The sequence below is a fragment of the Meles meles genome, chromosome 8 (genome assembly GCF_922984935.1).
Source record: "Meles meles chromosome 8, mMelMel3.1 paternal haplotype, whole genome shotgun sequence".
In the NCBI taxonomy this organism is placed as follows: Eukaryota; Metazoa; Chordata; class Mammalia; order Carnivora; family Mustelidae; genus Meles; species Meles meles.
The window spans coordinates 17,912,566-17,984,654 of NC_060073.1; the positions used below are offsets into that span (position 1 = coordinate 17,912,566).

At 36.9% G+C, this 72,089-nt stretch overlaps 5 protein-coding genes across 5 annotated transcripts; all 5 read right to left on the bottom strand.

The window, feature by feature from the left end:
- Window positions 1-6,674: 6,674 nt before the first annotated feature.
- On the bottom strand, window positions 6,675-7,601 carry LOC123949295 (olfactory receptor 140-like). The gene has a single exon (XM_046016697.1). The coding sequence runs from the start codon at window positions 7,599-7,601 to the stop codon at window positions 6,675-6,677; it is 927 nt and encodes a 308-aa protein (XP_045872653.1).
- A 6,529-nt stretch (window positions 7,602-14,130) lies between these two features.
- On the bottom strand, window positions 14,131-15,063 carry LOC123949534 (olfactory receptor 4C46-like). Its single transcript, XM_046017056.1, has one exon. The coding sequence runs from the start codon at window positions 15,061-15,063 to the stop codon at window positions 14,131-14,133; it is 933 nt and encodes a 310-aa protein (XP_045873012.1).
- A 10,201-nt stretch (window positions 15,064-25,264) lies between these two features.
- LOC123948649 (olfactory receptor 4A15-like) lies at window positions 25,265-26,227 on the bottom strand. Its single transcript, XM_046015839.1, has one exon. It carries the CDS (start codon window positions 26,216-26,218, stop codon window positions 25,265-25,267), a length of 954 nt encoding a protein of 317 aa, XP_045871795.1. The 5' UTR covers window positions 26,219-26,227.
- Window positions 26,228-45,939: 19,712 nt separating this feature from the next.
- Window positions 45,940-46,887, bottom strand: LOC123948651 (olfactory receptor 4A16-like). Its single transcript, XM_046015840.1, has one exon. It carries the CDS (start codon window positions 46,882-46,884, stop codon window positions 45,940-45,942), a length of 945 nt encoding a protein of 314 aa, XP_045871796.1. The 5' UTR covers window positions 46,885-46,887.
- Window positions 46,888-60,765: 13,878 nt separating this feature from the next.
- Window positions 60,766-61,683, bottom strand: LOC123949181 (olfactory receptor 4A15-like). Its single transcript, XM_046016534.1, has one exon. It carries the CDS (start codon window positions 61,681-61,683, stop codon window positions 60,766-60,768), a length of 918 nt encoding a protein of 305 aa, XP_045872490.1.
- Window positions 61,684-72,089: the final 10,406 nt, after the last annotated feature.

Consider the following 72,089-nt stretch of genomic DNA (forward strand, 5'->3'; position numbering starts at 1 on the left):
TAGGCAGACACTTCAATTTTGATAATTTGCAAAGAACTATTAAAGTAAATCCAGCCCCAAAGTGTTGATAGCTTAAGGCTTTCTATCCAAAGGCACAATTGTTAGTATAGACAAAACAGCTGAACCACTGATACATTTTAAGTATAATTATACTTAATATATGTACATATGTAATTTATATGTATGTAAAGTGATTCGATTATTTCAATAATTTCAAAAATAGTAATTCAAATTAATAAGAAGATGTTTAATACTCAAATCACTTGTTCAGGTTACCTCCAGAACTCAACCTGATGTCATCCTTGCGACCTCCAAAAGGCAGTTAAACTGACGGTCCCAGGAAGTAGAAGACCGACATCGTACAATAAATATTCCAGGATAATGTCAAGATAACCATAGTTCTGGCTGTTAGGGTCCGTGATCAAAGGAACAAGACTGATGCAAAGCGAAAATCAAGCAAAGCTTTATTTCGCGCCAAGCATCAAAAATCACACCGACTGGTAGGGGCCATCTCTTACAAAGAGGCAACAATAACGACCCTGACAAGGCCACTCCCTGGACGAGGCCTCTCCCGACCATGAAGAGGTGATGACGTGGAGGACAACAACCCTGACCACCCAGACTCTGCTCCCCATTACACCACTCCCGAGGAGGCCGCTCCCCAAGCCCAAGGACACCGCTCCGGGCACCGAGGCCACTCACGGCGGCGCCAAGGCAGCTCCCAACAACTATGACCCAAGGACTACCCTAACCACTACTACTCCTCCTCCGACTACTACTATCCCAATGCGATATAAAGCTTTGCTTGACTTTCGCTTTGCATCAGTCTCATTCCTTTGATCACGGAACCTAACACTGGCCCCATTCAGGATCTACTTACATGAACTTACATCAACAAAAGAAATATAAGTTTTTACTTATTAGAGTTTCAACTTAGCAGATCCAAGTAAATCAGGACCTGCTCTGGAAACAAATCATCTAAGCACTTAATTGGAATTTGTTTTGATAGGTTCAGAGTTTCTAATGATTTTTTTTTTTTTTTTTTTTTTTTTTTTTTTTTTTTTTTTTCCCCTCATTTTATTTATTTTTTCAGCGTAACAGTATTCATTCTTTTTGCACAACACCCAGTGCTCCATGCAAAACGTGCCCTCCCCATTACCCACCACCTGTTCCCCCAACCTCCCACCCCTGACCCTTCAAAACCCTCAGGTTGCCCCAACCTCCCACCCCTGACCCTTCAAAACCCTCAGGTTGTTTTTCAGAATCCATAGTCTCTTATGGTTCGCTTCCCCTCCCCAATGTCCATAGCCCGCTCCCCCTCCCCCAATCCCACCTCCCCGCAGCAACCCCCAGTTTGTTTTGTGAGATTAAGAGTCATTTATGGTTTGTCTCCCTCCCAATCCCATCTTGTTTCATTTATTCTTCTCCTATCTCCTACCCCCCCATGTTGCTTCTCCATGTCCTCATATCAGGGAGATCATATGATAGTTGTCTTTCTCCGATTGACTTATTTCACTAAGCATGATACGCTCTAGTTCCATCCACGTCGTCGCAAATGGCAAGATTTCATTTCTTTTGATGGCTGCATAGTATTCCATTGTGTATATATACCACATCTTCTTTATCCATTCATCTGTTGATGGACATCTAGGTTCTTTCCATAGTCTGGCTATTGTAGACATTGCTGCTATAAACATTTGGGTACACGTGCCCCTTCGGATCACTATGTTTGTATCTTTAGGGTAAATACCCAGTAGTGCAATTGCTGGGTCATAGGGTAGTTCTATTTTCAACATTTTGAGGAACCTCCATGCTGTTTTCCAGAGTGGTTGCACCAGCTTGCATTCCCACCAACAGTGGAGGAGGGTTCCCCTTTCTCCACATCCTCTCCAGCATCTGTCATTTAAAGTAAGATTTAAAACAGCTGCTCTAAGTGTCCAAGGTCTTTTTTTTTTTTAAAGATTTTATTTATTTATTTGACAGAAAGAGAGATCACAAGTAGGTAGAGAGGCAGGCAGAGAGAGAGGAGGAAGCAGGCTCCCTGCGGAGCAGAGAGCCCGATGCGGGGCTCGATCCCAGGACCCTGAGATCATGACCCCGAGCGGAAGGCAGCGGCCCAATCCACTGAGCCACCCAGGCGCCCTTGTAGGTGGCAGAAGAATTCAAATTTCACTTAAACGGGAAAGGATTGGGGGGGGCAGATAATCTATTTACAAATAATTTATGGAACTGTGCCCACCATTTGGCTGTATTTTGAGCTTAAAATTAATTATTTTGAGCTTTATTTTGTAAACTGTTTCTAACTCACATCTTAGAAGAAACACCATTTAATAAGATGTTTTCCTTCATGTAATAAATTTGAGCTAAAAGAGGGCAGGGTGACATTTTCAAATGGCACAGAATCTCAAAATGTGCAGACTTGCATCATTCCAAGTGCATGCCCAGAGGCTGTGTCTCTACTGACAGGAGATAATCACCATACCAGTGAATTCTTATCCGACCCCTGCAGTGATCTGTTTTTCCCAGGGGAAAAGCTGCACTGGATCCAGGCCAGGCTGATGCTCCACAAGCACACCACCAGATCCTGGCATTACCATTAACCATTCAATTATCTGCCCACAAGTAAGCTCTCTTCTTCAGTAACAGTATGGCCATACAGCAATCCATCTTCCTAATGACACAGATAAAGAAAAGTCAATATATCAGGCAAGTCCTGGGACCATATTGTTCTCACTTTAGCCTTGTGTTGCCTTCATCTTTTAAGACTATTATTAAAATTGTGTCATATCCAACTGCAGGAGACATGCTGTTATTAAGGATTAAAAAATGTACCTCAGCTAGAAAAAATAAGGACTCAATTCTTTCTTGCCCTATAATAATTAGTATTCGAAAATAATATGTTTTCCATTTAGAAATATTTGGGGTTATAGACTTCATTCTTTTTCCATCTTCAATAGTTAAAAATATTGATATGCTACATTTACAGCAGGGTTCCCAGTGTCCACTGCAAATTCATTTGTTAGATAACCCATTTATAAAAGAACAGAGTGGGGGAAAATAATGTGATTAAACTTGAGCATAAGTAAAATTCTACCTCGGCTTCAAACAACCACACACATCCATATCCAATTGTTCTCTTCTGCAACGTCCCCTGAATAAAATGTTGTTCATCGTACTTACTACTAACACAATTAGATTTTTCACTCAGGAGTTAACTTGCTTATTAACCATCTGTTCCTCATGGGAATGTAAGTTCCATACGAACATAACCTCTGTTTGTATTATTCAACACCCTATACCAAGCCCCCAGAACTCTCTGGCACATGCAGGCACTCAACAGAATTATTTGAATGAATGAAATAAGAATTTCCTGCACTTAATTGACCTCGGAACCACCATTTTCAAGTAATAAATATTAAGACTATGGACTAGCAATAGATAAAGCCCCGTAGAAATGACAGTTAGCTCTTCCTAGTGCTACCCTAATATCCAGACTATCAGTGTCTTCAACAATTGAGTTGTTTATTTTTCCTGCAAATATCTCTCACCCATATGTCACTATCTTTCAAATGTGACTTTTTGAATTGCAATTCCTGAGCACATTACATCCCACTTTACATGACATCCATGAAGGGAATTACATCTGTAGAAATCAGATCATCTAGTGGCTTTTATCTGACCCAAGAATAATCAGGAAAGTACAAGTATCCTGGGAAGCAGAGCTCAGGGGAGAGCTGAACAGAAGAAAGTGAACCCCAAAATAAGGTCAGAATGCCTCAAGGACAATCTTCACATTGCAGCCAATGAACAGTTCTATGTTTGGGTGTTTCTATATCATGCTAGCAAAGAGTATTGTGAAGTGGGACAAGTAGAGAAAGCAGAGTCTAAAAGACTTGCTATTGTTGCTTAACCCTTATTCAGTCCCATTTTTTTTTTTGTATCAAAGGCATAGAGATCTGGGGCACTTGGGTGGCTCAGTGGGTTAAAGCCTCTGCCTTCAGCTCAGGTCATGATCTCAGGGTCCTGGGATGGAGACCCACATCGGGCTCTCTGCTCAGCAAGGAACCTGCTTCCTCTTCTTTCTCTGTCTGCCTCTCTGCCTACTTGTGATCTCTGTCTGTCAAATAAATAAATAAAATCTTAAAAAAAAAAGGTATAGAGATCTATCTATTAAAACTTACTACATTAAGAGACTTAAAGCATATAAAGCCTTATCAAAATATATGCATCATAGCCTTCAATAAGGGTTAGATCACTCCCTCTCTTAATGCCTGAAATTTTCACAGTACTGGAAGCCCATATAAGCTGTTCCATGCTTGGTGTGGAGCCTGCTTAAGATTCTCTTCCTCTCCTTCTGCCCCTTCCCCAAATCATGTGTACACATACATGTATACTCTCTCTCTAAAAAAAATTAATAACAAAAATTAAAGTCCTTATAAAGCAAAGTATCTGTGTACAACAGATCCAAATATTATTTATCTCATTAATTTTCCGTGGTAAATATACTTACTTCCATTTTCTTTTAAGTCTGAGAAATAATCAGATGGCATTTGACCTTCATGAGAGAATCTTGATGATGAGATCCTTTGCAAAGGAATATCTTAACATTCCTTAAAATTATCCACAAATCAGCAAGACTTCATCTACTGAGAACATCAGACTGCCTTCCATTTCTCCTTTCAGTTCTTATGCCTTCCAAGTTTGCTGTTGATAATCTATAATCTGTGTCCTTTTCATCTTCTCACATCAGTTAACCCCTAAGGCACAATTGTTGGCCCTAGCTTCCCTCTTCAAATCCCCCCTTTTGTCTTGAACTAGAAATAATATTTACTCAATACTATTCCTATCCTTATCCCTGGCTTAGCCTTAGCTCTTATCCAACTGTCAAAATAAACCACACATTATTTCGTCTGGATTCTGTTGAAATGTTTAATTCTCACCAGCACATGCTAACTTGATCATTTTTGATAAACTAAGTGCTGTTAAATCATCTTCCAGACCTGGACATTGTGGGAAAAGTTTCTCTGTCTTGGGATTTGAGACAGCCATGCATAAGCTAGAACACACAGTCACCCCCAAGAACAGATATACAATGTTCTGACATTACTGTACGGTCAGTTAAGAAATAGCTTCAGATGACAAGTGAGTTTGACAAAGGGGTATTTGTGAGAAGTAACACAGGCTGGAGTGTTATAGTCAGAGTTTCATAAAGTGTTTTGTAGTCATGGAGAATGACCTGATCTTTCCCATGTGCACAGAGGAGCATTGTTACTCAAATATATCTCTACATGTGAGACAAGGTTTTAACAAATTTGACACCATATTTCTTAAAGGACAGAGGGAATCATTAAGACTGAAGAAGGGGCACCTGGGTGGCTCAGTTGGTTAAGCGACTGCCTTCGGCTCAGGTCATGATCCTGGAGTCCTGGGATCGAGTCCCACATTGGGCTCCCAACTCTGTGAGTCTGCTTCTCCCTCTGACCTTCTACCCTCTCATTCTCACTCGCTCGCTCTCTCTCTCTCTCTCACACACATAAATAAATAAAATCTTTTAAAAAAAAAAGACTGACGAATTAATTATCTATAAAAATAAATATATAATATAGACATATATATATAGACATAAATATTCCAGGAAACTGTGTTTTATTTGAAAAAAAAAGTAGGACTGAGATCTGGAAGACCTGGATTTGAATTTTATACCTGTAAATTGTATACATTTGACCTGAGGCAAGTGACTTATTAAGTCTCGCTTGTTACCTGTTTGTTTCTCTGTAAAATGAGGACAGTAATATTGGAATTACCAGCTTTCCACGTGGATAAATCACCTGAGGTGTATATGCCCGACAAATAATACATGTAACATAAATGCAGGTATCAAACCTCCAGAGCAAAACCTTTAGAACTTAATCATATGCCCTTTTGTTAAGGTTAAAAAAACGGTGTTTACTATTGTTGCTTCAAATGGCTCAAGTTTTGGTAAGGAAAAAGAAAAAGTTTCCTTTATAGTAAAAAAACAAACAAAAATAAAAACTGTGACTTATAAAAACATTTTAAAATAAAAAGACCAAATTGAGAATAATTTCAAGATTTCTAGTTTATTTTTTGTGCCAAAAAAAAAAAAAACAACAACAAAACAAATAGAAAGAGGTTGTGAATTAGTCTCTTCCTTTTTTTGGTGTCTTTCTTTGCTTTGGTACATTCATAGGGATTAAAGAAAAAATCAGGAGTCATTCTTTTACTCCCCAACTTCTCCTTCTGATATATCTACTTAAGAATTTCTATTCTCTTGTTGACTTTACCATAGGTGAAGAAAAAAGAAGTCGCATGGAATAAAAAATTTCAGTCAAAAAACAAATATGAAAAATTTAGTAAAGTAGCATAAGACTCTGGAGAAAAAAAATACTCTAGAATAAACAAATAGGGATTTGTGATTGTTCTTTCTATTCTTTTTTTGAATCTGTGAACACTGTGGCTTTGATAAAGTATATTAAAAGCTATCAAAAGCACCTATCAAAAGGCTTAGTCACTGTTAAGTGCTTTGTCAGTGTTAGAATGTGGGAATTTTTTTCTTACACTATTGATCTGCAAAATTTTCCATTCTCTTTCACACTGTACGACAGATAGAATCCTCCCTACTAAATACACCATCCCTTCCTTGGCATTAGGAAAGACTAAGTTAATCTCCTCTTCAACAGACTCCTCATGGCATTTTTCACCTCTGTGTTTCTCACTGTGTAAATGATAGGATTCAACATGGGAGTGAGGATTGCAAAGAACACAGTCACCAACTTGTCCACAGGGTAGGTGACTACAGGACGCATGTAGGTGAATATGCAAGGCACAAAAAAGAGCACCACTACAGTAAAGTGGGAGCCACACGTTGAGAGGGCTTTGTGCCGACCTGCAGAGCCATGGGATTTCAGGGAGCTCAGGATGACGATGTAGGAGAGGAGTAGCATGGAAAAAATGAGCAAGCACATGGCCCCACTATTGGCTGCCACCACCATTCCCAGCATGTAGGTGTCACTGCAGGCAAGTTTCAGCAGAGGGAAGAGATCACACATGAAGTGGTCAATCACATTGGGACCACAGAAGGGCAAGTTGACCATGAAAAGGATCTGCACGGTGGCATGCAGGATCCCCCCTATCCACGCCACCACCACCAAGAGGTGGCAGAGGCCCTGTCGCATGATGGTCGTGTAGTGCAGGGGCTTGCAGATGGCTACATAGCGATCATAGGCCATGACAATGAGGAGGATGATCTCCGATCCTCCCAGGAAGTGTTCCACGAAGAGCTGAGTCAGGCAGCCGCCCAACGAGATAGTTCTCCTCTGGTACAGCAGGTCAATGATCATTTTGGGGGTGGTCACAGAGGTGTAGGATGCATCTATAAAGGACAAGTAAGTGAGAAAGAAATACATGGGAGCCGAAAGTGTGGGGCTGAGGGAGATGGTGATGACAATGAGCAGATTGGCCAGCACAGTAAATAGAAAAATGAACAAAAAGACCATGAAGAGTATCTTCTGCAAGTGTGGATTCTGCGTGAGTCCCAAGAGAATAAATCCAGTCACATTGCTGGGAGGTGTGAGGCGATCCATTCAGAAAGTAACACCTTTCTGGGGCCTGAATTCCCTACAAAGGAATAAAGAGAGACACCTAGTCTGATTTCACAGTACAAAAACAGTGACTAACTGTAGAGCATGCTCTGGGCACTCTTTGCATCAACATTTGTTTCAGTTCTTTCTTACTTTCTCTACAATGCTCCCCATCTCCTCAGATACCTCATACTTGCGACCTGTAAACACCCATAGCACAACCTGGGATGAGAAAATTTTACTGAAAAAACACTGGGCTATAAACATGACATTGGGATTTTCCTGGTTCCCACTCTATGTGACTTTGCAAAGTCATGTCAGTGCCCCATGCTCTGAGCCCTCCTCTGTGTCTGTGAGCTTACAAATTGTTAACTCTCAAATGTATTTTGTAAAGTAAGAGTTATTCCCTCTTCTGAGGGAATTTACATTTGAACCCTCAGCTGTGGTAAGAAAGACATGGTCATAAGCATCAATCATAAGCAGGTGATTAAAAACGGAAGATGTACAAGCCATTGGTGACGTCTTCCCTGGTACCTACCATAACATATATAGTGTTCCTGTGTTTCTTCACTGTTCCTACCACAGTGTCAGGCACAATGTCTACAGTGTCTGGTCCCTGTTAGGTAATTAATAAATGCTTGGTGAATTACCACACTCCTGCATCTCCATGGGTAAGAATGCACTCAGTTCCCCATGCCATAAACCTAGATATCCAAGCTCTCATGTCCTCCCATTCTGTTTTTACTCTCTACTTTATGAGACACATAAATAAACTTCTGAAGAAAAAATCTGTATTCTAGCTTAATAGTTTCTGACACAATTTATAAAGTGAGTATGAAAATATCACATGCTTCTAGGAAAGAATATGTTCATGGTTATTTTACTTTCAAGATTATTACAGTGTTTGTTAGTTAATATTTTTCACTCTTCAACATGCTGTTCCACATACAATTTAGCATAACCACATTCAGTAAATGGGCAGCTTCAGTAGAACAGGATAAAAACTCCTAGATGCGTGTTCATTACATGAGGATGTATCAAACAAAGGAAACCCTTATTTAAAAGTTTTAAAAATAGAAATTTATTTTTTTTTAAATAGAAATTTAATTGGAGAACAGACAGAAATAGTCTGTTAGGTAAGACAGATAACATACTATCTATATACATACATATATACATACACACACAAATACATAAAATATATTATTTACTGTAAGTGCCCATTAAATGTTCACTTATTCAGCAAACATTTACTGGACACTTCCTATGTATATAAATGTATGTTTGTCCACAGAAGTTCATAAAAAGTGTCCCAGTTTAAATGCCTTTGGTAAGTGTCAGTGCAATCATTCATGAGATCACTCCACTCCTTTACATATCTCCTATATGCCTTCTCCTGCCTTCTTTTCCCATCCTCCCATAGCACCCACATCCATCATTCCTGGTTGCAGGATATTGCAATACTAATACAATGAGGAAATTAGGGGATGTATAGTTCCCAAAGGAAACAGGGGAGAAAACATAAATATAATGAAATGTATTTTTCAAGAAAATATTTCCTTTCCTTGCAAAGATAAGTGGACAAAGAAGATTATTTTTTAATTATCCAAAATGAAAATTTTACTCATGTGTGAAAACCCAAGGGCAGAAGCTTTATTGCATTCTCTTATTCTGAGGTGCACTCTCCCAACAGATCAGAAAAGAGTATAGTGGACATAAAGTCAGAAGAAATGCAGTTAATGAGAGATTTAGGAATAGCTGTGAAGAAATAGAAATTATTTGGTCCTTTTGTTTTGACTCCAAAATATTCTTTGTAGGAATGAAACCCAAAGAGAAATACTTTTAAAAGAGAAAAATAATTATGTAGAAATCTGCTCAACAAAATTATTATGAGCTGTGGAAATCTAGAAACTGCATTCGACGCCCAACATTAGAGAAACAGATAAGTAAAATATAGTGCACCTCTTTGAATAACCTCCTCCTCCTCCTCCTCCTCCTCTCATTATAAGAGAGATGTTTTTAAAAATTGCACAATACCTAAGGAAAAGTACTATGTTGTAATAATAGGTGAGGGAAAGTTTGGAGCAAATTTGAATATATAACATGATTCTAATTAATTGAAATATATATATATATATATTAGTAAGAAAAAAGACCCCAAAAATGTTTTTACTTCTAAATTGGTGTTATGTAGTTGATTCTATTGTGATGCTTGGCCTCTTGAAGAGATTTAATCCTCGCATCAGTGGAGTGTGAGATGTGATTATATGATATATTAGATGCATTTAAACCTGAGATTCTATAATTATATGAATTTCTGGGGGAAAAAAAATCTCACCTATGGACTTGTCTAGCATAGCTTCATGGGCAGGATCCCCAGCAGCTGTTGGTTCAACAAGAAATAAGTTAGGTTGTAAGATTGAAAATGCCAACTCACCCAGTTCCATTAAATGTCTTTGTTGATTTATAAATGGCACCTTTCTCTTGAGCCTCACAGGCACGACCACATACCCTGCTTGTAGGTGCATTCTGTGAAGTTTATTAGCTGTGGCAAATTGGACCTCAGGGATATGTCACCATTACTACTAGATCTTGCCAACAACCCAATTATTTCATGTAGCTTAACTGAACATCAGAGGAGAAGTTTCACAGTATTCATCTTTAATTTAATTTAATTCTTTTCTTTTAGTTGGTATGAAAACAAAATTCCATGACAAGAGCAAAAAATGAAGTCAACCACTTATGAATTTATATGCTTGATAAAAATGAGTTTAATACAGAGACTTTGTATTTGGTATTGTGTAAATTAAACACTTAGGAGGATAAGAATCTTATCTTTTAAATTTTCATTATAATATTTTTTGTTTTTTGACTGATCTATCATTCTTGATGATAATTTTTCAATATTATTTAAAGATGTACATTAAGTGATATTTATGAACCCCACTATAATATTGACACTTCAAAGAGCTAAAGCTTACTCTTCAAAGTAGTTGTTACTTGGCCAATTCTGAAATTTGATTAACATCATAATGAAAGTAATTCCATTCTATGAATCAAGTCACAGAAAATGTGTGTAAAAGAAATGCATTTCTTTTAGTCATTTAAACTTAATCTCATGATATCCCTATGAAAAGGAACAGATATAAGCATCTGAATTCACAGTTAATCACAAGGAGTTATAAGACAGGAACTGAGAATGCTATTCACCAAGGCAAAGGAAGAAGCCAGGCCTCTAAATCTTGGCTCAGGATCCTTATCCCTAAATTATTGTTTTACAACTAAAGTGTCATGACACGTTGATGCTGCCACCAACTGTGATTTATGATACAATTATATACTAAGAGAAATAAATATTAATTTTTGGAATGATTTTTAAATAAATTTAATTCAATTCCATTCAGAAATATTCCTATATAGAACCACACTCACCGATGTTCAAATATGTTTCCTTTATGAAAAGAAAAAGAAATTGTACATAAATCTGGATTGGCTCAAGAGAATGTGGTCACTGTGAGCAACACGTGTCGTGAGGAGAACAGTTTATGATAACAGAACAACTAAACCCAGTTCATTAGACACTTGACTATTACAGTGCTAGGATAATATTTGTGATGGCAGATGCCAAAGAAAGTTTGAATGAGGATGGAAACTTAAAAGCTATAAGGGATACATATTTTGCTCAAGTATCATCTGTGAAAATGTCTTGAACTTGTCTTTCAACTCTTGAATGAAAGCCAGGGCCAGGTCAGAGAATTAGCATGTATTTAAACAGTCATCATACCCAACATCAGGAAAGATTGCAATCCATTCATATTGCCCATTAAGTGGTCATCCAGCCTCGATATAGCTGCAGTGGTCAGTAATTGCCTTAGAACCTCTACACCTGTCTAGTCTACACCCCTCAAGGACTAAAGTAGCATGAAATGAAGGTAAATCTAAATCACTGAGACTAGCCATGAAGGTAATTGTTCAAAAGATAAGTTACTGGAGCTATCCCAGGAAAGTCTATTTCCAGAATATAAATCTGAAGACAGACTGGTTAGTAACCCTTGAGAGATAGCAACACAGAGTTTCAATCTTGAAGGGTAAACCAGAATGAAAAAAGAAATTAAATACAGATCACAGCGTAGCTGGTCAGAAACTAGTTGAGGTATGATGTGATGTTTGATGGGTTCAGGGACTAGTTTCATAAAAATCAGATACCTGCCAAAGTGTTCTTCTTGTGGGCAGCCTCACACATTTCAGTAGGGAGAAGGACATGTTCTCAAAGTAGCAGAACTCATATTGTCATAGACCAATCCACAGACACTTTCTTAGAAGAAGGATATCTTCTAAGTTATTTATCGGTAATGGAAAAATTACATGAGATGAGCTGTGTTCTCATAACCTTTCCAATTTTACTTCTTCTAACTGAAGTAGAAGCAAATCAACAGTATTTATAGTAATAAAAATATTGACATAAGTGAATAACAGAACTTGGAAACACCTTCTAAATTACCTAAGTAAACTACTGGTAGAAATAGGGAGAACTGTTTTGTGTCATGGAAAGGGATGATGGCATAGTGAGAAATAACACCATGTCTCCTGATCATGAAGATAAGGTTTTTGCTCTACATTTTCTTAACCGTAATATGCTTGTTAAATATTTTCACATCATGCAATCAATTGATTTTGTCAATAAAACATTTGGTATCCATGTGAGGTAGGAGGCTGGAACTTTCTGTCAAAAGAAAAAATTACAGGGGCACCAGGGTGGCTCAGTTGTTTGAAGGTCCAACTCTTGTTGTGGGCTCAGGTCATGATCTTAGGATCATTAGACTGAGTTGGGCATTGGGCTCCATGCTCCGTATGGAGTCTCCTTGAGATTCTTTGTCTGCCTCTGCCCCTCCCCCTGCTCACACTTTCTATCTCATTCTAAAATAATAAATAAAATCTTTTTCAAAAAAAGAGGAAGCTATTACACATTTATGACATGCATAGACAATTGTATTTAGGTACAGACTTTTTTTTAACAGACTTTATTTTTGAAAAGAGCCAAAACTGATTCACAACAGTCATATGTTCTTTTGCTAAGAAATAGTTTTTTCGTCAATTGTAATGATTCCTGTTTCTGTATCCCTTATAAATGACTTTCTAAAGCAGTTTCCAGAGATGATTCCAGTCTCAAGGAACTAAATGTAAAGCCAGCTTTTTTTTTTTTCATTTTATTTATTTTTTCAGTGTAACAGTATTCATTGTTTTTGCACAACACCCAGTGCTCCATGCAAAACGTGCCCTCCCTATTACCCACCACCTGTTCCCCCAACCTCCCACCCCTGACTCTTCAAAACCCTCAGGTTGTTTTTCAGAGTCCATAGTCTCTTATGGTTCGCCTCCCCTTCCAAATTTTTTTTTTTAATAAACATATAATGTATTTTTATCCCCAGGGGTACAGGTCTGTGAATCGCCAGGTTTACACACTTCACAGCACTCATGATAGCTCATACCCTCCCCAATGTCCATAACCCCCTCCCCCTCTCCCAATCCCACCTCCCCCCAGCAACCCCCAGAAGATGTGGTATATATACACAATGGAATACTATGCAGCCATCAAATGAAATGAAATCTTGCCATTTGCAACGACGTGGATGGAACTAGAGGGTATCATGCTTAGTGAAATAAGTCAATCGGAGAAAGACAAGTATCATATGATCTCCCTGATATGAGGACATGGAGAAGCAACATGGGGGGGTAGGGGGATAGGAGAAGAATAAATGAAACAAGATGAGATTGGGAGGGAGACAAACCATAAATGACTCTTAATCTCACAAAACAAACTGGGGGTTGCTGGGGGGAGGTGGGATTGGGAGAGGGGGAGGGGGCTATGGACATTGGGGAGGGTAAGTGCTATCATGAGTGCTGTGAAGTGTGTAAACCTGGCGATTCACAGACCTGTACCCCTGGGGATAAAAAACACTTAAAATTTTTTTACATCATTTTAAATACCATTAATTTTTATAAATCCTGACAACTTGTACTCAACAGAACAAGAAACCCCAAAATAACTTTAAACATTAGGTATATCAACTGTGTGCCAAAAGGGTCTTGGCAAGTATCCTCTTTCTAAATTATATTCCACGCTGTCCTATAACCAATAGGTTATAGGACAACACAGCTTTCTGAGTACCAACTGCTTATATACACGAGCCATTATACAACTCTGTATTTAGAAAGGCATGTTTTTAGGTTTGCTACAAAACAAGAAATGTTCTGATGAATTGCTGCCCTTTTTTCCCCTAATATTCTTTGAAATGGTTGAGAGATCATCAGATTTGGATGTAGAAAAAAGCAGATCCACACACTAGCTCTGTCTGACATTGGGCTACTTATTTAATGTTTTTGAATTTCATTTCCTTTCATCTGTAAAACAGCAATAATCATAATAATACCTACTTTGCAGAGGGGTTGTCTCACATGTGAGGTATGGGAAGTGATTTTAAAATAATACACAAATATAAAGATCATGATAGAAATAAATGTCTGTATTGGGTCACTTATCATTTGAAATTGCATTCCTGTTTAATAACATTCTAATGGCATTTTTTACCTCTGTATTCCTGACTGTGTAGATGACAGGGTTTAACATGGGAGTAACAAGAGTATAGAATACAGCTATGGTTTTGTCCATGGGAAAAGTAGCTACTGGCCGCAGATACATAAAAATACAGGGCAGGAAGAACAAGACAACTACTGTGATGTGGGAACCACAGGTAGAGAGGGCCTTTTTCCTCCCTGTAGAGCTGTGAGTCTTCAAGGAGCACAGGATGACCACATAGGACACCAGTAACATCACAAATGTGATCACAGGGATTACCCCACCATTGGCTGCAACCAAGAGACCAACAAGGAAAGTGTCAGTGCAGGCAAGTTGTATCAGGGGGAAAATGTCACACATGAAGTGATCCATGATATTGGGACCACAGAATGGGAGCCAGAAAGTAACCAGAATCTGTCCGATGGAGTGGAGAAAACCTACTGCCCAACACACACCCACAAGGAGGCAGCATGTGTGGTGGTTCATGATGGACATATAGTGCAGAGGTCTACAGATGGCTACATAGCGGTCATACGCCATGACCACAAGGAGGACAATCTCTGAAGCTCCTAAAAAATGTTCTATAAAGAGCTGCATCATGCAGCCACTGAAGGAAACAGATTTTGAATCAGAGAGCAGATCAGCTAGCATTTTAGGGATTATGGAAGAGGAATAGCATGCATCTATGAAAGACAGGAAGGCCAGGAAGAAATACATTGGGGAGTCCAAAGCCTGGCTGCCAATGATTGTAACCACAATGAGTAGGTTGCCTGTGACAGTAACAATGTAGGTGATAAGTAACACGAGAAATAGAATTCTCTGCGTTGGACGATCCTGGGTAAGTCCCATTAGAATGAACTCGGTCACATTCATCTTGTCTTCTTTCATTTCAATCCTGATGATAGACTCAGGAACGCAGAATTAACCTGCAAAGACAAGATCTCCCAATTCAAATGATGAGAACTTTATATTTTGGGTTTTTCAACAAGACCAAAGCATTTTAGTAATATAAGCTATTTTTTCATGGTGTACCAAGAGAAGATACATCCTTTTTCTATTTTATAAAAAATGTGAATTTTTGAACTAACTCAGCTTCTTACAAGGTTCATCACCTTACAAACGGTCACTCAGGCTGTGCTAGAGGACATCCAGATCTGGATGTCCTCTAGCACAGCCTCAGTGACCATTTGTAACTAACTCACCATATAATTAACTTGATTGTTTCTCAGCTAATAAGAAATGTTAAGAACTGTTCATTAAATATTTTTTTCAAAAACTATTTGTACAACTCTTGGTTTAATATAAAGGGTAAGTGTAATTTGTCCTTTATTTTTTCCATTTAAAAACCCTTCAAGTGGGGGCGCCTGGGTGGCTCAGTGGGTTAAAGCCTCTGACTTCGTCTCAGGTCAAGATCCCAGGGTCCTGGGATGGAGCCCTGCGTCGGGCTCTCTGCTCAGCAGGGAGCCTGCTTCCCTTCCTCTCTCTCTCTCTGCCTGCCTCTTTGCCTACTTGTGATCTCTGTCAAATAAATAAATAAAATCTTTAAAAAAAAAAAAACCTTCAAGTAAGTGGCAGAGTAGACCTGTATCTGTCTTGTTCACCTCTTTATCCCCAGCACTTGGCTCAGTCAGTGTCTGACCCATAGTGGTATTTAAGTATTACATAAATAAATCAGTTGGAAGACTCCTTACTTATTTTTCCTGTTTTCTTTTTTCCTCCTAACTCCCTAAATGAAAGTGTTTACTCTCTTACATGGGAGAAAAAGTGGAATACACAGTTGGAACAGGAACTAGATGTATTCTTTCCACCCCTTCAGATCTGTTCTCAGTGTGTACACCCTAGGCGGCTGCTTTCCTTGGTCCCCTTCAACCAGTTCTCTTACTTCGGCCAACAGACAGTACCAGCAGAATGTAATACAGGTGGGAAGAAAAGGACTTCAGGGTATTTACTGTCCTGGTTCCCTCCTATGGTCTGTCAACCAGTGGGTGACTAACAAGACACAACTCTTTGGGACGGAAATTCTGGGTTCTTGTGATCACTCTTTCCCCTTGTTCTCTCAGGTATAACTGTGATAATGGCTTTATCATGCCTTACTGGTTTTCCATAGTCCTACCTATACTCTGGTAAGTAAACATAATTAAGCTCTTCTAAATCTCTCATTTTAAGTTTGCTGTTCCAGGGCTCCAATGGATGCAGAAAATTTGTGTTCTTTCCTTTGTAAAAAAAAAAAAAAAAAAAGAAAGAAAAAGAAAGAAAGAAAAGAAAGAGCTTTCCTTTTATATAAATTTATTTTATTTACAAAACATCCCTACTTCTTTTGATGTACAGCTACTAAGTAAAGTTAACTTTTGTCAGAAAAAAATATAGTGTAAGAAAGAAATGTAACCTAAAGATTACAGGACATCTTCAGTTGAAGTCTACATGTTATCTATGACACTCTTTTGGAGATTATATGATTCTATGGGATTTATGTCTTTTGGTGTCTTGAGCTATTCAACAACTCCTTAAATTTACAAAACTGGTAATAATGCTATCAACTCTGGTCCACAGACATACAAGTGCTGTTTGGTGGAAAGTTGATTGATTTCCCTGATCATTACAAATCAAGCCAGTTTTGCATTTATTTGTAAATTAATTACACATCCCTAATTGAATAATGTAAGCATGATATTTTGGAGTTTCCTTTAGTCTGAATATAATCTTACCAGTTTCCTCATTAATGAATGAACTAAATAAAACCTTTGTCATGTGCTCATTTTATATTTCTTTGAGAGTCTTGGTTTCATGTTTTTAAAACTTATTTTGCCTTTGAATAAGAGAAGAGCAACCATTATATTTAGGAGAGATAAACTAAAAGACTTCTAGAGATCCAGATATTCTTGTCCTCTGTGTTCTTTCACCATGGTTTTCTTCTGTTTTATTCTCTTGGAGATTTGTTTCTGATTAATCAATTTGTAAAAATCTTCTTTAAAACTTGCTTTGAAATAGAAAATTTTAAAATAGAAAGAAAGTATGTTATTGAAATTTTTTTGTTAGCTTCCCAATTCCAGTCCCAGCCAAGCTTAGCTAATATGAGTATCCGTAGCAGCCACAATGAAAGGAACCTGCTGAAAAAATCTTATCAGTCTGGCCCTGTTGTGTGTGAGTGTGTGTGTGTGTGTGTATGTGTGTGTGTGTGTGATGTAGGGGAGGATTATATAATGCAATATAATTTCGTGGTTTATTTAATCGTTTGCTGATAAGTTCACATCAAAATACTCACGGTCTACCATATGCCTAACACTCTACGGAAAAAAAGCAGATAATGTCTCTACTTTAAGCTTATATTCTAGTAAGTGGAGACAGAAAATAGCAAATAGAAAAGGAATTATACCTTATGTCAAAAATACAATACCTGCCAGGAGAAATATAAAGCAGAGCATATGATACATGATCCCTGAGTAGGTACTCATAGAGGACTTCTTTGAGAAGAGATGGCATAAGCCAAACTTGAATGACTATGGAAGGACCCACAAAGGTATCTGAGGAAAGAAGTTTCCAGATAGAGAAACCAGGAAGTGAAAAGTCCCTGAGGAAGGAGCATGGTTGGTACCAGTGATCAAAGGAGACTAGCTTAACAGGAGGGGGATGAATAAAAAGTGATTGATGACAGATTTGTAGGGCCTTGAAGACCATTGTAAGAGGATTATTCTGGCTTCTGTCTAGACAATGGTTCATAAAGGAGCAAGAGTAGGAGCAGACTGGTTAGGAAGTTATTGCAACCATCTAACCAAAAAGTGATGGTGGTTTGGACTGTGATGCTAGGAGTAGAGGTGGATGTGTTATGAAGGTAGATACAATACAATTTGATGAGAGACTTGACAGAGACATAAAGAAAGAAAAGAGGAAAAATTACTCTAAAGTTTTTTGGACAACATCATCTAAAGACAGTGTTGTCATTTATGGAGACAATTTCATGTCTAGATGTCACCTCTAAAACAGCCAACATTTGCTTGAGTGTTTACAAGTGCCAGACACATTTACTCTTTACATCAACACTGAAGTCAGACCCTGTTATCATCCTTATGTAACAGAGGAAATAATGAAGATTTAGAAAAGGTAAGGAAGCTCTTCAGTATAATTCAGTAGGTTGTGACCTTGGCCTTACACTGGAATAGACAGCAAAGATAATCCTATAAAATGCATTTAGCCTCTGGAACTCTTCACTATTTACTATAAAATGAAGATACTTGGCTCAAAGGATACCTGTCAGAGTAGAAGGGTGAATAGTTCTGTAACTGGCACAAAGTACGTACAAAGGGTGACATTTGACCATGGCTATTACATAGTATTCTTTCTACGAAATTCATTGTGCAGTGAATTACTAAAAAAGAATGAAAATATTTGTCTATCATTTATCTGCATGGTTCTTAATTACATAGCATGAATCTTTTTCTCTTCTTTACCAAAGTGACTGCTTGTAAACTATTTCACACATAGACATACTGACTCCATACACATTAGATTTATTAGTTAGCCTTGGCATTAAATAGACAAAGATAATGTTTATTACATGATTATAGTTTGAAAATGAGTGTCAAATATAATATTCCAAAAAAAGAAATAAATTTCCTGCAAGTGTTGTCATTCACTGATACTCTCCCCTTCAAACTCATTTTTCCTACCTTTTTTTGCTCAGCACCCTCCCTCCCCCACAAAAATGATCTCTACTTGTTCGCTGCCATCCATGTCATTTTCGTGTCTCCAGATTTTTTTCCCTAGAGTCATCTTTTAACCTATAATGATGTATATTCACTTAATAAATACTATTATTCCCCTTAGAGTCCCAGAGAGTACTGCTTCAGTCCCTTCTGAAAAAAGACTAGTGAGAATAATCTAGTAGAAGAATAGCTACCAAGAAGACCAGGGAATGGGAAGACAACTTATCTGTGTCTATCAGCACTGCAGGTGATAATGTGGAAAGTAAGAAGGCTATTCTGAGAGACTCTAACCAGCCCCCTTTTTCAGCCTCCAGGGTGAAAAATGAAGATCTATTAATAGGTGTTATCACTATAGATAAGTTAAGGAAGGATTTTTTTAATATGTTATTTATTTGACAGAGAGAAATCACAACTAGGCAGAGAGAGAGGAGGAAGCAGGCTCCCCGCGGAGCAGAAAGCCCAATGTGGGGCTCGATCCCAGGACCCTGAGATCATGACCTGAGCTGAAGGCAGAGGCTTTAACCTACTGAGCCACCCAGGCGCCCCAAGGAAGGACTTTTTTTTTTCCTGTGTGAGACTGTGTAAGCAAGAGAGAATCTAGTCCTTAAAACATCCAATGCTTTATCTCTTGCAAACATGGTTGTTTGGGTCTCTGGCTTACCCCTGCAATTATATCATCTAAACAGTATGGTGAATCAATAGAGAAACTATCAAATAAGATATACCTGTAGTAATGTCACAACAAGATAAAATTCACTTGTTACATTTATGAAAATCATTCCCTTATTTCTCAAAACCCATTACTCATTCATTCATCCTTTGATTCATTGACTAGTGCCCAGAGTTTCACTGATTCACATGTTAATTCCGTAACCATTTATTACACCTTCAATATGTGTAAGTGGCAGAAAGGCAGTCTCCGGCGGGGGGGGGGGGGGGGGGATGCAAAGACAGGGGCCTGATCTACCATAGGTACAATCAAGGTTCTAATGAAAAAGAGAGAAAATGTTAAATGTGTCATAGGCATGCACTTCAAAATATGCACAGGCCAAATAACCATATGTGAATGCCTGGAAGATGAAGCATGGATCATGTCTTTGAGACTAGAACACTGAGACATGTCAACATTTTGCACTGAAGATTAAGTGAATTCCTAAAGTAGGAAATAGAATTTGAAATACCTAATCTTGAAAGAACTGCTTCAGTTTCCTATCACTTCAGGAAGCAAGGGAGTACTATTTCTTGTGTAAAAAGATCAAAAATTTGGAAGCAATGAGGTTTCAGTTATTTCCTATATTTTATCAAATAGGAAAGAGCATCTTAACTCTTGGAGAGAAAGAAATCCTTTGCTTCGATTGCTTTCAATTATCAGAAGCCACATCTTCAACCAATAACCATGATGTTTTCACCAGCCTCTCTCATATGATAACACATATGGAACAACCAAGAGTACCTCTCCCAGCAGTGCTCTCCTTCATTAAGAGCCAAATGACATAAGAGTCAAGGAAGGAAAGGTCTACTACACCATCAAGGAATAAAAGCTAAAAATCATTTCAGTGCATTTAAATAAAGCACTCCTTTTTGCCTTCGGGAATAGGAGAAATACTTCTCCAAATCTTTCAGCTCAAAGAAATCTGTCACCTTACTGTTAAATGTTAGAATTTCTTGGAAAAGTATAGGCACAAGTATTTAAAATTATACATGAAAAAATGCAGAAAGTAAAGAGAGCAAAACCTGTATTATTTTATAGGTTTATTTTAATGCTGAAACTCTAACATTTTTATTTTTTAACCTTTGTAATTTATATTTTTCTATCACGATTATATATTATTCTAATTTTAGAGAATACACTTTTTTAAAGAAATTTTAATACCATTTCAAATGTCCCAATAGCTCTTTCTCATCTCTCCTCTTATTTTTTTTTTTTTGGTGTCAGAAATATTAAAGTTCTGAGATGATTAAGGACTAAGGAAAGCAAGCTTACTCTCCTCTTAAAAGATATGAATTATTTGATAATTATAAAGTTCTGGGAGAAGGTTAGCCATTATTATTATAAGTAATAATCAAAAATTAGTATTAACTGTTTAATATATGCTAGACATCATGCAAAAACGTAAATTATCTCCTTTAATATTTTTTAGAAAGAGTTCTATGTGGTTGAAAGGTTTCTCCTTCTATTATACAGATAGGAAAATTAAAACATGAAGAAGGAAAGCCTTGTATCCCAGAACATATCGTTAGCAAGGAACAAACCTAAAGATATAATTCAAGTCCATCTGGCCTCAAGTCTTGATCTTGACCTTGGCACCCCCCTTCCTTCCTACGTGAAAACTCACCAAGGCACATAGCAGGATCCTTAGTTAAAATCCATCTTTCAACAAAGACTTTAAGAAGACTGATTCTCATTCTAAGTTGTGGCAATATTAACAAATAAATTCAAGAAACACTTGGGAATTTGAAATGCATCAACTTCTTCCTCTGAGAATTTCCCATAGTCTCTCTCTGGAGAATTTACTTTTTTCCCTCTGGATAATTTAGAATTACTATTACTTATTTACTTTGTCCAGTCAATTAATAACATATTACTGCCCCTGTCCACTTCTAATTTGCCCTAAATTCACCATCAAAAGGTAATATCCTATATCAAGAACTTACTATTTACAGTCCTTTCATAGTTAATTCAGTATAACCCTAGAAGATGAATATATTATTTCCAACTCATAGATAGAAAAACTGAGGCTTAGAATGATTTATTTCACTTTTCCAGGATAGTGTAACTAGTAAGCGGTAGAACCAAAAGCCAATTTCTATTGTTTCAGTTCCACAATGTTATCTACCTAATTTAAGAAATCTCCAAAATAAAAAATCCCTGAAAAATGTTGTACCATATTTGACTATAAGAAGAATACTAATCTTGGATTTCATATCATATTATGAGAGTTTTCTGAAAATTCAAGTACATAGAAGCCAGAACTTGATGAATCAATCAAAAATCTTAGGCAATGGAAATTGAATGAGTTATTGAAGATACCTAATTCACTTTGTTTTTTTATTGTTCATATGAAGAATCTGAGACAAATTAAAGGTACAAATTTAGGTTTCTTAAATCCTAACTTATTTATCTTCTGGAATAGCTGTTATTCTCAGTTATTGCAGAGTAATCCAAACAAAAGACATTGTTTGGCTTGCCTAATTGGCCTATATAATTACTTCTGTGAGCCTCATTGTTTTCCAAGTGAGACCTGTCTGGGGAAATGAGGATGTTGAGAGATCATAACCAAATACATGCTTTTGACTCTACAGGATTTTCTCATATAAAGGCAAATCATAAAAAGTAAATATTAATAATATCAGATTTTATTTTAAACTTCCATTTTCCATACAGATTGAGCCTGTCTCTCCATTTTGTTCCCAAACCAAGCAAGTAAATTAAGTGGTAAAGTGGTAAGACTCACTCTCTGCATCTATCAAATCTCTTAGGTAGCCAAAAATATGGTACTACTTTTTGCTTAATATTTTGGAATGAAAGATTAGGAGGTTTTTTGATTTTGTTTTTGTTTGGTTTTTTTGTTTATTCTTTTATTTTTATTTATTTTTTAAATTTCTTTTCAGTGTTCCAAATTCATTGTTTATGCAGCACACCCAATGCTCCATGCAATGCTTGCCCTCCATAATACCCACTACCAGGTTCACCCAACCTCCCACCCCCTTCCTTTCCAAAACCCTCGGATTGTTTTTCAGAGTCCACAGTCTCTCATGTTTGTAGTTTTAAATACTTCTATTGAGTCCTTCCTTCCTTCCATGAAACTATACTCCAGTGACCAGGGACCCAAAACAGAGAGGTATTCCTATAGAACACATGGAAGTCTAACAATGTATGCAGAACCGCCCCATTATAATAGCTTTTGCTCCTTCTTTCACCTTTGGTCTGCTTTTAGACTACTGTACCACAGGAATGAGCACTAGTTTGCAACGTATTTCCAGTCATTTCCAGAAATGTTTGACTATTTCTCTTTCCAGAGCACAGTTACCCTGGCAAAATGGTCTCAGATGCCTTAGAAAAAGGTTAAGATGAAGATATACACCCCTATTTGTGGTGATATCACAGACTCTTCTGAGATACCTGATGATTCCTTCATTCAAAAAATTCTAGACTTAGGAATTATTCACATATGGTGATTTGATGAGGAGCCATGACCTTTATGAACTGAATTATGGTGATTCAACTCAGGCCTTTATTCACCAAATCTAGATTATTTATCATCATCATCAAAGTCTGCTTGGGCTGTCATAACAAAATACTACAGACTGGGAGGATTAAACAGACATTGATTTTTCCCACTGTCCTGGAGGCTGGAAGTCCAAGACCAAGGTAACAACAGGGCTGGTTTCTGATGATGCTTCTTTTCCCAGCTGGTAGATCAGCCATCTTCTCACACTGTCCTCACATGGCCTCTCCTCACGTGGCCTCTCCTCTGTGCACACATTTGAGAAAGAGAACTCTCTTGTCCCTTCCTCTCCTTACAAGGACACCAGTTCTATCAGATTAGGACCCTACCCTTATGATCTCAAGGAGTACCAGTTGTTCTAGTTCCCACTGTTCAAGACTTGAAAGTCTATGTACAAGTCATGTGAGTAAGGAAACTTTTCAGATGATCTCAGGCTCAACCAATTTCTGTCTGTAACCTCACGACAGACCCTGAACAAGAATTACCCCCTCAGAACCTCTCCCAAATTCCTGACCCACTGAAACCATCTGAAATGATGAAGTGATTGCTGGTATTTTCAGCTGCTAAACATTGGGGAGATTTTTTTTTTTTTTATATATCGTAATAGTATCTGAAACATTGCAGCACTTTAGATACCATATTATTATTCATGGATCAACTAATTGAACTACATCGAAAGCTAAGAGATAGAAGAATAGATATGCAGATATTTTATATATAAAATTAGAAGTGTTACAGGGTAGTGGGAAATTCAGTGGTTTTCAATAAGTGTGCTGGGAAATTTATTCTTATGATGAAAAAGAATGTATATTTCTACCTCACACCATCCTGAACATTTATGTCTATATGGGTTAAAGATGTAAATGTAAGGAGCAAAACTTTAAAACTTTATTTTATTTTATTTTTAAAATCAGGACAGGGAAGGACTTTGAGAAGTATATGCACACATCTTTCATTCTGAGTCCAGCTTCCTCATTTCTGCATAATAGCTTTGGTGGTAAATCCTTGATCCCAGCTGCATTCACACCAGCATCCAGATGTCAGGTCCTCCAATTCTGGTCATTTTAAAGTATTTAGTCCACTGTACTCACTTTCTTTCTGATTAAAATACCTAGGTTAGTTTTTATTTCCTTCATTGAAGAATAAATAAAACTTCATGGCTGGCATTTATTCAATACATGTTAAATGGAAGCATTAATATTGCTAAATACACTCACTGGATCCAATTACAAATTGAAAGAAAGACGAGGACAAAAAATACCAAATTCATATCCAATCTGTGTTGTGAGTTGAGCTCTCAACCAGGTAATGTATAATGCCAAGGCCTTCAAAAATTACCTTTGTATCACAGTAATCAACCTGCAAAATTTGTATAGGGAAATTTTAAAGAGAGAAGTCACCTTTGACTTATTACTTAAGTCCAGAGCATAAAGTTTACAGAGGAGAAAGGCATTCATATGTAAAACAAAACATATTCCCAAAATGCTTAACATTTATTACAATTTTTAAAAAGTATACCCAGAGAATTTAATTAAATGTAGGTAGACTCTGACAGTCTACTGTGATATGAGAGACTAAATGTATATTTCAACTACCAGAAGAGCCATTTGATCTAGATGTACAGAATGCATTGAACAATTTAATTTTTCTGCCCAAAACTTCATTAGGATATAGAAAATCAGCCATATGCTACCATCACAGTATAAAGCTAATAAAGTTCACTTCTCATCGATCTATCCTCAGCTATGAACATGTGCTGTGAAATTTCAAATTATTTAATTTGACAGGGAATTTATTTCTACTGTTAGATTAAGGTTTGTTTGTTTTTTTAACAATGTGTATTTTTAATTTTAAAATCTCATTCTCTTGGACTAAAGGGGAATAATTTCTATTAGGTTATATTTTTATGTACCATTATTCAAAAACTTGAAATAAAACACAAAATTCTTGCTCACTGAAGAACCTTAGCAGATCTTTAGATCAGAGATTAAACTTACATAATTTTCTTGCTCTCTAAGGGTTGTAACATACGCCATTTAGATAAAGATTAATTTATATAGCTATTTCAGAATAAAGAGGCTAACTAACCCAAAGGAGATAATTTTTAAGATGTAATCACTGATAATGGAAGCAGTCCTTGATTCTGTGAAAGAATGAATATCATGTTATGCATGAGCAATACAGCCCTCTGTCAACTGAGGTCACATTTTTACTCCAAAGTTTCCGCATGGCATTTTTTATTTCTGCATTTCTCAGGGTGTAGATTAAGGGGTTCAGCATGGGAGTTATGAAGGTCAAAACCACAGTCATGAATTTATCAATGGGAAAGGTAGAATTAGGCCTTGCATACAGAAAGATACAGGGAACAAAGAATAAAATGACCACAGTTATATGGGATGCACAGGTGTGGAAGGCTTTGTGTTTCCCATCCAAACCATGAGTCTTCAGGGAGTGTAATATGACCCCATATGAAACTAGGAGAATGAAGAAGATGCCAGTGCAAATGGCTCCTCCATTAGCTATCATAGAAATTCCAATGAGGTAGGTATTGGTACAAGCAAGTTTCAGTAAGGGATACATATCACACACAAAATTGTCGATGACATTGGGGCCACAGAAAGGGAGCCGATAAATAAAGAGAAACTGAACCAATGAGTGCAGAAAGCCTCCAGTCCAGGCCACCAGCACCATAAGAACACATGCCCTCTGATTCATGATAATTAGATAATGAAGTGGTTTACAGATGGCTACATATCGGTCATAGGCCATCACCACCAGAAGAATGACTTCAGCACCAGCAAATAAGTGATCTAGAAAGACTTGAGTCATACAAGCCTGGAAAGAAATAGTCTTCTTCTCATAGAGCAAATCTACAATCATCTTGGGAGCAATGACAGTAGAATAGATGGCATCTATAAATGATAAATAAGCAAGAAAAAAGTACATGGGAGAACCCAGTGACCGGCTGGCCATAACGGTTACTATGATAAGCAGATTGCCCACAATTGTCACAATGTAGATGAGTAAGAATGGAACAAAGAGCACTTTTTGCCCCTCAGGATCCTGTGTGAGCCCTAGAAGGACAAACTCTGTCACATTGTTTCTATTTCCCATATATTCTTTGGAAGGCATTGAACTCAGGCGTCAAAGGCTGCAAACGAAAGGGCCATAATGAATTTGAGAGGATCGCAAGCTTTATGTCAAAAACCGTTGCCACACTCAACCATGTTTGCCCCACAGGGCCTCACACGGGGTGACTTTCTAGAGAAGAAAAGTTTAGAATCACCACCCACAGTTTCTGCTTTCATTTCCACAAATTTCTTGCATCAACTACAAGGAGACCAGTTCTCTACCTTGGAGGTACATGGCAGTGGGCATATCTGTGACATGACCTACCAAAAAACAAGGAAGAGGCTTTCGCCAGAATCCTGCCTACAAATACTTCATTTTTTATTTTATATGTTATTTCTTCTTTTCTTTAATGCTTTCTGGGTTTCTGAGATTGACCATGAAAACAAGCTCATCTTTAATAGCCTTGTTTACATAATAATACCTAGTGCATGGAGCATAAAATGATTACCTGACATTTAGGTAACTGCCTTTCTGAGTGACTTCACTAGGAGCTCCAAATATCAAAAAATATGTCACCTGCTGCGATGAAAGACCCAGACATACTATGAGTGCCCCTTAAATATTTATTAAACTTTATTTAATCCAGCTGAATTTTAAACATGTAAGAAACCATCTGAGAAGAGATCAGTACATTAAATTCTTCCCTGGGACGCCTGAGTGGTTCAGCCGGTTAAGGATCTGCCATCAGCCCAGGTCATGATCCCAGAGTCCTAGGATTGAGCCCCACAGTCAGTTCCTAGCTCAGCAGGGAGTCTGATTCTCCTCTCTCACTCCCCTTGCTTGTGCTCTCCCCCTTCTTTTCTCTCTCTCTTTCTTTCTAATAAATAAATAAAATCTTTTTTAAAAAAAGAAAAATAAATTCTTCCCACTCATGAAAGTATACTTTGTTTGAAAATACAGACACACACACATACCACACAAATGGAATTGGCATTTATTACAACAGAGGTTATAGAGGAGAAAAATGGATGGTACAAATTTAAGTAAATGGGTACTACCTAGACATTTTCCCTACTTTCCAAAATGGTTTAGAATTGGTTATTGCTAATTGTAGCTCAATTCAGAATGCCAACATAAAGATTTTAGGCAGAATCATGGTATAGTAGCAAGAACTTCACACTAAAAATCTCAAAACGTTAATTTTGTTCAGTTATCCTGGAAAAATCCTGTCCCAACTCATGTTCTTACTGGAAAGGTTATAGCCTTCCCAGAGATATGAGTTTCTGAACTCTAGTCATGGAAACCCTTATCTTAAATGACATGCTAGCACTTACTGCTAGACCATCTTTATACTGACCAGGGTGAATGGTTAGCATGTGTTAAAGTATATTTGATAATTAAAGTGATAAATAGATTACACCAGACATTTCATTCATATTGTTAGCTCTTGATTTTCCAAGTCTATGTAGAATACAAGACATTCCTTCTCACTTGAGAAAAATAAATTATCCATGAGGTCTACCAGATACAACCCAGGACCAATTGTACATGTAATATGTGCAACTTTGTTTTGGCAAAATTATTTTAAATGGGCTCCATTATAAAATCTACATTTGTAAAGCATCATTTGTGAAGGAAAGCTTATTCTATTCTTTCTGCTTCTAGACAAGCCAGAGGGAGCATAAAAATGTAGGAAAGAGAAAATAAAACAAAACAGAAAAGGCAGATAAGAACTAGCAAAGACCATAAACTGAATGAAATAGGCTTTGAATTGATTGAGTTTGGTTTGGGGAAACTGAATTGGAAGTAGAAGAATTTCACACATTGCATAGAGCACTGGGTGTGGTGCAAAAACAATGAATTCTGTTATGCTGAAAAGAAATTTAAAAAAAAAGGAAGTAGAAGAATTTCAGATTTCCTGAGCTTTCAATCCAGAGTTAGACCAGAGGGTAACCTAGCATCAGTACCAGGACCCACTGCTCAGACTTTTTACATTTCCAGAAAACCAAATTCTGAACCTTAAGATATATCAGAACAGAGCAGCTGCTTAAAGGACTTCCATCTTTGGGACTTCCAACAGGTTATTCACATACCTACATAATTAAATATCCCCACTCACAGTTATGAAGCTATGTCTGTATTTATAATGGCAAATACTCACAATGCATAGAGGTCATCTGAGCATTCAAGAAATAACTTCCAGTATGAGGGTCCAACCCCTTGCCCTGTAGCACTCACTTGTTTATAGCTGTGTTTTCCCCAGTCATCTGTTAGATCTGCCAGGAGAGTAAACACATCTTTTTAAACAATGGTATCATCAGAATCTATGTGCCATATAATATAATATAATATAATATAATATAATATAATATGCATTTTAGTCAATAAATAGTTGACTATTAAAAATGTGCTTATGAACATAATTATTATGCTAGACTATTGAAAACTAGGGATTTGATTCAGAATGACACAAAATTCTATACTTTACTTTTATAGTATTTTATTAAAAATAAATAATCTGTTTCCAACATTCATGAGATATTTCAAATTCCTTAACACATTCAATGAGGACAAATAAATCACTAAGGAATGCTCCAAAAACTTTAATCTATAACTATCCCACAATGAGAATTAAAATAAGATAAATTAAGAGCTATACTACACCAAATTCAACAACATAAGACAGAAAAACAACCCAGGTGTGTGGTATGCAAGGTGTAAAACACTGGGAAAGACTTTCAGATCAGCAGGATAATGGAAATTGTAGACTTTGGAATTGTAAATTTCAGTCCAGAACTTTTTGAAACAATGATTGCAATATATATCTGAATATGTTTCTATTTAATAGTCTATATAGTAAAATCTGTTCTCCACATAAACAAGTGCTTTTTTTAATGGTTGAGCAGTGACCATAAAAATGAAGCAGCAAAAATTTTGAAGTCCTAATAAACACCTAATCAGATTATCAAATAAAAAATGAAGATATATTGTATGGGGTGCCTGGGTAGATCATTAAGCATCTGCCTTCAGCTCAGCTGATCATCCCAGGACGGACGCCCTGCTCAGTGGGTAGCCTTCTTCTCCCTCTCCTTCAAGCCTTCCTGCTATGTTCCTCACCCCCCCTTCCCTACCTTCCCTAGTCTTTGTGAGCTTTGTTTTATAATTTTGCAGGAGTGGCACTGGATGCCCATAGTATACTTTATGTACTTTAGGTTCTATATTCTGGCTTGGAATCTAAGCTGCAGAATCCATACTTACCAACAGTGTTACCTTGGGTAAATTACTCACTTCATCTGCATAAGGAAACATAATGGCATCTAACACATAGGATGGTTTTAAAGATTAAATATAATAATGCAAATAAAGCTCTCCAGAAACTATCTGACAGGTATTGTCACTAAATACATTCAAGATATTATTTACCCTTATTTGTTTCCCCATGTAACTTTAGTGCCACATTACAAGAGTTTCCCCAAAGCCCACTATCTTATTTCATAACACAAAGGAGCATTGCCTGATGGATGGATAGACTGGGTTATTATCATATACAATTACAGAAGATGTTCTTCCTTTACAATTCACATCACTGTGTGCAAATGTCCTCTTTCTCCACACCTCATTCACCTCTTTGCACTGAATCATTAAATCTAAATTCAGCCAAAGGGGGTCTTCATTTTAAAAATAAGAGGTCAACTGAGTACATAATACAATGTGTCCATTTTACTCATAATATTTTAAGACCCTAAAAATAGGGGTGCCTGGATGGCTCAGTGGATTAAGCCACTGCCTTCGGCTCAGGTCATGATCTCAGGGTCCTGGGATTGAGCCCCGCATTGGGCTCTCTGCTCCGCAGGGAGCCTGCTTCCTCCTCTCTCTCTGCCTGCCTCTCTGCCTACTTGTGATTTCTCTCTGTCAAATAAATAAATAAAATCTTTAAAAAAAAAAAAAGACCCTAAAAATAAGGAAATATCCATATAATTAACCCATAGGCAAAAACAGATACTGGCATTTTCTGTAGATTTCATATCTAGTAAAATTCATGAATTCCATTTTCACAGACCCTAAAATTCACTTTCTAATAAGGTGTACATATTACAGGTCAATGAGTCTAACAAGTAACTAAATTTCTCTGACCTCAACTTTCCACATTGTAAGTTTTAAGTTTCCCTTTGTAATAAAGGTTGCTAATTTAAATATCAAACTGTTATCTTATATATACACACAAGAATAGAAAGCAGAGATTCAAACTGTCATTTGTACACCAATGTTCATAGCAGCATTATTCACAATAGCCAAAAGGTAGAAACAATCCAAATGTCCAAAAGCTAATGAATGCATACAGTGTGGTATGTATAGATGATGGAATATTATTCAGACCTGAAAAGGAAAGAAAGTCTGATACATGCTATAACATGGATAAAGCTTGAAGACACTATGCTAGGTGCAATAAGGTCAACATAGTCATAAATAAACAGTCATATTCACAGTACAGCAATGTTTACCAAGGGCCAAGAGAAGGAAAAAATGGGGTATTATTGCCTAATGGGTACAGAGTTTCAGTTTGGGATGATGATAAAAGTTCTGGAGATGGATGGTGGTGATGAATACACAACAATTTATTATGTGTATTTTACCTCAATAAAAAAAATGCCAATGAAATAATATGTCTACATGGGCCAGAACATTTAAAGATAATATGCACAAGGTAACAATTTATAAAGGACTATAATAATCCTTACTATTATCCAATATATTAAGACACAAAATAAATAATCATTGGATTCTTTAAATTATAAAAGCAATCTTAAAGTGTTATTTTGAAGACCATATATATGACAAGTTGTACTGTTTTGATGATTTCTTTCTCTTAATATATATTTAACTAATTCTAATATAAAATGTTAGAGAAAATTACTGACACTGTACTTATCCCAACAATATTTTATGAAACAGAGAAAATGCATGTACTTACTATCTTTCTCTTGGAGCATCTGGCATAAAATATTTTAGATCAAATGGTAAACCTGTTGCTTAAGAAAGACACATAATTTACTACAAGTAAGTCTATTTTGCCCTATTCTCATGGCAGTGAAGAGTTTTTCTGAGTATGTTACCTGGGTCTTCTCTTTCCTCTTTGGTCGCTTGTTCCAAATCCACACTTCTACAATTCTATCTTTGGTCCTAGGAAATAACGGCTTCTTTAGATGAAGGTAAATCAGGATTGCCACCACATCAACCCTGGTGTGATGCAGATAAAAATATCAGGACAAACTTTGTCACTGCAGCCAGAGATGCTTTGTCATGTAAGGATTTCTCTCTCTCTGCCTGCACAAAGCATGACCATCGTCAACTTTCAAAAATATTTAACAGTTTGGATTATGGAAATATCCAGAGTTGACCTCAAGAATATACAGTTGAGATGACTGATGAATCATTGAATTTGAAAGTCATCATTGACATTATGTACCAAAAATCAAATGTAAAACTTCATTATTACGTGTAACAGACCACATTAATTGAACAAGCCTTTAATAGCATTTTTTTGTCCATAATGCAGAGATCTGGGTAATCAAAGAATTGGATATTTTGGATTGTTTGGGATATTTCTGAAGCATTCCTATGACTGTTTTAATAGGGTCCATGACCACTAAAGTAATGGCTTTTTTTCCCCTTCCCTTCCCTACTAAAGTAATGGCTTTCCTTCCCTGTTCCCTTCCGCAACATCAATCCCCAAGGAGAAACCTTCTCCCAAGTAAGGAAAGACATGATGGGGCACTAAATCAACAATGAACAACAAATTACTTGGCTGAATTGTTAAAACAGTTTGTCCCTAAGGCTGTTTGTTCAAAATTAAATTCACCAAGGATTCATGCTTTTGAGAACTGGGACTTTCCACATAATCCATATTTTCAGAGGCTTCTCCTGGCCAGTCACTTCAGGAGAATTAAGTGGGGGGGGGGGGGGACAGCAATCTAACAGCAAGGAGCACACCACTTACTAATAGCAAAGATAAAAGGTTGCATAAATAAGAATTCATTATTTTCAATTATTCAGCACATATATGAAATTCTCAAGCTGAAGAGGCCACTGGAGTGAAGTAAAAACCTTGAGTTTTTGTGTATAAAAGACATACTTAATAAGAATGGCACAAGATTATTGGTAATCAATATACTAAAAGTTTCCATTTAAGTCAGAGGGAGTAACACCCACATGCAAAATTCCAGCTCAGAAGTTTTGCCCAAAATAAGAGAATTTTTCTTACAAAGAAATACAAAACTGGTGATTAGGATGTGTGATTTGGAAGTCACTATTTTAAATTAATATAAGAAAAAAAATAAAGACTAAAAATCCGAAATATTTGACACTTGCTCTTTAGATGTCTTTTCTAAAATGACGTCAGGTCCTTAAATCTGAATCTCTCTACAAATGCTCTATAAAATATACTACTTCTTTATATTTTTATTATTTTATGTTGGTCACCATACAAAACATCATTAGTTTTTGATGTAATGTTCCAAGATTCATTGTTTACATATAACATCCTGTGCTCCATACAATATGTGCCCTCCTTAATGCTCACCACAGGTTGACCCATTCCCCCACACCCTATCCCTCTGAAAGCCTCAGACTGTTTCCCAGAGTCCATAGTCTCTCATGGTTTGTCTCTCCCTCTCAGTTCCCCTCTTCAGGTTTTGTTTTGTTTTTGTTTTTGTTTTTTTGGTTTTTATTTTTGTTTTTTTGTTTGGTTTTGGGGTTTTTTTCTGTGTGTGTTTTTTTGTTCTTCTTGTTGTTGTTGTTTTGACAAAGAGAGAGCAATAAACTAAATAGGGGGAGCAGTAGAGGGAGAGGGAGAAGCAGACTCCCCGCTGAGGAGGAAGCCTTATTCCAGGCTGGATCCCAGGATTCTGGAATTATGGTTGGAGCCAAAGGCAGACGCCTAACCAACTGAGCCATCCAGGTGCCCCCATAGTATTTCCTTATTTGGTTTTTTAACATGGAAGTTTTCTGTCTCTTTATTGATATTTCCATTTTATTCATGACCTTGATCTTTCCTTTATCTTCCTTTTCTTGGCCGTTGCCAATTTTTCCTTTACTTCTTTGAGCATCTCTAAGTCAGCGTGTTCAAGTGCTTGTCCAGGCATCAGAGCTTTTTAGGGGCAATTTTTGCTGGTTTATTTTTTTTCCTTTGAATGGACCATACTTTCCTGGTTTTCTGTATGTTTCCAGGTTTTATGTTGAAAACTAGACGCTTGAATCTAATAATGTGGTAACTCTGTAAATTAGATTCTTTTCTCTTCCCCAGGTTTGCAGCTTTGGGTTTTCTTTTGGGTTTGCTGACAGGGTATTTTTTTTTTTTTTTTTTTTTTTTTTTTTTTTTTAAAGATTTATTTATTTGACAGATAGAAATTACAAGTAGGCAGAGAGGCAGGCAGAGAGAGAGAGAGGAGGAAGCAGGCTCCCAGCCAAGCAGAGAGCCCGATGCGGGGCTCGATCCCAGGACCCTGGGATCATGACCTGAGCTGAAGGCAGAGGCTTTAACCCGCTGAGCCACCCAGGCGCCCCTGACAGGGTATTTTTTGTTTTGTTTTGTTATTATATTGTATTTTTTGGTTTGTTTGTTTGTTTTGTTTTGTTTTGTTATTCTTTATTGTTGTAGGCTATCTCTGTGTTAAGGATTGGCCTAAGGTGTAAACTCAAGGTTTTTTATTTCTTTTCTAAGCCTGTTCCTTCCCCTAGGGCATGCATGCTGCAGTCTCCAACTTCCTTAGCATATGTTGTTCTTTTTGAATGTCCTCTTCTTCAAATTCTGGCTCCTAAAAACAGAGAAAGAGAGAGAGAGAGAGATAAATGAAGGGGGCAGGGAATCACCACCTCTCTTTAATGAAGATTTTTTTTTATTTGTTTATTTACAGCATAACAGTGTTCATTGTTTTGGCATCACACCCAGTGCTCCATGCAATATGTGCCCTCCATAATACCCACAACCTGGTTCCCCAACCTCCCACGCCCTGCCCCTTCAAAACCCTCAGGTTGTTTTTCAGAGTCCATAGTCTCTCATGGTTCATCTCCCCTTCCAGTTTCCCTCAACTCCCTCTCCTCTCCATCTCCCCATGTCCTCCATGTTATTTGTTATGCTCCACAAATAAGTGAGACCATATGATACTTGACTCTCTCTGCTTGACTTATTTTGCTCAGCATAATCTCTTCCAGTCCCGTCCATGTTGCTACAAATCGACAAAACAGGAAAAAATATTCAATGGAAAAAAGACAGTCTCTTCAATAAATGGTGCTGGAAAACTGGACAGCGATATGTAGAAGAATGAAACTCGACCATTCTCTTACACTGTACACAAAGATAAACTCAAAATGGATAAAAGACCTCAACGTGAGACAGGAATCTATCAGAATCCTAGAGGAGAACATAGGCAGTAACCTCTTCGATATCAGCCACAGCAACTTCTTTCAAGATATGTCTCCAAAGGCCAAGGAAACAAAAGCAAAAATGAAGTTTTGGGACTTCATCAAGATCAAAAGCTTCTGCACAGCAAAGGAAACAGTCAACAAAACAAAAAGGCAACCCACGGAATGGGAGAAGATATTTGCAAATGACAGTACAGACAAAAGGTTGATATCCAGGATCTATAAAGAACATCTCAAACTCAACACACACAAAACAGATAATCATATCAAAAAATGGGCAGAAGATATGAACAGACACTTCTCCAATGAAGACATACAAATGGCTATCAGACACATGAAAAAATGTTCATCATCACTAGCCATCAGGGAGATTCAAATTAACGAAAATATTTTTAACCAGGAAATACCACAGGCATTTCCACTGAAGCTAAGAATAAATCAAGGTGTCCTTTATTCATTTATTATCCCATGTTTTCCTATGTTAAGTATTATCATACTACAATAAGGGAAATATAATACAAAATATTAGAAAGAAAATATTAGAAAAATCATCAGAATATTAGTATCATCTATCTAGCAAAACCAGAAGAATTAACTGCAATTTATCAGTTTAAATGAGAAAGGTCAATAAAGTGACTGAAATTAAGATTTAACTGATATTCTTAGTAACTTTCTTAAATAGTAGCCATATTTACAAAATACAAGGTAGGAAAGGTATCTTTCATTAATGTAACCCAAATTACAAAAAAATATGGAAATCAACTAAAAAAGGTGAAACCTAAAAGATTTACTGAAGACCTAAATAAAAACAGAGATTTTCATGTTCCCAGATAGATGATTCAATGTGATCAAGATATCTACTCTTTTCCAAATTAATTAGATATTAAATATATTGTCAGACAAAACCTTCATACATTTCTAAGATCTATGACCTTGTCTAAGACTCATGTGGGTAATAATCATTTGAAACAGAAAATGTTGTTTTTAATAAGAGTATTGGGTGGGAGGCTTCTTATCAGACATCAAAATCTCCTCTCGTGACCTAAAATAATGGGGTATTGGCTTAGGAAAAGCAGCCAATCAAAGGAAGTAGATACACAGGTATTTGGATATATTATAAATATAGAATATCAAATTAGGGAATTAGGTTGATTTTTTTAGTTTGTTGACACTATTGGATTTAAAGCAACAAAAATCCATTTGAAAAGTACATCTAGGGGCCCCTGGGTGGCTCAGTGGGTTAAAGCCTCTGCCTTTCGTTCAGGTCATGATCCCAGAGTCCTGGGATCGAGCCCTGCATCGGGCTCTCTGCTTGGCAGGGAGCCTGCTTCCTCCTTTCTCTCTCTCTGCCTGCCTCTCTCCCTACTTGTGATCTCTATCTGTCAAATAAATAAATAAAATCTTTAAAAAAAAAAAAAGAAAAGTACATCTAGGGGCACATGGGTGGCTCAGTGGGTTAAGCCTCTGCCTTCAGCTCAGGTCATGATCTCAGGGTCCTGGGATAGAGCCTCACAGGGGACTCTCTGCTCAGCAGGGAGCTTGCTTCTCCCTCTGTCTCTGCCTGCCTCTCTGCCTACTTGTCATCTCTCTCTCTCTGTCAAATAAATAAGTAAAAATATTTTTTAAAAAGTAGATTTAAATTCTTAACTCATGAGCACACATGCACACACACACACACACACTCTTTTTCTCTAAAAACTCCCACACACAAACATGCTTGTTTATACTCAAAGCTTTAAATATAAACAAACAGAAGAAAATACTTATAGATTGTTATATAAGATGGAAGTAAAAATGCAGCAACTCTGATGAATGTGACTGACAACTTTGAAAGAAAAAGTACAACCCTTCACACTGCAAAAACACTATCTAGTACAGAAGGACACTACATAATTCTTAAAGGGACTATCCGCCAAGACGATCTAACAATTGTGAATATCTATGCCCCCAATATGGGAGCACCCAATTACATAAGAAAACTATTAATCAAGATAAAGAGTCATATTGATACGAATACAATAATAGTAGGAGATCTTAATATGCCTCTCTCAGAAATAGACAGATCATCGAAGCAGAAAATTAATAAAGAAATAAGAGCATTGAATGAAACATTGGACCAGATGGACCTCATCGACGTATACAGAACACTCCACCCTAAAACAACAGAATATTCATTCTTCTCAAGTGCACATGGAACCTTCTCCAGAATAGACCACATACTGGGTCACAAAGCAGGACTCAACCGATACCAAAAGACTGACATTATTCCCTGCATATTCTCAGATCACAATGCTTTGAAACTGGAGCTCAATCACAAGGAAAAGTTCAGAAGGAACTCAAACACCTGGAAGCTAAAGACCACCTTGCTTAAGAATGCTTGGATCAACCAGGAGATCAAAGACGAACTTAAACAATTCATGGAAACCAATGAGAATGAAGACACCTCGGTCCAAAACCTATGGGATACAGCAAAGGAGGTCCTAAGGGGGAAATACATAGCCATCCAAGCCTCCCTCAAAAAAATTGAAAAATCCAGAATACACCAGCTGTCTCTACACCTTAAAGAACTGGAGAATCAACAACAAATCAAACCAACTCCACATGCAAGAAGGGAAATAATCAAGATTAGAGCAGAGATCAATGAGGTAGAAACGAGAGATACAGTAGAACGTATCAATGAAACTAGAAGCTGGTTTTTTGAAAGAATCAATAAGATCGATAAACCATTGGCTACACTAATCCAAAAGAAAAGTGAGAAAGCCCAAATTAATAAAATTATGAATGAAAAGGGAGAGATCACAACTAACACCAAGGAAGTAGAAACAATCATCAGAAATTATTACCAACAGTTATAGGCCAATAAGCTAAGCAACCTAGATGAAATGGATGCATTCCTGGAAAGCTACAAACTGCCAAAATTGAACCAGGAAGAAATTGACAACCTGAATAGACCGATATCTAGTAACAAGATTAAAGCAGTGATCAAAAACCTCCCAAAAAACAAGAGCCCAGGACCTGACGGATTCCCTGGGGAATTCTACCAAACTTTCAAAGAAGAAATAACACCAATTCTCCTGAAGCTGTTCCAAAAAATTGAAGCAGATGGAAAACTTCCAGACTCTTTTTATGAAGCCAGCATTACCCTGATCCCCAAACCAGGCAAAGACCCTACCAAAAAGGAGAATTTCAGACCAATATCACTGATGAATATGGATGCAAAGATTCTCAACAAGATCCTAGCAAACAGGATCCAGCAGCACATTCAAAAGATTATCCACCATGACCAGGTGGGATTCATCCCTGGGTTGCAAGTTTGGTTCAACATTCGCAAATCAATCAGTGTGATAGAACACATCAATAAGAGAAGAGAGAAGAACCACATGGTCCTCTCAATTGATGCAGAAAAAGCATTTGACAAAATCCAGCATCCGTTCCTGATGAAAACGCTTCAAAGTATAGGGATAGAGGGAACATTCCTGAACTTCATAAAATCTATCTATGAAAGACCCACAGCAAATATCATCTTCAATGGGAAAAAGCTTGCAGCCTTCCCGTTGAGATTAGGAACACGACAAGGATGCCCACTCTCACCAGTCTTGTTCAACATAGTATTAGAAGTTCTAGCAACGGCAATCAGACAACAAAGAGAAATAAAAGGTATCCAAATTGGCAAGGAAGAAGTCAAACTCTCTCTCTTCGCAGATGACATGATTCTTTATATGGAAAACCCCAAAGACTCCACCCCCAAACTACTAGAATTCATACAGCAATTCAGTAACGTGGCAGGATACAAAGTCAATGTACAGAAATCAGTGGCTTTCTTATACACCAACAATGAAAATACAGAAAGGGAAATTAGAGAATTGATTCCATTTACTATAGCACCAAGAACCATAAGATACCTGGGCATAAACCTAACCAAAGAAGTAAAGGACCTGTACTCGAGGAACTACAGAACACTCATGAAAGAAATTGAAGAAGACACAAAAAGATGGAAGACCGTTCCATGCTCTTGGATTGGAAGAATAAACATTGTTAAAATGTCGATATTGCCTAGAGCAATCTATACTTTTAATGCCATTCCGATCAAAATTCCACCGATATTTTTCAAAGAGCTGGAGCAAATAATCCTAAAATTTGTATGGAGCCAGAAGAGACCCCGAATTGCTAAGGAAATGTTGAAAAACAAAAACAAAACTGGCGGCATCATGTTACCCGATTTCAAGCTTTACTACAAAGCTGTGATCACCAAGACAGCGTGGTACTGGCATAAAAACAGACACATAGACCAGTGGAACAGAGTGGAGAGCCCAGATATGGACCCTCAACTCTATGGTCAAATAATCTTCGACAAAACAGGAAAAAATATTCAATGGAAAAAAGACAGTCTCTTCAATAAATGGTGCTGGGAAAACTGGACAGCGATATGTAGAAGAATGAAACTCGACCATTCTCTTACACCGTACACAAAGATAAACTCAAAATGGATAAAAGACCTCAACGTGAGACAGGAATCCATCAGAATCCTAGAGGAGAACATAGGCAGTAATCTCTTCGATATCAGCCACAGCAACTTCTTTCAAGATATGTCTCCAAAGGCCAAGGAAACAAAAGCAAAAATGAAGTTTTGGGACTTCATCAAGATCAAAAGCTTCTGCACAGCAAAGGAAACAGTCAACAAAACAAAGAGGCAACCACGGAATGGGAGAAGATATTTGCAAATGACAGTACAGACAAAAGGTTGATATCCAGGATCTATAAAGAACATCTCAAACTCAACACACACAAAACAGATAATCATATCAAAAAATGGGCAGAAGATATGAACAGACACTTCTCCAATGAAGACATACAAATGGCTATCAGACACATGAAAAAATGTTCATCATCACTAGCCATCAGGGAGATTCACATTAAAACAACATTGAGATACCACCTTACACCAGTTAGAATGGGCAAAATTAGCAAGACAGGAAACAACGTGTGTTGGAGAGGATGTGGAGAAAGGGGAACCCTCTTACACTGTTGGTGGGAATGCAAGTTGATGCAGCCACTCTGGAGAACAGTGTGGAGATTCCTGAAGAAATTAAAAATAGAGCTTCCCTATGACCCTGCAATTGCACTGCTGGGTATTTACCCCAAAGATACAGATGTAGTGAAAAGAAGGGCCATCTGTACCCCAATGTTTATTGCAGCAATGGCTACGGTCGCCAAACTGTGGAAAGAACCAAGATGCCCTTCAACGGATGAATGGATAAGGAAGATGTGGTCCATATACACAATGGAGTATTATGCCTCCATCAGAAAGGACGAATACCCAACTTTTGTAGCAACATGGACGGGACTGGAAGAGATTATGCTGAGCGAAATAAGTCAAGCAGAGAGAGTCAAGTATCATATGGTCTCACTTATTTGTGGAGCATAACAAATAACATGGAGGACATGGGGAGATGGAGAGGAGAGGGAGTTGAGGGAAACTGGAAGGGGAGATGAACCATGAGAGACTATGGACTCTGAAAAACAACCAGAGGGTTATGAAGGGGCAGCAGGGGGGTGGGGGTGGGGTGGGAGGTTGAGGAACCAGGTGGTGGGTAATAGGGAGGGCACGTACTGCATGGAGCACTGGGTGTGATGCCAAAACAATGAACACTGTTATGCTGTAAATAAACAAATAAAAATAAATATTAAAAAAAAACACTATCTAGAAAATACATTCAAGTTTTGCATTATAAAAAAATCTCTTTTAGGTCATTAAAACATTGGGGACATGTAAGTGAAAGTACATGAAGAGGCACTTCATAAAAGAAATGCCAATGGTCAAATACAGCACTGCTAACAAAATGAATATAAATTGTTGACTTACAGTGAGATATAACTTGGCTTATTGAATAAAAATTACAAATATTTGGGGCGCCTGAGTGGCTCAGTGGGTTAAGCCTCTGCCTTCAGCTCAGGTCAGGATCTCAGGGTCCTGGGATCGAGCCCTGCATCGGGCTCTCTGCTTCGCGGGGAGCCTGCTTCCTCCTCTCTCTCTCTCTCTCTCTGCCTGCCTCTCTGCCCACTTGTGATCTCTCTCTGTCAAATAAAAAAAAAAATTACAAATATTTGTAAAAATCTATTTTCGCTAAGTATATGGGAAGGAGCAACAAAAATAAACAGAAAGATACTGATTAAAAAAATTTTATAAAAATTTTTCCAAGTTTTAAGAGTACTGAAGACCCAAATGAGTGCAGCATTATGTTATATTCAGAACAGGAAGATTCAGTTGTCATTAGCATCAGTGCAATTCCAACATAAAAATGCTAACATCTTTTTTTAAATTCCAGTAAAATTAACACAGTATTCTATCGGTTTCAAGTGTACAATATAGTGATTTGGCAATTTTATACACTCCTCAGCTCATCACAGTAAGTGTAATCTTAATCCCCTTCAGCTATTTCACTCATCCTCCCACCCCCTCCTTTCTTTTTACCACCAGTTTGGTCTCTATAGCTAAGAGTCTTTTTGTTCGTCTCTCTCTCTCTTTTTTTTCCTTTCTTCTTGTTTCCTTCTTAAATTCCACATATCAGTGAAACCATATGGTGTTTGTCTTTCTCTGACTGACTTATTTCACTTGGCATTGCCATGTCATTGCAAAAGGCAAGATCTCATTCTTTTTTAAGGCTGAATGATATTCCTGTGTGTGTATGTGCGTGTGTCCACACAACTTTTTTATCCAGTTGTTGCTTCCATAATTTGGCTATTGCAAATAATGCTTCAATAAACATAGGGGTTCATGTATCCCTTTGAATTAGTGTTTTTGTAATGGGGGGTGGGTAAAATACCCAGTAGAGTGATTACTGGATCATAGGGTAGTTCTACTTTTAATTTTTTTAAGAATTTATTTATTTATTTATTTGACAGACAGAGATCACAAGTAGGTAGAGAAGCAGGCAGAGAGAGGAGAAAGCAGGCTCCCACTGAGCAGAGACCCCGATGCATGCAGGCATGCAGGGCTCGATCCCAAGCCCCTGGGATCATGACCTGAGCCAAACGCAGAGGCTTGAACCCACTGACCCATCTAGGAGCCCTACTTTGCACTTTTTGAGTAACTCTATACTGTTTTCCACAGCAGCTGCACCAATTTTCATTCCCAACAACACAGAGGCTCCTTTTTCTCTACATCCAACACTTCTTGTTTCTTGTACTGATGGTTTTAGCCATTCTGACAGGTGTGAGGTGATATGTCATTGTGGTTTTGATTTGCATTTCCCTGATGATGAGTGAAGTTGAGCATCTTTTTGTGTGTGTCAGCCTTCTCTATTTCTTCTTTGAATAAATGTTTGTTCATATCTTTTGCCCATTGTTATTTGGATTATTTGTTTTTGGGTGTTATATCAGTTCTTTATATGTTTTGAACACTAAGTCTTTATTGGATATGTCACTTGCAAATATCTTCTCCCATTCAGTAGAGGTTGCCATTTAGTTTTGTTGACTATTTCCTTCCCTGTGCAGAAGATTTTTTTCTTTTGATGTAGTCTCAGTAGTTTATTTTTGCTTTTCCTTCCCTTGCCTCAGGAGACATATCTTGAAAAATGTTGGATAGACAATGTCAGAGAAATCATTCCCTTTGCTCTCTTCTAGGTCATGCTCACATTTAGGTCTTTAATCCACTTTGAGCTTATTTTGTGTGCAGTGTAATAAAGTGGTCAGGTTTCATTCTTTTGGATGTAGCTGTCTAGTTTTCCCCACAACATTTGTTGAAGAGACTGTCTTTTTTGCATTGCATATTCTTTCCTCCTTTGTCAAGGATTAGTTGACCATATAATTGTGGGTTTATTTCTAGGCTCCCTATTCCGTTCTATTGAAGTATGTTTCTATTTTCGGGTCAATACCATACTGTTTTCATTGCCACAACAGTGTAGCATATCTTGAAGTCAAGGATTGTGATACGTAGTTTTGTTTTTCTTTTTCAACATTGCTTTGGCTGTATGAGGTGTTCTGTGGTTCCACACAAATTTTAGGATTCTTCATTCTAACACTGTGAAAAATGTTGCTATTTTGATAGGGATTGTATTAATTTTGTAGATTGCTTTGGATAGTATAGACATTTTAACAATATCTCTTCTTCCAATCCATGAGCATAGAATGTCTTTCCATTTCTTTGTGTTATTTTGAATGTATTTATCAAAGTTTTATAGTTTTCAGAGTACAGGTCTTTCACTTCTTTCGTTACGCTTTTTCCTAGGTGCCTTAATATTTTTGGTGTAATTGTAAATAGAAAAGTTTTCTTAATTTCTCTATCTACTGCTTCATTATTAGTATATATAATACAACATATTTCTGCAATATGTATCCTGTGAACTTACTGAATTAGTTTATCAGTTCTAGTAGCTTTTTGGTGGAGCCTTGAGGGTTTTCTGTATATAGTATTATGTCATCTACATATACTGAAGGTTTTACTTCTTCCTTTCCAAATTAGATGACTTTTATTTCTTTTTCTTGTCCAACTGCCATGACTAGTATTTCTAGTATATATTACATAAAAGTGGTAAGAGTGGACATCCTTATTTTGTTTCTGATCTTAAGGGAAAAGCTCTCAGTTTGAGTTTTATGTTAACTATAGGCTTTCCATATAAGGCCTCCATTATGTTGAGGTATGTTCCCTCTAAACCTACTTTGTTGAGAATTTTTATCATGGATGGATGTTGTACTTTGTAAAATGTTTTTTATGCATCTATGGAAATGATTATGTGGTTTTTTTATCTTTTCTCCTGGGGATGTGATGTATCACATTAATTGATTTGTAAATATCAAACCATTTTTGCAATCCAGGAATAAATAGTTCTTGATGCTGGTGAATGATTTTTTTTAATGTACTGTTGGATTCAGTTTACTAATATTTTGTTAAGGATTTCTGCCATCTATGTTCATTAGTCATATTGGCCTATAGTTCCCTTTCTTGTGGTATCTCCATCTCGTTTTGGTATGAGGGTAACGCTAGCCTCAGAGAATGAATTGAGAAGTTATCCTTCAAGTTCTATTTTTTTTAAATAGTTTGAGAAGAATAGACATTAAATCTTCTTTAAATGTTTGGTAGAAAAAAAATGTTTGGTAGAATTCACCTGTGAAGTCATCTGGTTCTGGACTTTTTTGGGCATTTTTTGATTACAGATTCAATTTCATTACTGATAGTGTGTCTGTTCAAACTTTCTATTTCTTTCTGATTCAACTTTGAGAGGTTATTTGTTCCCAGGAATTTATCCACTTTTTCTAAGTTGTCCAACATATTGACTTGATTTTTCATAATATTCTCTTAAAATCCTCTGTATTTCTGTGGTGCTTGTTGTTATTATCCTCTTTCATTTCTGATTGTGTTTATATGAATCCTCTCCCCCCTCACCTCTCTCTCTCTCTCTCTCTCGTTTTTAATGAGTCTGGATAAAGGCTTATCAATTTTGTTGAACTTTTCAAAGAATGAGCTCCTGCTTTTACTGATCTGTTTTATTGTTTGTTTGTTTTGCATGTGTGTGTGTGTGTGTGTGTTTATAATAATTTTTGTTTTTATTAACTTTTTTATTTTAATTCCAGTATAGTTAACACACACTGTTATTTATATTAGTTCCAGATATAATATATAGTGATTCAACAATTCTATACATCATAACTCAGTGCTCATGACAAGTGTATTCTTAAACTCTTTCACCTACTTCAGCCATTCCCCACAGCCACCTTCCCTCGGACAAGCTTTATTTTATGAAACTGACGGGCTGCCTACTGCGCTAAGGAGGCACCTTAACAAGCTTTATTTTAAATGAGTACCCTCAGTTAATTTTATTTTTTTTCAACAAGAGCATTTTGCTTGAAGCATGCTTGAGAACACATGGTTCTGAAAGATATATCTATATGTCTGTGTGTGTGTGTGTATATATATATAATATATATGTTATATAATTATAATTATATATGTAATTCCTCACGAGAAAAAATAGAATATACATTTTCTTCAGGAAATGTATAAATACAGAAAAATTCCCTGGTTAAAACACATAAAGAGAGACATAATAAATATTACAAATTTAAGAAGACTGAATCATACCATATTTCTGCTCTAATCTTTATTTTCTTCCTTCTCCTTGTTTTGGGTTTTGCTTCTCCTACTTTTTCGAACTCTTCTCAGAGATTATAAAATTAAAAGTGAATTGCATATATTATTCAGCATGCATGAAAAAATACTTAATGAAAATTTAAAATAAGAAAAGTTCTAAAGTCCTTTAATTTTTACTTAGAAAACTCTTACAAAGCATAGATAGTGTTCCATATTAGAGCGAAAGTAATTCCATTTTATTCATAGGTTGCAATGTTCCAGGGTGGACTGCAGATGGAAAAACCTGTTATTGGTATTTTTAACATAACAGTGAAAAACAAAATCTTGTTTATATTAAAGCAAATCATTACTGTGTCTGTAAGTACAAAGTATTTCAGTTGAATACAACTTTGGGGGAACACACTATTATGCAAAATAATGCATTTCTTTACCCAGATCTTCAGTATCATGATGACAAAATAAGCAGTTTTATCTACTCTTTGAAGAATGGTAAATAATGTGCAAAAAAAACTAATGACAAAAAGCATGAAAATATGTTTATAACTTGGATTAGTATGGTTTTCTGTGCTCAAGTCAAGAATCAGAATGTTTTCATCATTAGCCATCCCATACAGTTTCATCCCAACCTGTGAAAACATCCAACATTCCACTTAACATAATTACTCACCGATAAGGTCTAAAACAAACACAATATCATCTTCCATATAAATGGTATTGAAGTGCAAAAGCATAAGCATTAACCTGAGGAACAGAAATAATCTTAAAGACAGGATGCATAACACAGCTACAGAAAGTTGTCATGCTGATAGAACATGCTTATAGAATAATGAACATTAAAATTTAGAAGGCACTCCTTTGGCCCTAGTAATTTGTTCTAAGTATTAGCCAAATTGCTTTCTCATTAATTTGGGTGATAGCAAATTTTCAAAAGTAGATTGTTTTTCACATTTTAAATTTAAAAACTCTTGTTTCTGAATTCTCATTTTGGTATGTCAAGAAAAATAAAACTACAGAGTGAAATTCATTTTATTTTTACTTCTAATAGGACAAATATATGTGCCTTTTTTATACCTGTGCCTTTTATTCATCCTCCAGAATTTACTGATTAGATTGATTCTTACCTCAAAAGACAGTTTACTTTTTGATGTCTTTGTATAAAATTTTAAAAAATATATATCTCTAGGGAATCCATTGAATTACTTAAATGTATTGTTAGAATTTATTACCTTTTTCTTTCTTTATAATTAATGTATGCTCACTGTAGGTGACACATTCTTATTCTTTCTTTGGTTAAATTGTTACACCAGAATTTTTTCATAGCATTTTTCATCTCTGAATTTCTCAAAGTGTATATTAAAGGATTTAACATGGGAGTGATCACTGTGTAAACCAGAGTTACAGATTTATCAATGGGAAAGTTAGAAACAGGTCTAACATACATGAAAATGCAGGGAACAAAAAAGAGGACCACCACTGTGGTGTGGGAACTGCAAGTAGACAAGGCTTTGCGCCTCCCTTCCAGACTGTGGCTTTTAAGAGAATTTAGAATGACTCCATAGGAGATGAGCAGAAAGATAAAGATGACCATACAGATTGCTCCACCATTGGCAACCACAGTGAGGCCTATCAAATAGGTGTCAGTGCAGGCAAGTTCTAATAATGGGTACATGTCACAGATGAAGTGGTTGATGACATTAGGGCCACAAAATGGGAGGCTATACACAAAAAGAAGCTGAACCATAGAGTGCACAAGACCTCCAATCCAGGCTGCCACTAACAGCAGGATGCAAACCTGTCGATTCATAACAGTCAAGTAATGCAGTGGCCTACAGATGGCCACAAAACGATCATAGGCCATCACCACCAGAAGGAAGACCTCAGAACCCCCAAAGAGGTGTTCTAGGAAGAGCTGGCCCATGCAAGCTGGGAAGGAAATGGTTTTTCTGTCCCAGAGTAAGTCTATAATCAATTTGGGTGAGATGACAGTGGAATAAACAGCATCCATAAGTGACAGATAGGCGAGGAAAAAGTACATGGGGGAGTCCAGGGAGGGGCTGCCAAAAACAGTCACCACAATGAGTAGGTTGCCCACCATTGTCACAATGTAGATGAGGAAAATCATGACAAATAATGTCTTTTGTCCCTCAGGATCCTGAGTGAGGCCAAGAAGGACAAATTCTGTCACATTATTATTTCCCATGTACTCTTTCTATAAGGCCTGTTTCAGGAACGAGAGCTCAGGAGAACAGGACCTGTAATGAAATCATGAACATGACCATAAATATGTGCATTGTTAAGAGCACATCTTCGTTATGTCGTTTTCTACAGCAGTTCACACACAATAAATATTTAATTTGGAGGAGTTCTTCCTCCAAAAAGCCCATTACACCTTCCCTTGACAACCCTATTTTTCTTCAGATGATTTTTTAGCCTGCAAGTAAGTTCTTTCTCTAAGTCTTAAAGGAGAATCTATAGAAAAGAATAATCAAAAGCCCAAATATAGCAATATATTTACATTATATATTTATATTATGAATTCATATTATATATATGAATTTCTATTTATTTATATTATTTTTTTATTTATATTATTTTATGTATAATACATACGATTGAAACTATGTCAGTTTTTGGCACAGAAGTCAGCAGTCACAACCAAGGAAATGATTCCTGCTTTCCAGAAATTTACTTTTGGTTATGGCAATAAACTACACAAATCAGCATAGAGTCAGTCCTTTGAGGCAGTAGTATTTGCAGTAAGTACCTTTAGAATGTGATTTATCTAGCACCAAAAGTAGCATCTTCTCTAGGACAATTCACTTAATACTATCGTATCCCATTACTAGATGTTCAGACTAGACTTTGACATAACAACGAGACTGAAGTGTATCAAACAACTACAAAATTATTTAGTACATCATTCCCTTTCACAATGACTTGGTCTGATTCTCTATCAGCTTTTTAAGGAGTTGGGAGTTCTCTCCCTTTAATTTTTGCCTACCCCACAATTCTCAACACACATACATTATCTAGATTTTCAGCAAATATATTTGAACTAAGATGAACTGACCTGCAATATAAAAAAATACCAGTTCCTGGTATTTTTTTCAAAATTCTTAGGGTAAGCAAAGTAGTGGGGGGGGGGGGAATAGATCCTGAAAACAGAGGCAGGGGACAATGCGGCATTGTTTTATTTATAATGCTTCTTAGGCACATACAGCACTCAAAACTAGAACTTCAGAGGTGCCTGGGTGGCTCAGTCGGTTAAGTATCTGACTTTGGCTCAGATAATGATCTCAGGATTCTGGGATAGAGCCCTACCTGGAAACCCACCTGAAAACCCACCTCAGGCTCTGTGCTCAGTGGGGAGTCTGCTTTTCCCTCTCCCTCTACAGGTCCCCAACCCTCATGTGCTCTTACTCTTCCTCTCTCATATATAAATAAATAAAATCTTAAGGAAAAAAAAAAGAACCTCAGTGCCCAGCTTGCAAAAAAGAGCACACTCAGGGGAGAAGTCCAAGCCCAGGATAAGAAGGCATGTGTTTGAGTCTTCTAAATGTAATTACAAGCCTGTCTCAGTCTGCTCACTGAAAAATAAAGTGATTGAACTAGGTAATCTCAGAATCCTTTCCAGTCCAGCTATTTGTGATACTTTTCATGCAGCCCTACCTCTTCTATTATATGACTTTTTAAACAATTTTTATTATATTCAGTTAATCAACATATAGTACATAATTAGTTTTTGATGTAGTGTTCAACGATTCATTAGCTACAGAAAGCACCCAGTGCTCATCACAACACATACCTTCCTTAATACCCATCACCCTGCTGACATTTTTTTCTTTTTTCACATTCTTATAATTAGATAAAAATTTTTGAGCTTATCACTGTTACTTAAAAAATGCTATTCAGTGGCAAATGGGATTTGATCACTGCAAAGACCAGATAATGACTATGAGTCTCTTATTCATATTTAAGACCCAAAACAACCTTGTAGAAAGAACATAGCACAGTGGCGAATAATGTGGACTCTGGAGCTGCACTGCCTGTGTTGGCATCCCGGCTCCACCCCTTCCTATCTAAGCGAACTTGGGCAACCTAACCTCTCTGGGTCTCAGTTTCATGATTTTTAGAATGGGGATAACAAGAGTTTCTACCTCCTAAGGTTATTGTTTTATTACAAAGAAATCACCTAGAACATGCCTGGCACCCAGTAAAAGCTCGATAAATTATAGTATTATTAATGTTCTTGAACCTTTCACTATTAAATTGCATCAGAACAAATCATCTGGATTTTTGTCAGTTTGACAAGAATTATAGACATAGTCTTGGATAAAAAGAGAATAGTGTATCCATAACTCATGAACCCCTTTTTGTGCATACGATAAGGTTTTATGCCTTAGGAATTACCTATTTTCTTGCATATGTATAGCAATAATTATCTATGATGAAATGTATCTTGCCTAGATGCAAACATAAATCTAGAGGAAAAAAAAGGTAGAAAAGAAGTATCAAATCAGGAAGGAAAAAATTATATTTAAGAAATGAATATCCACAGGTTAAAAAATATATATTAATGTGATAATTAAATGACCTTAGTTTTCTTTGAAAAATCTTATTCAGAAAGATCTCCTTTAGTGAGAGAATACTACAAGCCAAACCCCCTGAGGCTTACCAGGTCACTCAGGAGGCATTTGGGGGAATCATAACAATTAAATGCACAGTACTTCTCAGTAAAGGGGGGGGAAAGGAAAATTCAAAAAGAATAAAAACACTCTATTCCCAGAGACCCTACATCAGACGGTAAGGACAAAATTAAAAGAGAAAATAATTGTACAGCTACAGATACACCTAAACTTTTGGGTTATTCAATGGTCAGGAAAATTGCAGAATTACTAAACTCAAATACAGACAAGTTTATTCTATTTCCATGGCCATGTGCTGGAGAAGATTGAGCTTTCCTGAGTAGCCACGTATGACGACAGTCCACATGCCTCATTCACGTGACTATTCCATTTGGTTTAAGAGTTCTATCACTGTTGAAGCTCTAGATTGACAAAGCCACACCTGTTGAAGAACATAAGGTTATAAGGCAGTCTATATCCAGTTATTATTTTTCAGTCCTTACTTTCTGCAGGAAATAGTGTTCTCTTGTTAATCTCCAATGTTGGATTTCACAAGGATAAATCTTCTATTAGCCAGTTAAATTATTCACATGAGAAACTAGGTGTTCAAACTATTCTCCACAGTTTAAGTCATCGAAGATTTGATACGATAAAAACTGACAGATAGTGTTTCAGGACTTTAATAACTAAAACCACTGAGTTAACATGGCTCTGTTTTAAAAATATAATTTACATAGTTTCTTACAGATATGCCTTTAAAAAGATCAGTTAAAATCCCATGGTACAAAAATAATATAGTACTTTATAATTATAGCTTTATGTTTAAGTAGCCAAAACTTACTTCCCTGAACATGAGTTTCTTCATGAATATATACAAATATGGTTTCTGTAATAATTTTAAGATTCATACATAACAGCCCACATCAAACTTCCAGAATATAATATTTTTTCCTTTATATTCCAACATACTTGATATGATATGCAATTCTTAAATAATCTAACAGTAATTATAAATATTGAAATATTATGTAAAATATAATAGCCCATGAACCAAGGTTCTTTATAAATCCATTAGTTCACTTTAAACTAAAATAAAGTCTGTTTGAGGTTCTCTCCCTCCACCCCCGACCAGTGTGCTCTCCCTTTCTCTCTCTCCCTTTCTCTCTCTCTTGAAATAAATAAATAAAATATTTTTTTTAATGTTTTACCTGGGACACCTGGGTGGCTCAGTTGGTTGGACGACTGCCTTCAGCTCAGGTCATGATCCCGGAGTCCTAGGATCGAGTCCCGCATCGGGTTCCCAGCTCCACGGGGAGTCTGCTTCTCCTTCTGACCTTACCCTCGCTCATGATCTCTCTCACTGCCTCTCTCTCAATTAATAAATAAAAATCTTTAAAAATTTTTTTAAAAAGTTTTACCTTTCCCCTTTGTTATTTGTCAAAAATGGACAATAAACATCTGTCAGGCTGCAATGCTAAAACCAAATACATTTACATACACTGGCTAATTTCAGTTTTGCTAACTTAATTTGGAATTCCTCCAATGAAAATATATGGTATATAAGACACTACCTATAGTTAAGTAAATCACATGAATTTTCGTTGAGTATACCTTGGCTGTTTTAAGGACTAACTTCTTGGGTCTTTTCTTTGGTCTTTAAAATCAGTGCTTCCTTCAATGTGGATAACTGTAGATATTTTGCATATCTGTGTGTGACCATAGAACATATAATAATGCATGGTTAATCAGTACATCTAGAAATGGTTCCAAGTAGTCACATTTCCACATTTCCATGCAGGCTTCCCATCATCTCAGTCTTTCAGATGAGTGCAAAACTATCCATGTGGATGTCTAGAATATAAACACACTTAAATACAACAAATATTTACTGTGCAAAGATAGTTGAACATTCTTACTTGCTGGGAAAATGTCATCAGAGGAAAAAAAAAAGCTGCTATGTTTGAAAACTATGCAAAAATTGGCCTACTTAGTAGAAGTTAACCTGGCCAAGCCCTTATCTGCTGATACAAAAGCACTCAATTTTTTAAAAACCTTAAACTAGTTACTTGAATGAATCTGTTATTAGGCAGTTATGGTGAGGTAACCAAAAAAGTATTTCATTAATGTGTTTGGATATTAATATGTCTCTGTGCCTAACAAAACAAATTCTGAAATTTGCTTCCGGGAAGATCAATGACTGAGCAATGTCTCACATAGTAAGAGAACTCTTTATCTATTCAGTCATTCAAAACATATTCCTAAGGCCGCTTCCATAATGAAAATCATGTTTCTACCTTTCCCCAGCTTCATCCCAGAGAACCGGAATCTCCCATATGTTTGCACAAGCAATGAGGGATATATACACACAGGAAAATATATCAAGGAAACATCTAGGGAATGAAGAGAAACTCCAGCCTAGGCAGATATTTGAGTTATCAGAAATCTCTTGGGTCATTGTACCAGGAAAATAATCCTTCCATTTATATGTGCAGACAAAGCCTAGAGCTTTATACATCACTACTGTTTTCAATGAAAGAGAATGTAAGACCATTATAGATTAGCTTATCAGAATATTTGGAACAAATTCAAATACAGTAAACTCCTCTGGACAGTATTCTTCCCAGAGCAATACCTAGAGAAAAAAAAGACTAAGTGTTTGCCAAGAAAGATTAGTCAGGTAGTAGTGGTTAAGCAATGGCCTGTGGCTCAAGTCCTGATCTTGGAGTTGCAGGATAGAGTCCTGGCTTCCTGCTTCACAGGAGTCTGCTTCTCCCTCTGCCCCTCAACCCACTTGTGCTCTCTCTCATTTTCTCTCTCTCAAATGAATAAATAAAATCTTTTTTTAAAAAGCAGCAGATAGTCGGGGCATCTGGGTGGTTCAGTCCATCAAGCGACTGCCTTTTGCTCAGGTCATGATCCCAGAGTCCTGGGATCGAGTCCCGCATTGGGCTCCCAACTCCATGGGGAGTCTGCTTCTCCTTCTCACCTTCTCCTCGCTCATGCTCTCTCTCACTGTCTCTCTCTCTCAAATAAATAAATAAAATCTTAAAAAAAAAGTAGCAGTCAAATATGTGAGAAATCTCTAATTTGAAGAGGAAGAAAAAGGTTAAACAAATAATAAATTGTGAGTTTCATATAGCAAAACTAAGTAAAGCAAATCACATCTAAGCCAAAGTGAAAGGATAACCAGTGTTGGGTTCACCAATACAATCATGTCCTCAGCCAAGGAAGTCCTATCTCTAGCTGTTAGCATCTCTACTAAGAGGCCCTCGTTCAGAGGCAGAAGGCCTTAGGATGAGGGAAGCTGCTGAGGTTGAAGTTGAAATTCTTCAAAACATAGGTAGTCACAGTTCTGTAGGTCTGTGTTGGAATGGATGCAGTTGACCAAGACCCGAATCTACGTCAACTGGCATTGTAATGATTTTCAGTTCATTAATTCAATCCCTTAACTGTAATCCAATGTCTACTGAGTGTTTCTACAAGAAACAAATTATTTTCCAACAGGAGCCTGCCTCTACACCAAAACTCCAGGGGCTTCCACTCTTATATGTTTTCCCACAGCTTACAATGAGCTCCACTGAGCATCTTCATCTCCACATATCTTTAGTTGTGACCTGTATTTTCTATGTTGTAAGGATCATCGACAATGAGTGATTAAATACCTGTATGAATCAGTTGAAAATCTTCCTTACATGCTAAGCCACACAAAAAGTTGCTTATTTCAGCTTACCTAAATTTATGTATAGCTTTATACTTATGTTAAAGATAAAACTTTAAAAGCAGCTAAGCTTTCAATTTAAGAAGTTACAAAAAGAGGACTAAATTAAAGCCGGGGAGGGAGGGGGATGTAATGAAAGAAAGATCAAAAATCAATACAATGGAGAACATAAAATAAACAAAATAGCGAAAGTTGATAATTTCATATTACAATGATAAATTTCTAGCAAAAGTGATCAAGAGAAAATTGCCAATATTAACAATTAAAAAGCAGATGAAATCATACATATGCTTTAGTTTTTGAAATGGTAATAAATGGTTCTTATGAAAAACATCACTGTAATAAATTTGATACCTTAAGAAAATGGGTAAAATAAAGGAAAAACACAAGCTTCTGAAAAAAAGACTAAAAAAAATCAAAAAGCTAAATACTCCTGTATCTTTCCAAGAAATGGACTGTCCTATTTTTGAAGATTTTATTTATTTATTTGACAGACAGAGATCAAAAGTAGGCAGAGAGGCAGGCAGAGAGAGAGGAGGAAGCAGGCTCCCTGCTGAGGGAAGAGCCTGATTCTGGGCTTGATCCCAGGACCCTGGGATCATGACCTAAGCCAAAGGCAGAGGCTTTAACCCACTGAGCCCCCCAGGTGCCCCTGTCCTATTTTTGTAAATGGGATTGTGTCATAGGAAGCCTAAGGAATCTACACAGATTACTAGAATTAATAAGTGAATTTAATCAGTTTTTAGGACACAAGATCCAAATAAAATATTAAATTACATTTCTATGTATTCATAACAATTGAAAAATTGCAAAATGTTGAACATGTTTAACATCAGTATCTGAAAACAAATTTACTTAGGAAAAGATAAACAACATCCCTCAACTAAAAATTATAAATATTAATAAAACAACATTTTGTGAACACTCCAATAAATTAATACCTTGTGTTCAGGAACTAGAAAATTCAATATTGTTAAGATGTTATGCACTGCAAAGTGATCTGTGGATTCAACACAATCTATGTGAAACTCCCAGCAAGCCCTTTCAGAGATGTGGACAGTTGTATTTCCCAAAAATAGATATAATATCTTCCATCCCACATGCCCTTCTATAATGTGACTTTGCCATCAAGTGTGGACTTCCCCACCAAGCATCATCATCTAATTCTCCACCACCTCAAATCTGGGCAGGTTTTTCCCCTGCCATGCACAGTAGAAAATGGTGAAAGTGACATGATGCTCGTTGTGGAGGTAGCCTGTAACTGACTTGACTCCTTTCACTATCTCAGTTATAGAAAGTAAACCATGTAAAAAGTCTGACTATCCTGCTTGTGGTACTGTTTCTAACTGGATAGGGAGAGGGACCCTGTGAGTTCCTTCTAGTTCTCAATTCCAAGACACTTTGAACATGAGTAAAGCTGTGTCATATTCTGCAGACCACTCCATTACCAGCTGAATACCACAGAGTGACTTCAATTCATGACACATGAAACCAGAAAAAATACCCAGCCAACCTCTGCCTGTATTGCTGCTCCACAAAATTTTGAGGTAAATTAAATAGCTGTTATTTTATGTCACAAAACTTTGGAGTCTTATGCCATGTAGCCAAAGATAACAAGAACAAAAAGTGGAACTTGGAAGTATGGTGTTTCCATAACAAAATGTGAAGCATGTGGTGTTGGTTTTGGCAACAGAAGTGATGGAGGTTGGAAAGGTGTCAAAGCTTCTGTAAGGCAAATCTTAAAACACAAGAAAAACTGTGCTTGGAGACTGAAGAAAAAGTGACTTGTGTTACCAAGTGCCGCAAATGTTTGACTATCCCTCACCCACAGGAGTGCGGAAAATGGGAAATATCCCTGAATGAGCAGGTGGATTTGACTAAGATTCCCAAATAGAATACTGAAGTGCCAGCTGTTTTCTCAGCAGTGTATGATATGTTGAAGAATGGATAAAGAGAGGTGAATTAAAAGAGGAACTGTTAAGTTCTCAAGCAGAATTCAGGAAAAACATGAAGGGAGACAAGAACTACTGGACTCAAGTATAAAACTGGCTCTCATTCCCAGCCTCTCCAAAAAACAAAAAGCTCTGAAAGCGAGAAATGGTACCAAAATAAATATAATCTCAAAGTTGTAAATATAAGACCCTAGTGAACACTTCAGAAAGATTTAAGGTATGTCTAATAAAGTCTCTTAACCATTAAAAAAATGTCTAAGATATAAGGGTGTTATCCCACGGACTTCTTTCAGCCCAAACCTGAGAGGAACTAATCTCAAAAGTATTTCTGGGTGAGGCCCTTTTATAAACTTTGATGAAAACGTATAGAAATTTTTAGGATAATTGCTCAAAAGGAAGTACACGGTCTTTCCTTGTAGACGAATACCCTTGGTTACATTGTCCACCCTCAACTTGTATGTAGGGAATATGGAAGAAATAGCATGTTTCTAGTTTATAGAGTTTCTTTTTTCAAGTCATAAAATATAATTTTATTATTTATTTGTTTACATTTATGTGCTCATTTATTTATTTATGTCTTCCCACCTTTATTAAAATACGATTGATATATAACATTGTATAAGGTTATGATATACAACATAATGATCTGATATATGCATATATTGCAAAATGATTACCAAAATAATGTTAGTTGATACAACAGCACCTCACAGCTAGAATTTTTAGGTGGAATGAAAACACTTAAGATTCACTCTCTCAGCAGCTATTTCTATAATAAATTGTTGTTAACTACTGAACCCTGCTATACGTTAGCTCCCAGAACTTACTCATCTTATAGCTAGTACTCTTTGACAAATATCTCCCATTTCCCCCACCCTTCAGTTCTTGCCTTCTATATGTTGGATTTTTAAATTCCACACATAAATGAGATCATAGAGTATTTGTCTTTCTCTGTCTGACAATTTCACGTCAAGAGAAAGCAAAGAGAAAGAGAGATCTCAAGGTCTCTTGTGGTGTTGCGATGGGTAGGATTGTCTTCGTTTTGATAGCTGAATGACTTTCTCTTATATTCTCTTATATACACATTTTCTTTTTCCATTCATCCACCAATGGATGGTTAGGTTGTTCTAATATTGGCTATTGTGAGAAATACTGCCATGAACTAGGAGTGCAGATATCTCCTTGAGATGCTGATTTCATATTCTAGGATATACTCACAGAAGGGGCATTTCTAGACAATATTGTAGTTTTATTTCACTTTATTGAGGAATCTCCATGCCATTTTCCACAGTGGCTGAAAAACTTTACACACCCAACAACAGTGAACTAGGGCTCCCTTCTATCTACATCCTCTCCAGCACATTATCTCGTAATTGTTTGTAACATCCATCCTAACAGCTATATCTCATTGTGGTTTTGATTTGCATTTCTCTGATGATTAGTAATGTTGAGCACCTTCATATGTTCCTCTTGACAATATGTATGTCTTCTTTAAAAAATATCTATTCAGACCCCTCGTCAATTTTTTGACAAGTTTCTTGTTTTGATTTGCTTTTTTCCGATTTAGTTGTATAAACTTCTTATACATTTTGGATATTAACCCCTTATAAAATAAATGACTTGAAAATATTTTCTTCCATTCCACAGACTGCCTTTCCTTTTTGTGCAGAAGAAGTCTGGATTTAGAACTTGAGATCCTGAACTTCAAGATCATGTCAGGATGGGATGAGATCTTAACTGGCCTAATCCCTTCTGTGTCTTCACTTGGGAAACCCTGAACTGCTATTTTACAAGTCTCACATACTTACTGGAAAGACAGACTACATGGGGAAGGAGAAGGAGCCAGAATATACCAGCCTTCTAGTCATCCCTGCCAAGGCACAGCTCACATGAGTAAAGTCATTTTAAACACTCCCTAACACCCTAATCAGCTGAATACTAGAGAAGAACTTCAGTCCATACTACACGGAACAGAAGAATTATTCAATCAAGTCCTCAACAACTTCGTATCAGTCAGATACAGACCTATGTAGAAGAAAAGCCCTGTGTGAAGATAGATACAGGCCTGTGTATGATCATATCAAATGTGTGTATACACACACACACACACACACACATATAAGATATGTATTCCTATGGGTAGTCAAATACTCCCCTTGTGTTGTCAGATATAGACCTCTGTATGTTCACATATAGACACATATATGAAGAGGGATACAGACCTACAGATCATTGACTATGTACCTACATGTGGTTATACAGAGCTACATGAGGTCATATACAGATCTCTCTGGTTGGATACATACTTGTGTATTGTCGAGTGTAGGCTTATGAACATTTGCATGCAAACATACACCAGTGCCTATGAAAAATGTGCTCTAACTCATGCCAGCAAAAGACATGGAAACCTTTCTAATTAGTTAATTGAAAATGTGAATCAAATGTAAATAAGACAAGCTCCTTCTTAAATAAGGAAATCAACAGGCAAGATTTATATACTCTATGGAAATGATTGCAATTTTTATTGAGACATTGATCAAGTCTTCACAATTTATGTCTCATTCTGGATGGGAAAACAAGACATAAAAACATGCCATTTTCCTTAAAATCAATGTGGAGTGTCATATAAAACTAAATATAGCTTTATGGGAGGATTTCAAACTTCACAAAATAATCCTAATGTTTATCAGGAAAAATTAATATTTAGAAATTGTAAAAGACATGAAAAGGCTGAGTGATTAAGGGATATTATCTCTACCCGGTATAATACATGTTAAAATCCTTGGCTACTGACATAGAATGTTAGTCGTAGGGAAATATACTACAGAAAAAGGAAGAGGAGGAGGAGGAGAGGGAGAGACAGCAGCAGAGGAGGAGAGGAAGTGGGCCCCAAATCAAACATACTTATTGTATAAAATTTGACATATTAAATAGAAAAATTTTAAATTATTACTGAAATTAATAACTTTGGCAGATTAAGTTTTCCTGTTAGAGGAAAACAAGCTTAGATATATCCTCATCACAACAAAAATCCTAGATCATTTAAAAAGAAAACTTTGGGGGGAGTTATTTTTTAAAAAGATATTAAAATTTATAAGTTCACTGAATGACAGTAAATGACATTTTCCAAGTGATGTGCTAGAAGAAATCAAAGTAAAAGAATATTAAAATATGACATCCTTATATAAAATACCCATAATTATAATAAAACAACATACTATAGCAAATATCAAAGAAGATGAAATGTTTGTTGCAAATGTATATAATGAAGAAAAGACTCAAAATTCTCACTCCAGCAGCTTTAGAATTTGAGAATGCAAGTAACTGACAAAGTTCATGGAGTGGATTCTATGTCCCAGACATTGTGCAAATACAGAGCACAAAGACAATTAAGCAACATCCCCTGCCTTATGGGAATTTACAGACCAATGAACATAGATAGTTAACCAGGAATTTTTTATCTCAATACTTGAAATAACACTAAAAATTTGGAAATTAATAAAATGTCTATTTAAGTCCATTTGGGTTGCTATAACAGAATACCATAGACCAGCTTCAGCATCATTTATTTCTCATGGTTCTGGGGTCTGCAGTGTCTTGAAGTCCAAGATCAAGACACTTGCAGATTCTACAATCTGGTGAGAGCCTGCTTCCTAGTTCATAAATTACTATCTTTTTTCTGTTTCCTAACATGGCAAAAAAAAAAAAAAAGGCAAGTGAGGTCTGTGGTGTCTCTTTTTACTTATTTTTAAAATATTTTACTTATTTGTTTGACAGAGAGAGAGAGAAAATAAGCAAGTAGAACAGCAGGTAGACAGAGAAGGAACCTCCCCAGCTGAGCAGGGAGCCGGATGTGGAGCTCAAACCCAGCCTGGGATCGTGGCCTGGGCCAAAGCCAGAGTCATAACCCACTGAACCACCCAGGCATCCTGGGGTATCTCCTTTTTTTTTTAAGATTTTATTTATTCATAAGAGACAAAGAAAGGGGTAGAGGGAGAAGAAGAGCAGGGAGTCCCATGAGGGACACAGTCCCAGGACCCTGAAGTCAGGATCTGAGCTGAAGGCAGACCCTTAACAGACTGAGCCAACCAGATATTCCTGTGGTATCTCTTTTTTTTTTTTTTTTTTTTTTTTTTGACAGAGAGAAATCACAACTAGGCAGAGAGGCAGGCAGAGAGTGAGGAGGAAACAGTCTCCATGCGGAGCAGAAAGCCCGATGCGGGGCTTGATCCCAAGACCCTGGGATCATGACCTGAGCCAAAGGCCAAGGCTTTAACCCACTGAGCCACCCAGGCACCCTCCTGTGGTATCTCTTTTTAAAGAGACATTAGACCCATTCATGAGAGCTCTACCCTATAACCTAATCAACTCCCAAACACTCTATCTTTAAAAACCATGAAGTATATAGGATTTATCTCGTGAATTTTAGGGGGAACACATTTATTGAGTCTACAGCAACATCCAAAAGATGATGACTTAATTATATAACTTCTGATAAAATCAAATGTTTACTATCATTTAATGAATAATGTCATGTTTGGGAAGACTTTGAGATGACATAAAGTATCTCTAGGTAATACTAACTGGGATAAAAACTGTGATATAGAGTTTTTCATACACTGTGACTTACCAGTGAAAGGCTCCATTCCCCATAGCCTGAGTACCTCATGAATCCAGACTAAATAAGGGAGGCAAAACCAGGAGTTTCATTGACTGCATGCTTCCTACACTTTTAGAAGCTGATATTTTCTTTCAAATCTCATTCAGAAAGAGGGAAGCTTGTGAAAGAGGTCTCCATTAAGGAAATCAATATATATTATGGCCTCTTTATTGCCAAATAATCTGCATTCCATCCACAACAGAGGTAAGAATGTGCCATGTTGTCAGCATCTTTCCTACGATGGTATCCAAAATATCTACTGTCAGGTAGATGTGCATATTTGAAGGTCATGAATTATGCATTATGGTAATTCCACATATTAAAGGAAGGTCCTAGGACCCTAAAAAAGACTATGAAACACTGTAAGCAGAAGAAGAGATGGGGATACTAAAAAAGTAACAGAGATATTATCAGATACTCCAAATGATCAAGGAATGTTAATGGGTCATCTCAATGAAAATATAACAGCAAACAAAGCTTCTCCACATGAGGAGATAATAGGATTCCCTACTCAGAAAAATAAGTGAATTTAACTTAATATATCTATGTATTTTGTTCAGAATTTTTTTCACGTAACTTCTTTATGATTGATATTATAAATTGGAAGCAGCATTCCCTTTCAATCTTATGTGCTAAGCAATGAGCAAAATATACAATTAAATATCTTGCAAATACAAAAATAAGACATATACTCAAGTATTAATAGAAGTTGTCTTTGTAAGGAAGGAGTGAACCAAGTGTTTATGTCCAATTCCTAAAATGCTTCTCAGAAATATGTAATGAGTACTATTAATTCTGAAAAAGAACAATTGGCCAAAGGAAAAGCAAGTGAAAATCGTCCAGTAATGAAAATAAAGGTACAGTATTAACTTTAGCATAATGTATCACATAGAACATAAACCCATAGTTTCAACAAAGACATCTTATGCCCAAAAGCTACAGACCTACTTTCCTAACAATTTATGAAAATCTTAGAAATCATTTTGATCATTGTAAATATTTACACCTTAAATGCTTTCATCATAAAAAAGTTCATTAAACCTGAGGAGAAATTCATTAAAATAAATAATCCTTTCCTGGATGGAATAACTGTTCTTTGAAAAAATGTGACAATTTCTCTTCAGCATCATTTTCTTCTTCTGGTCCACAGCTTTGTAATGGCATTTTTCATCTCTCCGTTTCTCAGAGTATAGATCAGAGGGTTTAACATAGGGGTGATAACTGTGTAAAACACAGTCAAGAATTTATCAATGGGTAAGGTGAAAGGAGGTCTCACGTACATAAAAATGCAAGGGACAAAGAAGAGGACCACCACTGTAATGTGAGAGCCACAAGTGGACAAGGCTTTGTGCCTCCCTTCCTGACTAAGAGTCTTCAGGGAGTGCAGAATGACCCCATAGGAAATGAGTAAGACTGTAAAGATGCCCACACAGATTGTCCCATCATTGGCAATCACAGTGAGGCCAATAATGTAGGTGTCAGTGCAGGCAAGTTTCAATAACGGATACATGTCACAGACAAAGTGGTCAATGACATTGGGACCACAGAAGGGAAGGTTGTAAACTGAGAGAAGTTTAACAACAGCATGCAGAAAACCTCCAACCCAGGCCAACAGCAGCAATAGAACACACACACGTTGATTCATGATTGTCAAATAATGCAAAGGTTTGCAGATGGCCACGTAGCGGTCATAGGCCATGACCACCAGGAGCAAAATCTCAGCACCACCAAATAAGTGCTCTATAAAGAGCTGGGACATGCAAGCTTGGAAGGAAATGGTTTTCTTCTCATAGAGTAAGTCTATAATCATATTTGGAGTAACTGTAGTAGAATAAACAGCATCCATAAAGGATAAGTAACCAAGGAAGAAGTACATAGGGGTATCCAGGGTTGGACTGACCACCACAGTCACCACAATGAGTAGGTTGTCCACCATCGTCACAATATAGATGATCAAGAACACAACAAATAGTATTTTCTGACCTTGGAGGCTCTGGGTGAGTCCCAAGAGGACAAACTCAGTCACATTGTTCCTGTGTTCCATATGTTCTTTTGCATCTCCTTATTTCACAGTTCAAGACAAAATTAGCTATAAATGTAATGATTACTGGTGACTTCCTGAAATCTAACACAATCTTTTTATTCATTTACCTAATAGGCATTGTAGTTTCTTATGTTCCAGTACTTTCAGAAATTATAAGAATACAAGGTAGATGAAAACTTCTGCTAACCTCACCAGTCTTGCTGACTCAGTCAGAGATAAGTCACTAAAAACACTGTGGGGAAAGGACACGGTAATAAATAAATGGAGGGCACAACCAACTTTCCAAATGGAAGCTAGTAAAATTGTACATGTAGTGAAATCTTCATATACAAAGTTTTAAATGCATTGTTTTAATGAAAAACTACAGCAAGATTTGTATTTACTTCCCAGCTAACACAAGAGATGACTTTCTAACTTCTAGAATCCTCTTAACTCATAAATGAAATTGATATATTTAATGATATCAAAACATCTCAAGGACTTTAAAAAGATACCATGACATCAATAGATAAAAGTAGACAGGGGAAAAGACCTGCATTTTAGAGGACATACACAGACTTATTATCAAAATACACACACAGCTTTAAGCAAATAAAATATAGAAGACAAAGAAACCAATGGCGATTGGATAAATCATATAAAGAAGCATTTATAGGAATAGCCAACAGACATATGCTATGATACTGACCTCATCTGTAAACAGAAACATAGGAAGTGAAGTAAGAGCTTGATTATGAAAGTGTGACCTTGGATTCCTCAAAATCACTCATTCAAGTTGTAGGATACTACACCATCCTCTAAACTTCCACAGATCAGCAAACAATGCTCAGAGAACATATAAATTGGAACCATCTGTAGAGTTAGAAATATTTGGTTCATTAAAAATATCCCTAAGCCTGAAAGTAGTTTCTAAAAATACTGATGTTATAGATGTTAGAGAAAGTACATTTATTCTGTATCTTTATATATGAAAATAGCCAAAAGCAGTATTACAGAACTGAGCTAATTCCCATATATTCTAATAACCATAAAGAATCCCTAATATGGCTGATTGTGAGATTCACACAGCAGGAATTTTAAAAGACTGACTCCCAGCACCACCAAGATGTAAAATATAAAGTCTACTTTGGAATCTTACATCTAATTACACTTCCCGGGTTACCTGCATGCTGAAACACCTTTCAATTCAAGGTCACAGTCCCTTCTCCCTTCTCTTTTGTGCACTGATACCATCTCTGAGCACATAGACCAAGAAAACACATGCATCATCACAAGATCATGAACTCTTTCCATGTGAACAATGTTTTCTATGTTTACAGAAAGTCTTATTCATTTCAGTCTTTCAAAAAAAGGTTACCTCTTAAATTTCTGGGATTTTCAAAATGAATACAAAGGCCCTATAATCTAAAAAAGTTTGAACATTGGCTGTGAACAAAGAGAACCAAAATCTTCATTGTTAGCCTAATTTGCCATAATAACAAATGTTAAACCAACATCTTGATGAAAAAAAAAAAAAAAAAAAAAAAAAACCTTTGTGGGAGAGAAAATTGCGAATTGCTTAAATAAAGATTTCTTTTTTCATTGTCAATATAAGTAAAATAGTGAAATAGCCTTTATGACAGTCAGTTCTCAATAATTTATACTGGTCTGTATGCACAAAGCATAGTTAAAATTTGGATTCGCTCAATGATGGAGAATAAGTTCACCTAGACACTTCACTAAGTTCTGAGTCCATCGTTGGATTCCTGAAAAAGCCATTGGTATGAACACAGATCCAAATACCCTTTGAGATCAAGATAAAGGTCTGTAAACACTTTATCTTCATTTGAACCACAACAAGCGCTACTGAGTCAAGCCATTGGTGCATCTCCACAAGTCATTCTTCCCTAATTAAATTCATTGGGACTCTCATCATAATTTTGAGGGTAGACTTGGATCTCCAGAGATGCCACCAGGATAAATACCATGTACAACAGGACTTGAAGAAACATGTCCCCTGGGGGCTCGAGGGGAAGGATGTAGAATCCCCAAAGAACAACTTAAGATTGAACCACCAAAAGAGAAATGTCCAGTGTGGACAGAAATAAAATATGTAAAACCTTCCTTTTTTCAAGCATGACTTTCAAAATAGGCAAAGATATTTCAGTTAGCTTTAAGCTACGTCTTTGCACATGGACACCTAGAACTGACTTCCAGAACACCATGAGAGCAAACTTCATACTATCTATTTAAGTGTTGTCTCAAATGTATTAAAGCAAGTTTCTAACCTAAGGGGAAGAATCTTGAGTTTGTCACATAGGGGCACACAGGTAAGTAGATAGAACTTGTGTTAGTATGGGAGTGGGGAGGGTGAAAACACCGTGGGAGGAATCCACTTACCTCAGAGTGCTGAGAGACACCACTTAGCCCAAAAACAAAACAAACAAACAAATAAAAAACACCAAAAACAAACAAACAAAAAAACAAGCTGCAGGGCATTTCAAAGGACTAAAATCATACAGAATATATATCGTGTAATCCAACCCAATATAACAGTGTCTCCCAATTATTTAAAGGGGTGTTTAGAATGGAATTAGTAGCTTTAATGACAAGTATTAGGAAATGGGAGATATTGTAAGAAATGAGTTAACATTTCATCTCAAGAAGTTGAAAACAGAAAAGCAAAATAAACTGAGAGGACACTGTAGATAGGAAGTAGTAAATAAAAGACAGAAATAATTGAAATTGAATTTTATTGAAAAAAAAAAGAGAAAATACATAAAGCCAGGATTGGCTCTTCAAAATATTTATAAAATTAATGTTCCTAGCAAAATGGTTGAAGAAAAACTAAAAGAAGGAACAAAGGATCAGAATCAAGAATGAACGTGGTATCATTAATGTATTCTACATATCTGAAAAAGATACCAAAACGCTTCAAAGTATAGGGATAGAGGGAACATTCCTGAACTTCATCAAATCTATCTATGAAAGACCCACAGCAAATATCATCCTCAATGGGAAAAAGCTCACAGCCTTCCCGTTGAGATTAGGAACACGACAAGGATGCCCACTCTCACCACTCTTGTTCAACATAGTATTAGAAGTCCTAGCAACAGCAATCAGACAACAAAGAGAAATAAAAGGTATCCAAATTGGCAATGAAGAAATCAAACTCTATCTCTTCACAGATGACATGATTCTTTATATGGAAAACCCCAAAGACTCCACCCCCAAACTACTAGAACTCATACAGCAATTCAGTAACGTGGCAGAATACAAAGTCAATGTACAGAAGTCAGTGGCTTTCTTATGCACTAACAATGAAAATACAGAAAGGGAAATTAGAGAATCGATTCCATTTACTATAGCACCTAGAACCATAAGACACCTGGGAATAAACCTAACCAAAGAGGTAAAGGAATTGTACTCAAGGAACTACAGAACACTAAAGAAAGAAATCAAAGACACAAAAAGATGGAAGACCATTCCATGTTCTTAGATCAGAGGAAAATGCAGTGTTAAAATGTCTATGCTGTCTAGAGCAATCTATACTTTTAATGCCATTCTGATCAAAATTCCACAGGTATTTTTCTTTTTTGATGTTTTTTTGTTTTTTTTTTTAACTTTTTTTATTTCTTTTCAGCGTAACAGTATTTATTGTTTTTGAACGACACTCGGTGCTCCATGCAAACGTCCCTATTACCCAACACCCAGGTTCCCCAACCTCCCACCCCCCGCCCCTTCAAAACCTTCAGGTTGTTTTTCAGAGTCCATAGTCTCTCATGGTTCATCTCCCCTTCCAATTTCCCTCAACTCGCTTCTCCTCTCCATCTCCCCATGTCCTCCATGTTATTTGTTATGCTCCACAAATAAGTGAAATCATATGATACTTGACTCTATCTGCTTGACTTATTTCACGCAACATAATCTCTTCCAGTCCCGTCCATATTGCTACAAAAGTTGGGTATTCATCCTTTCTGATGGAGGCATAATACTCCGTCGTGTATATGGACCACATCATCCTTATCCATTTGTCCTTTGAAGGGCATCTTGGTACTTTCCACAACTTGGTGACCATGGCCATTGCTGCTATAAACATTGGGGAACAGATGGCTCCTCTTTTCACTACATCTGTATCTTTGGGGTAAATACCCAGCAGTGCAATTGCAGGGTCATAAGGCAGCTCTATTTTTAATTTCTTGAGGAATCTCCACACTGTTCTCCAAAGTGGCTGCACCAACTTGCATTCCCACCAATAGTGGAAGAGGGTTCCCCTTTCTTCACAACCTATCCAACACACGTTGTTCTTGTCTTGCTAATTTTGATCATTCTAACTGATGTCAGGTGATATCTCAATGTGGTTTTAATTTGAATCTCCCTGATGGCTAGTGATGATGAACATTTTTTCATGTGTTTGTTAGCCATTTGTATGTCTTCATTGGAGAAGTGTCTGTTCATATCTTCTGCCCATTTTTTGATATGATTATCTGTTTTGTGTGGGTTGAGTTTAAGAAGTTCTATATAGATCCTGGATATCAACCTTTTGTCTGTACTGTCATTTGCAAATATCTTCTCCCATTCCGTGGGTTGCCTCTTTGTTTTGTTGACTATTTCCTTTGCTGTGCAGAAGATTTTGATCTTGATGAAGTCCCAAAAGTTCATTTTCTCTTTTGTTTCCTTTGCCTTTGGAGACATATCTTGAAAGAAGTTGCTGTGGCTGGTATCAAAGAGGTTACTGCCTATGTTCTGCTCTAGGATTCTGATGGATTCCTGTCTCATGTTGAGGTCTTTTATCCATTTTGAGTTTATCTTTGTGTACAGTGTAAGAGAATAGTCGAGTTTCATTCTTCTACATATAGCTGTCCAATTTTCCCAGCACTATTTATTGAAAATACTCTTTTTTGCACTGTATATTTTTTCCTATTTTGTCGAAGATTATTTGACCACAGAGTTGAGAATCCATATATGGGCTCTCTACTCTGTTCCACTGGTCTAGGTGTCTGTTTTTATGCCAGTACCATGCTGTCTTGGTGATCACAGCTTTGTAGTAAAGCTTGAAATCAGGTAACGTGATGCCTCCAGTTTTCTTTTGTTTTTCAACATTTCCTTAGCAATTCGGGTTCTCTTCTGATTCCATACAAATTTTAGGATTATTTGCTCCAGCTCTTTGAAAAATACCAGTGGAATTTTGATCGGAATGGCATTAAAAGTATAGATTGCTCTGGGCAGTATAGACATTTTAACAATGTTTATTCTTCCGATCCAAGAGCATGGAATGATCTTCCATCTTATTGTGTCTTCCTCAATTTCTTTCATGAGTGCTCTAAGATTGATAAACCTTTGTCCACACTAATCCAAAAGAAAGGAGAGAAAGCCCAAATTTAAAAAATTATGAATGAAAAGGGAGAGATCACAACTAACACTAAGGAAATAGAAACAATCATCAGAAATTATTACCAACATTTATATGCCAATAAGTTAAGCAACCCAGATGAAATGCATGCATTCCTGGAAAACTATAAACTCCCAAAACCGAACCAGGAAGAAATTGACAACCTCAATAGACCAATATCCAGCAAGGAGATTGAAACAGTGATCAAAAAACTCCCAAAAAACAAGAGCCCAGGACCTGACGGATTCCCTGGACAATTCTACCAAACATTCAAAGAAGAAATAACACCTATTCTCCCGAAGCTGTTTCAAAAAATTGAAGCAGAAGGAAAACTTCCAGACTATTTTTATGGAGCCAGCATTACCCTGATCCCCAAACCAGGCAAGGACCCTACCAAAAAAGGAGAATTTCAGACCAATATCACTGATGAATATGGATGCTAAGATTCTCAACAAGATCCTAGCAAACATGATCCAGCGCACATTAAAAAGATGATCCACCATGACTAGGTGGGATTCATCCCTGGGTTACAAGGATGGTTCAACATTTGCAAATCAATTGATGTGATAGAACAAATCAATAAGAGAAGAGAGAAGAACCACATGGTCCTCTCAATTGATGCAGAAAAAGCATTTGACAAAATCCAGCGTCTGTTCCTGATCAAAACGCTTCAAAGTATAGGGATAGTGGGAACATTTCTGAACTTCATCAAATCTATCTATGAAAGACCCACAGCAAATATCATCCTCAATGGGATAAAGCTCATAGCCTTCCCGTTGAGATCAGGAACACGACAAGGATGCCCACTCTCACCACTCTTGTTCAACATAGTATTAGAAGTCCTAGCAACAGCAATCAGACAACAAAGAAAAATAAAATGTATCCAAATTGGCAATGAAGAAGTCAAACTCTCTCTCTTCACAGATGACATGATTCTTTATATGGAAAACCCCAAAGACTCCACCCCCAAACTACTAGAACTCATACAGCAATTCAGGAACGTGGCAGGATACAAAGTCAATGTACAGAAATCAGTGGCTTTCTTATGCACTAACAATGAAAATACAGAAAGGGAAATTAGAGAATTGATTCCATTTACTATAGTACCAAGAACCATAAGATACCTGAGAATAAACCTAACCAAAGTTAGAGGTAAAGGAACTGTATCCACTGGTATTTTTCAAAGAACTGGAGCAAATGATCCTAAAATTTGTATGGAATCAGAAGAGACCCCGATTGCTAAGGAAATGTTGAAAAACAAAAATAAAACTGGCAACATCACGTTACCCGATGTCAAGTTTTACTACAAAGCTTTGATCACCAAGACAGCATGGTACTGGCATAAAAACAGACACCTAGACCAGTGGAACAGAGTAGAGAGCCCAGATATAGATCCTCAGCTCTATGGTCAAATAATCTTTGAAAAAACAGGAAAAAATATACAGTGGAAAAGAGTCTCTTCAATAAATGGTGCTGGGAAAATTGGACAGCTATATGTAGAAGAATGAAACTCAACCATTCTCTTACACTGTACACAAAGATAAACTCAAAATGGATAAAAGACCCCACCTTGAGACAGGAATCCATCAGAATCCTAGAGGAGAACATAGGCAGTAACCTCTTTGATACCAGCCACAGCAACTTCTTTCAAGATATGTCTCCAAAGGCAAAGGAAACAAAAGAGAAAATGAACTTTTGGGACTTCATCAAGATCAAAATCTTCTGCACAGCAAAGGAAATAGTCAACAAAACAAAAAGGTAACCCACGGAATGGGAGAAGATATTTGCAAATGACAGTACAGACAAAAGGTTGATATCCAGGATCTATATAGAACTTCTTAAACTCAACCCACACAAAACAGATAATCATATCAAAAAATGGGCAGAAGATATGAACAGACACTTCTCCAACGAAGACATACAAATGGCTATCAGACACATGAAAAAATGTTCATCATCACTAGCCATCAGGGAGATTCAAATTAAAACCACATTGAGATATCACCTGACACCAGTAAGAATGACCAAAATTAGTGAGACAGGAAACAACGTGTGTTAGAGAGGATGCAGAGAAAGGGGAACCTTCTTCCACTATTGGTGGGAATGCAAGTTGGTGCAGCCACTTTGGAGAACAATATGCAGATTCCTCGAGAAATTAAAAATAGAGCTTCCCTTTGTCCCTGGGTATTTACCCCAAAGATACAGATGTAGTGAAAAGAAGGGACATCTGTACCCCAATGTTTATAGCAGCAATGGCTATCGTCACCCAACTGTGGAAAGAACCAAGATGTCCTTCAACAGATGAATGGATAAGGAAGATGTGGTCCATATACATGATGGAGTATTATGCCTCCATCAGAAAGGACGAATACCCAACTTTTGTAGTAACATGGACGGGACTGGAAGAGATTATGCTGAGTGAAATAAGTCAAGCAGAGAGAGTCAAGTATCATATGGTCTCACTTATTTGTGGAGCATAACAAAGAACATGGAGGACATGGGGAGATGGAGAGGAGAAGGGAGTTGAAGGAAATTGGAAGGGGAGATGAACCATGAGAGACTATGGACTCTGAAAAACAACCTGAGGGTTTTGAAGGGGCGGGGGGTTGGGAAAGCCAGGTGGTGGGCATTAAGAAGGGCACGTATTGCGTGGAGCACTGGGTGTGGTGTAAAAACAATGAATTCTGTTATGCTGAAAAGAAATTTTTAAAAAAGGGGGGGGAAGAAATATAAAATAAAATCTTTAAAAAAAAAGAATGAAGTTGGTGTTATCAATGTATTCTACATATTCGAAAAAGATAAGAAAAGAATATCAACAATGAATTTATGACAGTATACTTGCCTGTTTAGAAAATAGAGCTCTGTTACGAAAGACGTAGATTTCTGAAAAGACACAGAAAAATAATTAAAACCTGGAATAACCTAATACTTTTAAGTAAATAAATTATTTGATATCTTGCTTCTCTCTAAACAAAATTCTACTCACATGTAACTTTATCAGTGATACTACATAACAATTAATCAAAATATAGTACCATACGTAAATGGCTCAGGGCTGAGGGGAATTTAAAATACTTCCTGACTCATTTTGTGCACCCAGCATAACCCTTAAACCAGAATGAAACAAGAGCATCACGGGAACAATAATCAGACCAATCTCTCATGTTAGCAGAGACATAAAATTCTAAACACATTAGTTTCTCTTGGATGTTTTCCTTGGAGATTTTTTTCTTTATTCTTACTGTTATGGTTTATTAGGCAAGTTTGGAACAGTGCTCAGTTTAGGAACAATTGTATCCCATTACTGAAGCAAGATCTTCCTAACACCTCAGCCAGTGTCCTGCCCTATGAGCCAGAACCTGCCCAAGTTGTCCAGCTGAGAGACAGGCCACTGTGACTGACCCAGGGAGCTCTGAGAAATCCTCCCTAATGCAACCAGGTAAATCACCACCCAGCCTCAAGTAGTTTCTTCAAATGCACATGCACACACTGATCTCTTCTCTGATGAACAATCTAGGAGGATCCTTGCAGCTCTCCAGCGTTGATGCTTTCCTTTTCTTTTTCTCTCTCCTATTGTCTTTCACATAGTCTCACTAATCTCTCATGCTCTCTCTCAGATTCCGTTTCATATTCTCTCTTATTCTCTCCCCTTTCTCCCTCCTTTTTTTTCCCTCCCTTTTCCTCTCTCTTTCCATTCCCCCCTCCCTTCCCTTTCCCTCCTCCTCCTTTCATCTAACTCTCCCTTTTCCCCCTTCTCTCTCACTTCCTCTCTCTCCTTCCCACTCACTCTACTTCCATTCTCTGTTTCTGTCTCTGTCTGTCTCTCTCTCTCTCTCTCTCTCTCTCTCTCTCTCTCTCGCTCTGCCTTGGTAGCTCTATCCTCTCCAGAATATCACCCTCTGAATTCTAGCTCTCTTTGTGCCTTGCTGTAGGACTCTCAGTTCCTTGTCCACATCTCAAAGGGTCTGCAGGATTTCCTAAATATTCCTGTCTGTAATGCAGCATGAAAACTTTTCAATGCAAAGCTGGGACAATCCTAGGACACAATTAACTTGTTTTTTTCTCATCTCTCAGTGATCATTCCTTCTGATGTGTAGTCTTGAAAAAACAGTATTTTGCACATTTTACAGCTTGTTTGATGTTTTAGGCAGTAGGATAAATTTAGACCCTGTTGCCCCTTCTTGTGCTGAATGAACCTTCTCAGTACAATGACAATTATATATTTTTTAGGTTACCTATATCAGATGAAAATAGGTCAAGGAAAAAAACACACATGATTGTATTTATAAGCTCTTAAACATAGTTAATTAATTCTATCTCACTTTCTAAAAATGTGGGAATTCATAGTGTCTGGCTAGATAATATTTAATAAACCCATGCCTCCCTGGATCAGACTAGTAGAAAAGCAAAGAATGTCCACACAACTGGGCCCCTTTTTAAGGTTTTTGGGCTCTAACTAGACAGATCCTCATTGTGGCTCAATGCACTCATCCAGAGAGTAAATGCTTGATTTAGGAGAAGCATTTATCTTTGGAAGTCACATGCTCCAGGCACTCCCTATATGCATGTCAATCAGGAGCACAGCTTGTTCTATTCACAAGATACTCCCAATAGCACTGTCTGGATTATTACAGCTTCCCCGTTCTTTTCTTCCTTTCTTATTCCATTGTTGTATTGATAACATTCACAATTAAAGTGCAAGCAGAGTCTGGCCTGGGACCTTTTGCTCCTAAAGTGTCTGCTTCCAGGCCCTCTCCTTTCTCTTACTAAGATGTCTGGAGCAATCTTATTTGCTGCTTCAGGGTTTGCTGGCCAAACCCAACAAAATGTATTGTTATATTTTGAGCATGGATAGGTATTTCCTAATATATAATAAATGTGTAAGTCTTAAATCCAAAATCAGTATCATGCTGAATAAAGAAATCCTAAACCACCTTACTTATTTCATGGTGATTTTAAAAGCAGAATTTTCCTCCTCTTTCTGTGATGCTTTATGGTATAATCAAAATACAACATACAGTGAGAATAATAATGT

What these genes read in the sequence shown, in the direction of transcription:
- LOC123949295 (XM_046016697.1), bottom strand. Translation starts at nt 7,601, where the DNA reads ATGGATCGCCTCACACCTCCCAGCAATGTGACTGGATTTATTCTCTTG.
- LOC123948651 (XM_046015840.1), bottom strand. Translation starts at nt 46,884, where the DNA reads ATGGGAAATAATAATGTGACAGAATTTGTCCTTCTTGGCCTCACTCAG.
- LOC123948649 (XM_046015839.1), bottom strand. Translation starts at nt 26,218, where the DNA reads ATGGGAAATAGAAACAATGTGACAGAGTTTGTCCTTCTAGGGCTCACA.
- LOC123949534 (XM_046017056.1), bottom strand. Translation starts at nt 15,063, where the DNA reads ATGAAAGAAGACAAGATGAATGTGACCGAGTTCATTCTAATGGGACTT.
- LOC123949181 (XM_046016534.1), bottom strand. Translation starts at nt 61,683, where the DNA reads ATGGAACACAGGAACAATGTGACTGAGTTTGTCCTCTTGGGACTCACC.